This window comes from Cornus florida, unplaced genomic scaffold (assembly GCF_030987335.1).
Source record: "Cornus florida cultivar Cherokee Brave unplaced genomic scaffold, ASM3098733v1 CherokeeBrave_3.0.0_Hap2_Chr06, whole genome shotgun sequence".
Lineage (NCBI taxonomy): Eukaryota > Viridiplantae > Streptophyta > Magnoliopsida > Cornales > Cornaceae > Cornus > Cornus florida.
This window is the reverse complement of record NW_026775576.1, coordinates 90,079,659-90,146,973: the sequence shown is the minus strand read 5'-3', so window position 1 is coordinate 90,146,973 and position 67,315 is coordinate 90,079,659. Positions and strand designations below refer to the sequence as shown.

The 67,315-nt window shown below is 36.6% G+C and overlaps 7 protein-coding genes and 1 long non-coding RNA gene across 8 annotated transcripts; 4 read left to right on the top strand and 4 right to left on the bottom strand.

Moving 5' to 3' along the window:
• The first annotated feature begins 9,269 nt into the window (after positions 1-9,269).
• LOC132312777 (glucan endo-1,3-beta-glucosidase) lies at positions 9,270-11,317 on the top strand. The gene is made up of 4 exons (XM_059811280.1): positions 9,270-9,522; positions 9,622-10,598; positions 10,697-11,009; positions 11,092-11,317. Exons 1-4 carry the CDS (start codon positions 9,447-9,449, stop codon positions 11,112-11,114), a joined length of 1,389 nt encoding a protein of 462 aa, XP_059667263.1. The 5' UTR covers positions 9,270-9,446; the 3' UTR covers positions 11,115-11,317.
• Positions 11,318-11,423: 106 nt separating this feature from the next.
• LOC132312776 (luminal-binding protein 5-like) lies at positions 11,424-15,925 on the bottom strand. The gene is made up of 8 exons (XM_059811279.1): positions 15,828-15,925; positions 14,231-14,498; positions 13,934-14,148; positions 13,601-13,843; positions 12,679-13,158; positions 12,409-12,563; positions 12,203-12,285; positions 11,424-12,118 (listed from the first exon to the last, which is right to left on the bottom strand). Exons 1-8 carry the CDS (start codon positions 15,883-15,885, stop codon positions 11,620-11,622), a joined length of 2,001 nt encoding a protein of 666 aa, XP_059667262.1. The 5' UTR covers positions 15,886-15,925; the 3' UTR covers positions 11,424-11,619.
• An 848-nt stretch (positions 15,926-16,773) lies between these two features.
• LOC132312775 (luminal-binding protein 5) lies at positions 16,774-21,477 on the bottom strand. The gene is made up of 8 exons (XM_059811278.1): positions 21,329-21,477; positions 19,720-19,987; positions 19,418-19,632; positions 19,078-19,320; positions 18,115-18,594; positions 17,846-18,000; positions 17,605-17,687; positions 16,774-17,512 (listed from the first exon to the last, which is right to left on the bottom strand). Exons 1-8 carry the CDS (start codon positions 21,384-21,386, stop codon positions 17,008-17,010), a joined length of 2,007 nt encoding a protein of 668 aa, XP_059667261.1. The 5' UTR covers positions 21,387-21,477; the 3' UTR covers positions 16,774-17,007.
• A 2,961-nt stretch (positions 21,478-24,438) lies between these two features.
• On the top strand, positions 24,439-26,353 carry LOC132314562 (uncharacterized). The gene is made up of 6 exons (XM_059813409.1): positions 24,439-24,943; positions 25,156-25,258; positions 25,364-25,429; positions 25,538-25,693; positions 25,780-25,876; positions 26,091-26,353. The coding sequence occupies exons 1-6, from the start codon at positions 24,439-24,441 to the stop codon at positions 26,214-26,216; spliced, it is 1,053 nt and encodes a 350-aa protein (XP_059669392.1). The 3' UTR covers positions 26,217-26,353.
• A 5,087-nt stretch (positions 26,354-31,440) lies between these two features.
• Positions 31,441-36,527, top strand: LOC132312774 (importin subunit beta-1-like). Its single transcript, XM_059811277.1, has 3 exons — positions 31,441-31,607; positions 32,816-35,242; positions 35,376-36,527. Exons 2-3 carry the CDS (start codon positions 32,826-32,828, stop codon positions 35,572-35,574), a joined length of 2,616 nt encoding a protein of 871 aa, XP_059667260.1. The 5' UTR covers positions 31,441-31,607; positions 32,816-32,825; the 3' UTR covers positions 35,575-36,527.
• Positions 36,528-39,321: 2,794 nt separating this feature from the next.
• LOC132312771 (uncharacterized) lies at positions 39,322-48,543 on the top strand. The gene is made up of 11 exons (XM_059811275.1): positions 39,322-39,592; positions 39,683-39,890; positions 40,324-40,406; positions 42,038-42,138; positions 44,751-44,846; positions 45,341-45,394; positions 45,520-45,668; positions 45,765-45,882; positions 46,982-47,069; positions 47,714-47,947; positions 48,056-48,543. The coding sequence occupies exons 1-10, from the start codon at positions 39,472-39,474 to the stop codon at positions 47,914-47,916; spliced, it is 1,221 nt and encodes a 406-aa protein (XP_059667258.1). The 5' UTR covers positions 39,322-39,471; the 3' UTR covers positions 47,917-47,947; positions 48,056-48,543.
• Positions 48,268-49,367, bottom strand: LOC132312772 (uncharacterized). The gene is made up of 2 exons (XR_009483326.1): positions 49,092-49,367; positions 48,268-48,957 (listed from the first exon to the last, which is right to left on the bottom strand). It is a non-coding gene; the product is annotated as an uncharacterized LOC132312772 (long non-coding RNA).
• Positions 49,368-61,220: 11,853 nt separating this feature from the next.
• On the bottom strand, positions 61,221-66,516 carry LOC132312770 (protein ABIL2-like). The gene is made up of 10 exons (XM_059811274.1): positions 66,159-66,516; positions 65,382-65,517; positions 64,676-64,758; positions 64,317-64,467; positions 62,741-62,840; positions 62,518-62,610; positions 62,369-62,411; positions 62,181-62,269; positions 61,888-62,030; positions 61,221-61,704 (listed from the first exon to the last, which is right to left on the bottom strand). The coding sequence occupies exons 2-10, from the start codon at positions 65,484-65,486 to the stop codon at positions 61,534-61,536; spliced, it is 978 nt and encodes a 325-aa protein (XP_059667257.1). The 5' UTR covers positions 65,487-65,517; positions 66,159-66,516; the 3' UTR covers positions 61,221-61,533.
• Positions 66,517-67,315: the final 799 nt, after the last annotated feature.

The following is a 67,315-nucleotide window of genomic DNA, read 5'->3' as shown; positions in this document are numbered from 1 at the left end:
ACATATTATTATTTTAATGGAAATGCTCACCTAATAACAAATGAATCACAACAATGGTAATAATGAACTCATTCATCAGGATAAGTTATTGACGTTTTGATTGTGTGATTTATTCTGCTACGAAGTTGTGGGACCCGCATTAATTAAAAGGGATTGTTTACCAATAATGATAATGATCTCTTATTTTATTTGAGATTTATTATATTGTGTGGTTAACAAAATCATTTTAATTTTAAATATGCATGATAGTATTAATAATTTACCTTGCATATTGTATGAATGCATTTATATTCAGATTAATTATGTCTAATCCATTTTCTCTGCTTGCTAACATATTCAATGTATGTGGACCTCATTTATAATGATTGAAAAAGGAACTTAGATATTTTACTCACAATGTAAGGGTACAAAAGTATTTATTACTCCTATTCCTAATCCTTTTGCTTTAAAGATACCTAAGAGTACATTAATGCTTTTAATAAGTGAAATAAAACAAATGATATGACTTGGAGTAATATTTTAGAGTTTATCTCGAATACGCTTCAAAGCTAACATTTACATTATTTTATTTTCTTCAAGCATCATGCTAAATGTCAATAACATGTTTTGGTGAGATTAGATATAAAGTATGCCAAAGTACCATGTCAGACTTGAATACCATCAAGATAGCCTAAGGAACTCCATGATGAGATCGAATTTTGGAAAATGATTGTTTATTATTTAAAAATTGAACTGGAGGGCAATAGGGCTGACTTGAATGGTAAGTTTCAAATTGACATGATTATTGTCTTGTTACCAAACTCGTTCGGCTCTTTCAGAGTAAACTAAAAACAGTTTGAGTTCACACTCGCTGATATTCTTATAGAATTGGTAACAGATGAAGGGATAATCAAGTGTATGGGTGTTCCTATCAATCTAACCTAATCTATACCATCTTCTTCTAGGCCGAAGTGAAAGGGCAAAGGAAAGAAGAAGGATGATAATAGGGCTGGGTTAGCACAAAATATGGGTATCCATATGGTTAAAGGAAATAAGGCAGTGTATATTGAAGGCGAAGGAAACTGTTTCTTTTGCTGCTAACTAAGACACTAAATGACGAACTGTCTAAGCAATGACGTGGTATAGGAAAATATTTATTTAATCATTGAGCCATGTTATGTGGTTGTATCTATTAATTCCTGATGGATAGATTCTGGAGTTACTAAACATGTTTGCAATTCGTTGCAAGAATTTCAGGAATCCAGAAGCCTCGATGATATGGATATATATTTGTACTTGACCTAATATTAAGGTTGTAGCTAAGTCAGTGGGAGTATTACATCTAAAATTAGAGAGTTTGAGGATATGAGTATTAGAGAACTATTTTTATGCACAGATGTTAGACGCAATCTAATTCTTGTTTCACTTTTGGTTTATAAAAACTGTGTTATTATTTTGTAAAACTGGTTTTATCAAATTGAATAGATGTGCGATTATTTCTGGTGCATTGAAAGATGGTCAATATACTATAACCACAAACTCTTAATATTTGTAAGATGTAGAAACTAATGTTGCATCTTCTAGATTGAAAGTTAAGAGAAAATTTGTTATTCCTGACTCATTGTATTTTTAATGTCTATTTTTGGGATGTAATCAGTCAAAATGAGATTCAAAGATTGGTCAAAGAAGGTTTATAACCTAGTGAGGCAGATGAGCCTAAACCAAACTTATGAATCCTGTTTTGAAGGATAGATAACCCTAAGGGCTTAATCAGCTAAATGAAATAGACATAAAGAACAATTGGAGTCGGTACATACTGACACCTGTGGTCTTATGAACATCCAAGCAAGATTACTCATGTTTTGGATAAATTTATTTGATGCGACACGAGTCTTAAACTTTTGGTATATTTTGAAAGTATCAAGACTAACGTGGAGCACAAATTAGGTAAACTTATCAAAACACTTCGATCTGATCGTGGATATGAGTATTTCTTGGGATAATGCAAAGACTATATGGTCAATGAGGGTGCTGTGTACCAGTTTTTCGCAATTAACGCTAAATAGATTTAGGTGTCAAATAGGAATAACAGAATTCGGCTTAACATGGTTAGATTTATGATCAGGTATGTTTCATTATCTCTTTCATTTTAGAGTTTAGCTTGACGATATCGATGCACATTATGAACTGCATTCCATCTTTGTCTATCTCAAGGATACCGTTTGATTTGTGTTTTTGATTAAATCTTAGTTTTTATCATATGCACATATGGGGTAGTCTTGCACATGTGCGCTTGATATGAACAAGTAAGTTGGAAGCAAATCATATGCATGATAGATTTGATAGCTACTCTAAAGGCACTAGGATGGATTATTTAATGATCTCAATGATAAAAGTTGATTGTTTACACTCACTATTTATCTATAGGAGGATCATATTATGAATCATATACCTAGTAGCATAATGTTAGAGAATATAGTATGAGTACTAGATGTACCACATGTGAACACACTTATTATAGAAATTAAGAATAATATATGAATTCCCTATTGATGCATCAACATCATCTAGTACACAGATTCCTGCATCAGTACATTGTTGTAATGGAAGGATTATCATCCAATCCGACATAACCATGTTTTTAGGTGAGACCGTTATGGACATCCCTGTTAAACATGAGTTGGACCTAGTAAGTTACATGGAAGCGTGAACCGATATGGATACAGATCGTTTTGGCGAGTTGCTATGAAATCAGAGTTGGAATCTATATATTCTAACTAAATCTGGAATCTTGTAGAACTTTCTAGTAGGGTGATACCTATGGAAGGCAAGTTAATCTACAAAAAGATACAAGAAGATTTCTTAGTTAATAAATCATGAGTGTACAAGGGAATGTCATTATTTTTTCTAATTCTGTATATTGATGACATCCTACTCATTTAGAATGACGTGGAAGTTTAGTCATTAGTAAAGAGGTAGTTGTTCAATTACTTTGAAATGAAGGATCTTTAAGATGTAAGGAATATTCCTATGATCAAGCTTTTGCAAGATCAGGTTAAAAGGAAAATAGGCTTATCTTAATAATCCTACATTAATAAAGTTTTGACCAAGTTTGGTACGTAAAACTCAAAGTATGAGTTCTTGCGTTATTGACATGGGTTGCTCTCTCTAGTAAGTAGTTATCCAAGACTAGTAGAGGAGATTGAGCAAATGAGACTGGAACAATATGCTTCGGCATATGGGAGTCTCGTATATGCCATGATTTATACCAAACAGGACATCCGCTACATAGTAGGGATAGTCCGTAGATATCAGTCCAATCTCGGGCATGATAACTAGTCTGTTGTGAAAAATATCATAAAGTACCTTAAAAGAACCAATGATTTCATACTCATTTATGGATGTGATGATATGGTCTGAGTCATGTATGCTAGTTCTGATTTTCAATTAGAAGTAGATACTATGAGGTTTATAACTTAGTGTATGTTCACTCAATGGAAGGGAAATCAGTTAGTAGATTGTTAAGCAGATTTCGACTGCTGACTCAAACCTGCAGGTGGAGTACATTGCAGCCTTAAAGGCGGCAAAGGAAGCCTTTTAGTTTGATCTCACTAATTTAGAGGTTGTGGAGCATACTAGCCTGCCTATCGAGCTATATTGTGACAATAGTGTAGAAGCAGTCCAAACCAATGACCCAATGTTCCATAGAGGAACAAGGTACACTGAGAGGAAAGTATCATGTCCTACATGATATTGTCTGGCAAGAATATGTACTCATGGCTAGGACATTGCATTGGAACATAACTTTGTTGATCCATTTATAAAGGTGTCATCGATCAATAGTTTTGATCAACACCTGGATAACATTGGAGTTAGATACAATTTGAATTGGCTATGAGGGCAAGTGGGAGCTATTGGGATTTATATGCCCTGGCATAGCAAATTCTTATTTGGATTATAGTAACATATGTTCCTGACGTTTCTGAAATATTTATACTTTATACAATTGGTGAATTCAATGTATTATGTTTCGATTCATTATAGAATTGATAGTGTCCACTTGATTACAAGAGTTATATATATGTATGTGATGACGATCAATACATGAATATAAATAGTAATCATAAATTGTTCATAGTCGGTAATTATAGATGGACTCATAATTAATTAAGACTTAAACTAGATCCGCGTTAGGTTGAGATATATTGCGAGAACCGTCGTATGCAATTGCTCCATATCACCGTCATATCATTTGACTCTTAAGCATGAGAAAAATATAGACTCTTTTATTAATTAATAATTACTTTGATTTGTTTGGCGGATTCTTCGGGATCCTTAGACCGACACTTTAGGTAGTTATGTAATTAATAGTTAGAGGGTTATATTTTCAATATTTGCATCATTACTACTTGTATTTATTTTGTATTGATTATGGTTGATCACAAAGTAAATTTGAAGGCCTTCGTATGTTTTTAGACGAAATGATTTATTATATATTTATTTATTTAAATTATTATTTTTGTCAAACAAATATTTTATTATGATCGAGTCAGAAATAATCAAAGGTACCAAAATAAATATATTAATTAAGTAGTCGGATTGATGGCTTTATTTATCTGATAACTAATTATGCATAGAGGGGTCAAAGTGCAATATTGACTTAGAGGTTATTTATTATTTAATTGGAATTCAATTAATTTCTTTTAGTGGAATAGAAATTAATTTATGAATTAATTGAATTGGGTCCATGGACCGGGCCAATTATTAATTCATTGTAGCCAATAAAATAATAAGCCCAAATGATTCTCACTCATAGCCCAACTTGATATTGGAATCCTATTAGATTTAAGACATGTGAATTAGAGATTGAGAATGATTTATTATTTCAATTTTTTTTTTTTTATCTTTATGTTGCCTATATATACATGGTCTATGTATATTTTAGAGTGATTTTGGATGAAAATGAAAAAGGAATATATTTTCTCTCTCTAAAAAATTAGGGTTAGTGTTCTTATTTAATGGAGGCTCCCACAAGCCTAGTTTTCCAAGGTCATTCATGGAGGCTTATGAGTGATTGCTAAAGGTAAAACAATTATCAAGAAGATGGAGATCCAAGGAGAAGGCATCTTACTAAGGGATTTACAATAAGTGAGAACATTCACTTTAGAGGAAAGATTTAAAGGTTTACTCAGATCTTTGATGTAAGTATTCAATCTATTAATTGAATGATACATCATATTTTATTTTTGCATAAAACTTGTCTTTATGTGATGAATCAAGATTTATGAATTAAAATCCCTCGAAAAGTTTTAAAACTTGCACGTTTCCCAACAGGTGGAATGCGAGGCCAAAGAAGGTAGAGCCTTGGAACCTCCCCCTTTTCCCTTCTAGTATGGGAATCTGAGTATTAGTTGATGGGAGGCTGGAATTTAAGGTACCGCCCTATGGAGAATAAAGGAAAAGGGGGGAGGTCGTGCATGGAAACATGTCTACCTCCCTCCCTTCTCCCTTCTTATCCTAAGGCCTATACCAAGGGGAGGAGATGCTTAGTAGTACTTGCACCCAAGGTCCGAGAAGATAGAAGTCACTTGGCGTATTAAATGTACTGAAATGACCTATGCACAGAATAATCGTTGTATCACCCGACCCAAGGCGCACGTTGCCTTGGGCCGCCCTCTTAACGTTCCATCAGTCAGGACAAATAATCGTTGTATCACCCGACCCAAGGCGCATGTTGCCTTGGGCCTCCCTCTTAAAGTTCCATCAGTCAGGAGGGGGTCCCTCCGCCCCCCGGTGCGACCAATAGTCAAGGGGAGGTTTCCCTCCTACGACCGGGGGGCATTATCAGTAACCAACTAGTATAAATAGGCATAAAAATCAGAAGTTAACGAGGAAGACAACAAGAATCATAAAGACCTACTACCGGACCTCGGGTTTGACTAGTACTGAGCAACTGCCTTCCTTCTCTTAATCTTCACATATGAAGAATCCTTGGTATAGCTTGAGTTCCCACTCAGACACTAACATCAACATTCCTAACCTATATGGAACGATCTCCTCGCCTCATCACCCAGCATCTATCAACAGAGGACAATGATTAGTGATATTTCATCTGAGTATTATTGTTGGAGTATTTTGATAAAAGTAATCAAAAGAAACTATTTTGGAGTATGGTGAGTATATTTTTCAAACTTACACTTGTGTTTCTTGAAAATTTTGAATATGAATTTTAGAAAAAACATATAAGATTGTTTGTGTGCATTGGAGGCCCTAGCCAATCTATATTCGTCAATGTGGAAACACATCTAACTCAAAATTTTGCATTCTATATATATATATATATATTGAACTCTCTGATTCGTATTAACCATTTTTATACAAAATATGACATGCATTTCTATTCTCAGACTTATAGATTATGAACCAATTTATTGTGAATAATAGCATGAAATTTATTTGGCATATCCTGCAGGAAGTAGAGGTGCATTTTTACCACGCCAGTAAATATGTCAACAGAGGTGTGAAATTTGTTATAAATGTTTAGGAGTTATTCCCAAAAACTGAATATATAATAAGTAATTAAAAAACAGAACACTTTATATGGATAAATTATAAATATACATAACACGATCGAAGCCATGAAAACAAAGTTAACTAGATCGAATTGCTTCTTAATTACAGTAGATAGAGAACTTTTTTTCTGGATCAATAGTATACAGAGACCTTTGCTAAATGAAGTACATGAAAAAAAAAATACATGGCTTAATAATAATTATAGCTGTAGCAATACTTATCAACAATAAAGCATATTAGGAGAAAAAAAACCCTAATTGTGACAAGGGTGCATGAATGGTGATATATAAACAATCACACGTATCCTAAAAAGACTGGTGCTAAATCCGTAAATTAATGACGCCTGTCCTTTTGTTTGGCCTTTGCTGTGAAAGAAAATTTCAAATCATTTGACAACCAAATGAAATTTCAAATCATTGTTAAATCCGTAAATTAATGAGGCCAGGCCTGTCCTTTTGTTTGGCCTTTGCTGTGAAATGAAATTTCAAACAATTTTGACGAGCAAATGACATTTCAAATCATTGATAACCATTCTGTCACATGGGTTTGAGCATATATGTACATACGCAACTTGTCAATAAATTTTACAATAGATCCAAACTGGTAAATGAAAATAAAGCTTAAAAAATGATGAAGATTGAGTTAATTTGTGAGTCACAATTTATTAAATAGAACATTTAATTTAAAACAGAGATATATCTACATATTTAAATACAATGGTGTCATGGGAAAGGCTAAAGCATTACTTGCCTTTCCCATTTAAACTTTTGGTATTGAAATACACAAGCATAGTACACTTAATTAATTAAAATGCAGTAATATATATATATATATATATATATATATATATATATATATATATATTTACCTTGAAGGTCCTTTGAGACGAGATTAATCCTAGAGGGGCAACAGTACGTCGACTCCCCAATGTGGACGCCACAGGACCACAGGTCACTCTTTCTCACTTTAAGGTTGTTACTAATTGTCTTTTATTTATTTTTTATTGCCTGAAAATTTTGAAGGACCGTTAAATTCGTTTTCTTTCATCAGCAAATCGAAACAAAGCCTAATAAATGGAGCATTACAAGTGATACTTTATTTATTTATTTATCACTTGTCTTTCTCTCATCACCGGTGTACATAAATAAATAATTAGGTAATAGTTAGTGTACACAGTATTCGAACCACCGACTTTTAATCTAACGGTATTTTTTTATATCTTTCAAAATAAAAAGGTGAGATTTTAAGCAAAAATAATAATAAAAAAAAGAATACAATCGGGACCATAATTTGCCAAGGTAAAATAAAAATAAAATTACAGGGACTGTCCGTAGCAAAATAGTTACCATTTTGCTTACTTTTTAAGATTTTTTTTTTTATTTTTATCTAATAATTGGGCATTAGAACTGGGAATAGATCAATAAATCAAAAATTAACCCTAGTCTCGATGGAAGGGACACCCCGGATTTCAGATCTAATGTACCAAGAAATTTATTATTATTTTTAATTCAATTATATAATATCTTGGGTTGTATATGAATATATAAATTTAGTCAAGAATCGGACTTAGTATGTCTAAATTTTTAATTTATTATTATTATTTTTTGATCATTGATAAGGAATTCACATATATTATTCACATATCCCTTTGTTTGGAAGTTTGAATTCTTACCATATATTTTGACTTAATTAATTTATCAAACTTGCACCCATTTGGGCCCCATACATTAATTAATTATTTAATTGTGCGTCTTCCCCACAACAAATGCTGTAGAAAAAAAATGGAGTGTTCCTCCTATGCCTAAAAAGTCAAAAAGGCATATACTACACTTCCTTCTCCAGTTTGGTATTAAATGATTATTCGACCCTTGCTCCACATAAATTTAAAGTAAGATGTGCCACAGCTCCAATGGATCAATACATACATATATATACACACACACACACACACACATACATACCACTTCACAGACCGAGCTTTATACCTATAACATATAGGCAAAGATGGTATATTTATATAAGAAAAATGATACATGCAAAAATAAACAAAGAAAAATCCCTTAGACTAAATGACGTAATGCCCTTCATATTTTAGTTATAATGAATTGAATCAAGAATAATAATATCGTTTATTTGGCAGATGTTTAATGTACTATTGATATTTGAATTTTTTTTTTTTTTTTATTGTCTTGTTTGTGAGTTGCATAATGTTCACTTATTACTCTTGTTATTTGGAAATTCAGCACATTTATCTCAAAATAACATGTGTTGCATTATTGAAATAATGGATGTTGCAATTTTGAAGTAAAAAGACATTTTGTTGCTCAACCAAGTATGGTAAAAGATTTTTGTATTGAAGAGAATTAAGTTTCAATTTATTTTTTATTTATTTATTTATTTTTTTGTATTGGCCCACAATACATGCACTAATCAGAAGTGCAATTCCAAAACAAGACTTCAAGGACTTACCTTCTGAATCCTGTCAACGCCGCTGTGCCACAATTTGGTTCCCAATTTAAAAGAGTTACATTTGTTTGATTTATCTCTTAAACCTTATGCATCAATTGATTTGAGACTGATTTATAGATTTTATGTAAGAAGTTTTTATATTCTAACAATTTATTTATCTAAATGTACAATTACCCAACTCTTGCTATGAATTGATGCCTCGTTGTATAAATCTACAGATTCAAATTACTTTCCCCAAAACAACAAAAGAGGTTGAAGGAACATATTCAAAGCAAAAGCTAAAATTCAGAAGTAAACCTTTTCTCTCACCACACTCAACCTTTTGCACCATCCACAAAGCAAAGGATCTCCCAGAATCACACTTCTTCAAGTTCAGCCATGGCTAACCCACCATTCACCATCCTCCTCACCTCCCAACCACACTCATGGAGTACTACACAAACACGGCTGTCATCGTTGTCGCCGCAATCGCACTCCTCCTCGCAGCAACTGTCATTCCAGGTATGCTAATTTATTAGTTGTCTTACTGTCAAACTCTGTATTATGACTCTTAATTATACGTGACTGAGCAATATTTCTGGTGTCATGTTGTATATGTAGGAGTTGAAGGAACAATTGGGGTCAACTATGGCACGGTGGCAAACAACCTCCCTCCACCGGCACAAGTGGCGAACTTCCTCCTCGAATCCACCGTCATCAACCGCGTGAGGCTCTTCGACGCCAACCCCGAAATGCTACAAGCCTTTGCTAACACTGGAATTGCCATTACTGTCAATGTCCCTAATGAACAAATTCCCCAACTCACCAAGATCAATTTTGCTCAACAATGGCTCAAAACCAACATTGTACCTCACATTCCAGCCACTAACATAGTCCGAATTCTTGTTGGCAATGAAGTACTTTCCACAGCCAATAAATTGCTAATCGCAAGCCTTGTCCCGGCAATGCAAACCCTCCACACAGCCTTGGTCGGAGAGTCTTTAGGCCGTCCAATCGAGGTCTCAACCCCTCATTCTCTAGGCATTCTCTCAACTTCAAGCCCACCGTCCACCGGAAAATTCCGACAAGGCTACGACACCCATGTCCTCAAACCACTCCTGAGCTTCCTGAGAGCAACCAATTCACCTTTCATGATTAACCCATACCCTTTTTTCGGCTGCTCGGCTGACACTATTGACTATGCCTTGTTTAGGCCTAACTCTGGAGTGTTTGATGAAAACACACACTTGACTTACACAAACATGTTAGATGGACAATTAGATGCAGTCTTCTCAGCATTGAAACTCCTTGGCTTCACTGACATTGAGATCGTCATAGCTGAAACCGGGTGGCCATCGATAGGTGATCCAGCACAGGTCGGTGTTGATGCAGACAACGCGGCACAATACAACAGAAAACTTATGCAACATGTGACATCGAATGTGGGCACACCCCTAATGCCTAACAGAACATTTGAAACGTACATTTTCGCACTTTTCAATGAAAATTTGAAGCCAGGGATGACTAGTGAAAGAAATTTCGGGCTGTTTGAGCCTGACATGACACCGGTCTACGACGTTGGGATCCTAAGGCCAACGGTAGCTGCTGCTGCCAATAATCACCATAATACATACATATTGATCATATTTATATATGTGTGTTTGATTTGTTTGTGATTAAACTTTGGCTCTGGCAGGCTAAAGCAAACTTCCCTTCGAACCCAACCCCATATTTTGCACCTGCAATGAGTCCATTGCCAGGATCTAAGAGAAAACAGTGGTGTCTTCCCAAAACAGGAGCTAGTGAAGAGGCTTTGCAGAATAATATTGATTATGTATGTGGGTTGGGATTGGACTGCAGACCGATTCAAGAAGGTGGCGCGTGCTTCCTTCCTGACAATGTTCGAGCCCATGCAGCGTATGCCATGAACGCGTTCTACCAAGCTACAGAGAAGGATGAGTACGATTGTGATTTTGAGCAAACTGGATCTGTTACTTCCATAGATCCAAGTACGTTGAGATTTTAATTAATTGGGTATTGAGATTCATATTGTAAGTAGTTTTGTTTGTGATAATCCTTGAAAATTTGCAGGTTATGGAAGATGCAAATATTGATACAAAAGGAGTTCTGAAAGGAAGAAAAGAAAGACCCCCATAGAGCATACAAGATTTATGCTACCTTTTGTAGTTTTAAGTTTTTAGTTGGTTTCCCTTTTGACAGTAGAATAAGTAAGTTATGAACTGTATTGCTAAATTATACGTGTGTGTGTGTTTGTGCGCTTTGGTAATCACATAAACTGATGATCTAGTTTGCTTTATCAAGCAGTCTCATGAACATTTAATCACATCTATACGTGAATCTGAAAACGATGGAACCAGTCAAGCAAATAACAGGAAAAGGCATGGAAGAAACTTTTGATCGAATTAAAAGAATGAATCTAGTTCCAGTTTTCAACTGGAACGTAAATGATACGAGTCTTCACTCTAAACATTAATTAAACAAAATTAAGAGGATGGAAGAAATTATATTTCTCCTCCTAACTCTACCATGAAAATACAAGGTGATGGTCAATCACCTTCTCTGATTTAGGCCAAAATCGTTTTATGAACATCAATTCTTCTAAAGCTCATCATGTGAATCATCATCCTCTGCACCAGCTCCAGCACCAGGAGGTCCACCAGACCTCTGATAAACAGCTGTGATGATTGGGTTGCAAACGGCCTCCACTTCTTTTAGCTTCTCCGTGTAATCCTCTTTCTCAGCGTTCTGATTGTCGTCCATCCACTCAAGGGCCTCTTTAACAGCTGTTTCTATCTTTTCCTTCTCGTCAGACTCTAATTTGTCTGCAAGCTTGTCCTTGTCATTGATCTGGTTCTTCATGTTATAAACGAAAGTCTCCAAGCTGTTTCGGGCATCAATCTTTTCCTTCATCTTCTTGTCTTCATCAGCAAACTCCTCAGCCTCCTTCACCATACGCTCAATCTCGTCCTGACTCAGTCGACCCTTGTCATTGGTGATAGTGATCTTCTCTGCTTTCCCGGAGGCCTTGTCTTCGGCCTTAACATTTAGAATACCGTTGGCATCAACCTCAAACGTGACTTCAATCTGAGGAGTTCCTCTATTCAAACAAACAAATCAATTCTAGCAAGCAAAACAATGACAAATTCGATTAAAAAAAAAAGTAAAACAATAGAAAAAAAACCTTGGAGCTGGAGCGATTCCAGTTAAATCGAATTTCCCAAGCAGCCTGCAGTCCTTTGTCAGGCTTCTTTCACCTTCAAACACCTGTAGACCACCACAAATTCGCAGCTAGCACTTTATTATGCTATAAAATTGGGCAAAGTCTATTTCTTCCCATTTGTGAAAAGAGAGAGACTGTCATTTAACTAAAAAAAAAAAAAAATGTACCTGAATGGTGACAGTTTGCTGGTGATCTTGGTAAGTAGTGAAAACTTGAGATTTCTTGGTTGGGATGACAGTGTTTCTAGGTATCAACTTGGTCATCACCCCGCCAACAGTTTCAATACCAAGAGTGAGAGGGGCCACATCCAAGAGAAGGATATCTGAATAAGAAAAATAAATTAAGGTAGCAAGTGAACTGAAATTTCAACCTAATTGCCCGATGTCTTCTATTCATCTAACCATGATAAATCATATGGAATAATTAAGAAGTAATACCTTTGGTTTCGTCACCACCCTCTCCACTCAAGATACCTCCTTGTACAGCAGCACCATAAGCAACTGCCTCATCTGGGTTCACACCCTTGTTGGGCTCCTTCCCATTAAAATAATCCTTTAGAAGCTGTTGAACCTTGGGAATCCTGGTGCTTCCGCCAACAAGAACAAGTTCATCAATTTTGCGCTTCTCCAATCCAGCATCCTCCATGGCCTTCTTAACAGGTCCCATTGTCTTTCTGAATAGATCATTGTTCAACTCTTCGAAACGTGCTCTGGTCAGTGGTTCAGAGAAATCCAAACCACTATAGAGAGATTCAATCTCCACACGGACCTGATGCTGGCTGCTCAAAGCTCTCTTGGCACGCTCACATTCTCTCCTCAGCTTCCCAAGAGCTCTATTGTCCTTGCTGATGTCCTTTCCATGCTTCTTTTTGATCAATTTGATGAAGTATTCCATGACTCTCTGATCAAAATCCTCACCTGCAGATAAAGTAAATCATCTTGTAACTCGTGTAGAATGCTACTTTATAGCAAGAGCTTCTACACCAAGCAAGCTTATTTTCCCAACAGTCCATGCAAATGGACTGTATTTGGAAGCAGAAACAAGACTATTTTTATGGTCAGTCCTTGAAGATGCTTTCAGTTAGAAGCTTATGGTCAACACACTCAAAAGTTATTGGCTACACATAAGAGTTTTCTCTTCAATCATTCCCTAACAGATGCTCTCAGATTTAAGAAAATGAAGTACCATATATATATGGAACCAAGGTCTCTGTCACTAAAGATGAGCACAGATCAAGAAGTAATTAAACTTCAAAGCTGGTTATAGTGTTTTATTGCACCAGAACACAAGTAACTAAACTACAGGCTACAGCAAAGAAAAAAAGGCCAAAATATATGGTAATCAATATACAGTCCTTACCTCCTAGATGAGTGTCCCCATTAGTCGCAAGAACCTCAAAAACGCCATTATCAATAGTCAAAATACTGACATCAAATGTCCCACCACCAAGGTCAAAGACAAGGATGTTCTTCTCACCACCTTTTTTGTCCAACCCATAGGCAATAGCTGCCGCAGTGGGTTCATTTATAATTCTTGCAACATTCAGTCCAGCAATGATGCCAGCATCCTTGGTAGCCTGCCTCTGGGCATCATTGAAGTAAGCTGTGCAATTCATGAAGGAAAAGAAGTTAATCTCAAGTTCTTAACAATCAAATCATCCATAAAATAAATAATCAGAAGACTTCACAATACCTGGAACAGTAACAACAGCATCCTTGATTTTCTTCCCAAGGAATGCTTCAGCCGTTTCCTTCATTTTAGTCAAAATCATAGCACTAACCTCCTCAGGACTAAAAACCTTGTTTTCCCCATCCTTAATCTTGACTTGAATATAAGGTTTTTTGTCCTTGTTCACAATCTTGTAAGGAACCAGCTTCATGTCTCTTTGAACTTCTTTGTCCTCAAATCTGTGCAAAAAGCAGGGTCAGAGTCGTAGTGTAAGTTTCCTCAACATAACATATGCACAATAGAGTGAAAAGGATAAATTACTTTCTTCCAATAAGACGTTTGACGTCAAAGATGGTTCTCTCAGCATTGGCAGCTGCCTGATTCTTTGCAGCTTCACCAATCAATCTCTCACCATCAGTGAAGCCGACCCATGATGGGGTGATACGGTTGCCTTGGTCATTGGCTACGATTTCTACATGCCCATTTTTGTAAACACCAACACATGAATAAGTTGTCCCAAGGTCAATCCCGATAACGGTACCCAACTTGGTGGCTTCCTCTTTCGCAACAGAAAATGCAAATAAACTTCCTGTTGCAGAATTAAATCATTAATACCAATTTACAAACCTATTCCAAAAAAAATCGTGCATGAGACAAGCATAGCAATGCACACCCCTTTCGTTGGCAGATAAACGATCAGATAATACAGTGGTTGCATCGTCTTTTAGAACAAAAAGTGCAAATCAACTTATTTTGAAAAATTAATAACATTAATACATTCATTCAAATGATTTTGAAAAATCATGCATGAGTCAAGCAGAGCAAGTTTGACCCGTTTTCTATGTCAGGCAAAAAGATCAGACAATACAATTATCCCCTTAAAAGCCTTTGACACAAATAATTTTAATACAAATCAAAAGAGCAGACAAAGTAGAAAACATAGGAGACATTCAATCTCAAACTAAGACCCATTTAGTAGCATGGTCCCTCCTTCAAGAAAAATGAACTCTCTTAATTAGTTTTATGCAGATGTTACCATGCATTATGCGTTTGAAAATCAATTCCTTTTTAAACCTCTGCTGTTATTTATATATAGCCAAATAAAACCAATACAACATGTTCCATCTAGACTTATGCTTTTAGATCACAATATAACAATATTCAGAGTATCAACCGCACACTTGAATTTCAGAATTCAATAATACATCATATATTGTGACCCAAAATTCTCACATTGGGGGTTTTCCTAATTGTCATTTATGAATGTAATTAGTTAACTCAAACATAGAATTCCCCTTCAATTCCTAAAACCATGTATAACTCAATGGCCATTGAGAATGCATTCACTAAAAGAAAGAACTTTATGCCATAGCCAAACAGAACACCAAGCCTTAAGGACACTGGACTTAAAGTCCAAAGCCAGAAACGCCCATTTTACTCAAAATCTCAGACAAGAAGCCCACAAAATAATAATAATAATAATAAATATAAATAAAAATCATCATATCATCTTTGGAGATCATAGCCTATGCTACAAAGATCTGTTCCTATTAACAAAGTTTTCTAAGAGATGTTATTACGCACACACATTATTGTAAATTTGTAATCCTTCTATTAGATTCATATTGAACGCCATTTTAACCAAATATAAACACCTTAATAAATCTCTCAAAGAACAAAATATACCAATTTCATTTTATAATCTCCCGAACACGCCGTTGACATAAATGTAATCAAGATCAATACATTCAACCAGATCAATAATAAATCTCATAATATAGTTTGTAGATATAAAATATACACGTGTGTGAATGTGAATATACACACACACACACAATGCAAGTGTACATAGTCTATATACATGATTAAAGAAGAAGATGAAGAAGAAAACAAGGTCGATCGAATAGGATATACGTACCGAACAAAACGATTGCTGAAACGACGAGAGACGCTCGTGCCCTCCAAGCACTTCCCATGGCGAGAATTTTACCTTCTGGTTCTCAAAACGGTCCTTGCGATTTGAGTCTCAGTTGAAGAAAATGTGCATCAAGTGTACGTATATGTATATATATACAACACACGCATGCATGTAAAGCAACGAGTGCGTGTCTCGCATTTTGTGGAGGCTCGGAACGTTGAAGGCTTCAACATGTCATACGTGATGACGCGGACCAATCATTTTTTTTAAGGACGGTAATTTTTGCCAATCAGATTGGATCTTTTGCTGGGGACATCCTGGCCGTTCGTTTTGGAGATCTTGGGCTATCCTTTGGGTCCACGTGGAACGCCTTTATTTCCCATAAAAGCAATTCTATTACTTTTACAAAAATAACCTCGTGCAAGCCATTTATTTCGAAAATACCAAAAAACAAATAAATTTACCTCCAGAATCTCACATAAAAGTTGTTTTTATATACCCAGTAAAATACACTATTATATTTGTTGCCCTAAATCACTATTATTATTATTATTATTATTTATATATGCATAAAAATATTATTTTTTTCCCGGTAATTTCATTCGAAAATTATTTTGGTTGCTCTTCATATGCATAACAATATTGATTTTTTCCCGGTAATTTCATTGGAACATTTTTTTGGTTGGTTTTTTTTTTTGTTATAAGTCATATATGGCGCTAAAACAACAAAATATAAATCGCAGAGTTTTTGTTTAGTATTCCTTTCACTAATAAAAAGTAGTATGACCTAAAAAAAGTGATGCTCACCATGCACAAAGAACTCTGAATTAACCTCAGGTCCTCAACTCTTTTAGTTGAGGAAAAAGTTTAATCAATCCTCTTCCACACAAATAGGCTTAAACAGGCTCACAAATACACAGATCAACCAGAAAAGAAAGGCATGGGATGAGATTTAACGCACTATCATCAATTCAGAGAAACAAATTTTAGTTCCAGTCTTTTACCGGAACGGAAAAATTACAAGTCTTCATTCGAAAAATTACTTAATTGCTCCATCTGTGTCTTCAAGAAACCAAGAAAATGAAAAGGAAAAAAAATATGTTTCTCCTCCTGCAACTAACTCTAATATGAAAATACAACAACTTCCTCCGCCAAAAGCTATTTATGAACATCTATTCTTCTAAAGCTCATCGTGCGAATCATCATCAGACTCTGATCCATCTGACCCACCACCAGGGGCACCACCAGACCTCTGATAAACAGAGGTAATGATTGGGTTGCATACAGCCTCCACCTCTTTCAGCTTCTCCTCGTAATCCTCCTTCTCGGCACTCTGATTGTCATCCAACCACTCGAGGGCCTCTTTAACAGCTGCGTCGATCTTATCCTTCTCGTCAGACTCTAATTTGTCTGCAAGCTTGTCCTTGTCATTGATCTGGTTCTTCATGTTATAAACATAAGTCTCCAGGCTGTTTCGGGCATCAATCTTCTCTTTAACCTTCTTGTCTTCCTCAGCAAACTCTTCAGCCTCCTGGACCATACGATCAATCTCCTCCTGACTCAGTCGACCCTTGTCATTGGTGATAGTGATCTTCTCAGCTTTTCCCGAGGCTTTGTCTTCAGCCTTGACATTTAGAATACCATTGGCATCAACTTCAAATGTGACTTCAATCTGGGGAGTTCCTCTGTTCAAACAACAAACAAGTCAGTTCAAGCAAGCAAAGCCAAACTACATTAATAGCTCTTGTATAGATTGAATAGAAGTAAAATAACGAACCTCGGAGCTGGAGCTATTCCAGTCAAATCAAATTGCCCAAGCAGCCTGCAGTCCTTTGTCATACTTCTTTCACCTTCAAAAACCTGCAGTGCAACACAAGTTCGCATCAGAAGAGAGGCAATCAGTCAATCCCAGATAGATGCTTGCTTGCATAGTTGATTATATTATAAAACAAGGCAAGTCTTTGTCTCGCCATTCGGAAAATGAGTGAATTTTTCATTTAACTAAAAAATTACAGTACCTGAATAGTGACAGTTGTCTGCTGATCCTGGTACGTGGTGAAAACTTGAGATTTCTTGGATGGGATGACTGTGTTTCTAGGAATCAACTTCGTCATCACCCCACCAACAGTTTCGATACCGAGTGTGAGCGGTTGCACATCCAAGAGAAGGATATCTGAAAAATATATATGAAATAAGGTAGTCAGCAAACTGAAAATATATTCTTCCAAGTTTTCTTCCTTCATTTAATCACGATAAGTCATATGGAATAATTTAGGAGTAGTAATACCTTTGGTTTCGTCGCCACCCTCTCCACTCAAGATGCCTCCTTGTACAGCAGCGCCGAAAGCAACTGCCTCATCTGGGTTCACACCCTTGTTGGGCTCCTTCCCATCGAAATAGTCCTTCAGAAGCTGTTGAACCTTGGGAATCCTGGTGCTTCCACCAACAAGAACAATTTCATCAATTTGGCGCTTCTCCAACCCAGCGTCTTCCATGGCCTTCTTAACAGGCCCCATTGTCTTTCTGAAGAGATCATTGTTCAACTCTTCGAAACGTGCTCTAGTCAGTGGTTCAGAGAAATCCACACCATCATACAGAGATTCAATCTCCACACGGACCTGATGCTGGCTACTCAAGGCTCTCTTCGCACGCTCACATTCTCTCCTCAGCTTCCCAAGAGCTCTATTGTCCTTGCTGATGTCCTTTCCATGCTTCTTCTTGATCAATTTAATAAAGTATTCCATGATTCTCTGATCAAAATCCTCACCTGCAGTGGAAGTAAACCATGAGAAAAAAAGTTTGTAGCTAGAATTTCTCCCCCAAGCAAACTAACTCTCTATCCACTCCATACAAATCATAGGCTATCATAACCATTTGGAAAAAAACTAGTATGTGAATAGACCCAATAACTACCAAAATCTGTTAGAGGCTGCTGGTCAATCTTCCAAGACTACAGATCAACCAGTAACAGATGCATTCAGATTTAAGAAAACAAAAAACCAAAACTACTTGGATTAGGGCCTCTTCTGCAAAAGATGAGGCCAGATCTATGAGAAATACAACTGCATTGTCCATCAAAGTTTCTGAAGCCTGTCACATTTTGAGCTACCTTTGGCATGGCTCATATTTTGTGCCAACAGATGATCTTTTTACCTTTTTTCTTTGCCCAAATAATTCTCTTAGAGATAGGGAAGTAATTTTAATAAAAAAGAAAAATAAAAGCTAATATGGTATCAAGTACAGTCCTCACCTCCCAGATGAGTGTCTCCATTCGTGGCAAGAACCTCAAAAACACCATTGTCAATAGTCAAAATACTGACGTCAAATGTCCCACCACCCAGGTCAAAGACAAGGATGTTCTTCTCACCACCTTTCTTGTCCAACCCGTAGGCAATAGCTGCCGCTGTGGGTTCATTTATAATTCTTGCAACATTCAGTCCAGCAATGATGCCAGCATCCTTGGTAGCCTGCCTCTGGGCATCGTTAAAGTAAGCTGTGCAATTCATGAGGAAAATAAGTAAAGCTTAACAATCAAATCATCCATAAAACAATTTTTCATTCACAGATATAATCAGAAGATTTTATAATACCTGGAACAGTAACAACAGCATCCTTGATCTTCTTTCCAAGGAATGCTTCAGCTGTTTCCTTCATTTTAGTCAAAATCATAGCACTAATCTCCTCAGGACTGAAAACCTTGGTCTCCCCGTCCTTAATCTCGACTTGTATATAAGGTTTTCCATCCTTATTAACAATCTTGTATGGAATATGCTTCATGTCCTTCTGGACCTCTTTATCATCAAATCTACAGAAACGCAAGGCCAGCGCTTTAATATAAATTATTTCTTTCAAATAATATAAGTAGAACAGAGAGTAGAGGATGAAAAATTACTTTCTTCCGATAAGACGTTTGACATCAAAGATGGTTCTCTCATGATTGACAGCTGCCTGATTCTTTGCAGCTTCGCCAATCAATCTCTCACTTTCAGTGAAGGCGACCCACGATGGGGTGATGCGGTTACCTTGGTCATTGGCTATGATTTCTACATGCCCATTCTTGTAAACACCAACACATGAATAAGTTGTCCCGAGATCAATCCCAATAACTGTACCCAACTTGTTGGCTTCTTCTTTTGCAATAGAAAATGCAAATAAACTTCCTGTTGAAGAATCAGTACCACATTAATATATTCATTCCAATGATAAAAATATCATGCTTTAGTCAAGCATAGCAATTGAACCCTTTCTGTTGGCGCATATATATATATATATATATATATATATATGTTAACAGGTATCATATTGATATCCATTAAGGATTTTCATACAAAAATAATATTGCAAATTAGACAAGTATAAACTGGAAAACCATATCAAAATAGCAAAAGATGTCATCCTATTCATATAGAAGATGTAATATAGTTTGATCAGTTCAAATAATTTATGTCTAATTAAGGCATCATTTAGTGTACTTGAAAGCTCTTCTACTTTGTTGTGCTTTGTTGATCTGTATCAACCCTTCTTCCGGGTTCCGGCCTTTTAATTCAAGACATCACAACCATTGCCATCAACACTAAAGATGGGTCTTACTAAAATCAGATTATAGAGGGTTGTGGATTGGCCAATTTTCAGTGATGGGATTGGAGGTATATTTATCACTGTTGGATCGTGATTTTCCAAATCGATCTAATCTCAACCAATAACCATTAATGTCTAAGTTTCCATGATGGAAAGGGAGACCTAAGGGACCCTTCTTCGTCCCATCGATTGAACCATTCTCAAAAGGGGTTAGAGCTCTCTATAGTTTGTTGTCCATGATCTGCGAAATTCACTATTCGTTATTAATCTGTTCTTGATTGCCTAAAAGATACTACACCATTGTTTGACAAATTAAAACAAATCTGTGCTAAATATGCATCAAAAGGTGAAGAACTGATCACTGGAAAACCACATCAAACGGAATGATTTAGTTTCCATTTGTATGACAACCGTCATACAGAGAGGAATCCGGATCCCCTCCAGTGGAGGAGCATCCCGTGCCTCGTATTGTATTACTAGTGCAACAGCCTCATGAAAAAAATAACACTATAAAATAGTAATGTAATGTAGGTGTTGCATAAAAGCATCTGAATTGTTGCATAATCGATCTAAAATTATTTCATAAACGATCTTAATTGTTGCATAATTGATGTAAAGTTGTTTCGTAAACGATCTGAATTGTTGCATAAGCGATGCAAAGGCACATGGTACAGAGAGAGAGAAGTGTTTGTCAGAAGATTTAAGTAATTAAGTTACAATTTCTAACCGTTTTCTTTTAAACTAAGTGGTAGTTAGCATGGAAAGTCTCAAGCTCAAACCTCACCATCATGAAAGATCAATAAATCTAACAAGATCTTTGAAAATATATGTGAATATAAGCATATGCAATGTATCTGCATATAAAAACAATCGGAGAAGAAGAAACAAAATCAGATTTGAATCTGAGAACAAGAAACACTTACCGAACAGAAGGATTGCTGAGACGACCAGAGAGGCTCGTGTTCTCGACGCGCCTACCATCGCCGGAGCTTTACTCTTTGCTTCTTCTTTGCTGCTCAAAAAGGTGTTTTGCTCTGCGATTTGAGTTTGAGTTGAAGAAAGATATTATGTGTAGAACTGTGTTTGTGTGTGTATATATAGCGATGAGTCCATCTTTCTCAGCGTGTGGGGTCTACAGATTGAAGGCTTTGAACTTAAGAAGTGTCACGGTTGATGACGTGGACCAATTGGATTGTTGTAGGACGGTAATGGACGTGTCAGAGTTGATGTCGTGGACCAATTGGATTATTTGAGGACTGTAATGGACGTGTCATAATTGATGACGTGGACCAATTGGATTGTTTGAGGACGGTAATGCCACCAATGAGATTGGATCGTATGTTGGGGGCATCTTGGCCGTCCGATTGAGAGATCTTTGCAAATTAGAACGTGAAGGTATGGTTACCTGTTTTGTCCTAAAGTTGACCGATCGACCAAAAACTACTTTATAGTTTATGCCGTGGATTTAATTAAATAAATAAATAAATAGAAGAAAATAAAAATTACTACTCCGAGTTACTACTATTTTTTAGTTTAAAAGATAAATATGTATTTTTAAAAAATATTATAAGGACTAAAAGCTCTCCTTGAAACAAATATTTCCAAAAGTAAGTTCAGAATCCCATTAAAAGTATTGTCCTTGTCTAGAAATGCTTTTAATGTTGCTTTCTTATTAAAATACTTTATAATTAATATCAATTTACAATTATAATAATGAAAAAGCACATAGTTTTAATTGTCACCAAAATTAGCAAAATTTTAAAATATTTAACATGTAATTTAAATTCAACTAATTGTAAAAATAAATATTAAAAACACCACATAGTTTTAATTGTCACCAAAATTAGCAAAATTTTAAAATACTTAACATGTAATTTAAATTCAACTAATTGTAAAAATAAATATTAAAAACCCCCACAATTTTGTATTTATATATATAATGTATTCATATACAATTAATGAATTATTAAATTCTCGCATTTTTTTTTTTTCTGTTGTATATTGTTTTAGAAATAAGTGATTTCAAGAATAAAAGGTAAGTTCAAGTAAATTTAAGTCTATGATAGTCACCATGCTTGATGCTGACAAAAGATCATTTTTTTATATGTTGTATTAAGGTAGTATAAATTTTTCTACAATTTTTTTTTTCTTATATATAGAAAAATGACAGTAATGGTATTTTTGTAGGAAGGGCAATATTGAAAGAAAACTAATGGTAATTGAATTATGAACTTAATTTGAAATATTTACTAAAAGTGGGATTTAATTGTACTTAAAAATTTAGAGAAGTTTTTTTTTATTATTTTTTTTATTGACAATAAATACATTCACAATCTCACTTCCACATACTCTTTTTTTGTCCACACTAATATTGAGAGAATATACCATTGAACTACATGCCCTTTGATAATTTTATAAAAATTAGTATTATAGATCATTATAATTGAAAAATAGAATTAATAAGTAATTTTTCAAATAGAAAATGTTAATGCTCACTTTGTATTCCATTATAATTTGGATTTAAGTTGGCCATTTCAAAAAAACACTTGAATAGTCTATTTAAAGCTTACATTGGTGGGGCATTTTTGGCAGCCCACAATTGTTCCAAACAGAAACAATGTTTTATTGTGAATGATGTTAATAGTATTGGAAACAATTTTAATTGGAAATGTGAAACGTGAAATTTGTTGCAATATTTTTTTTGATACAAAAGCATGTTCGATAAAAAAGTGTGCTAGTTTAAAAAATAAAATGACTAGTTTAAAAAGGTTATTAAAGATTGTTTTTTTTTTTTTTTTTTTTTTTTTTGATACTATTTGGTGTTTTCAATTTTGGCCATTTTTTTGGAACACGCCTACTATAGGGGCGGAGTTGGTTCATGCCCAGGGGCATTTATATATATATATATGTATATATGAAATTTTTGTTTATAATGCCCCCTAAAATTATTTTTATTTTCTAAATTTTCCTTTTTTATTTTCCTCTTTCTCTCTTTAAATTCCTTTAATTTCCTTTTTTTTTTTAAATAAAATTTTCCTTCTTCATCACGCTCTAATTATTTTTCTTTCTAAAGTTATATGTCATTTCTTCTTTCCTTTTTCTTCTTATTCTATTACCTAAAATTCTTTTTCTTCTTTATTTATTTATTTATGTTTTTTGCACTATGCCCTCCCTACATTTAAATCCTCGTTCTACCCTGCCTATTATTAAAAATGCAACAAATATTTTATCAAACACGTTTTGTGTTTTGCTTCACTACAATACACCAGGCGAGGAGTCAAAAATTAAATTCAGGGGGTGTCACAGTGTAAAATAAAATAAAATTAAATAATCACTACAATATAATATGTCAATCAATAAATTTAAGAAAGATAAATAAAATAAATAGTAAACAAAAAATTTAAAAAGGAAAGAAAAATGAGAGAATTTTGAAGAAAAAAAATTGGTGTTTGATTAAAAAGAAAATTTTGACTTTTTTTAAAAGAAATTAAACGAATTTAAAGAGTAAAAAAAAAATAAAATACAAAATTTAAGAGATAATTTTAGAAAATAAAAATTTTAGGGGGGGATAATATGAATTTTTTATATATATACATGTAAAATTTTATAAATTTAGTATATGTATTATAATAAACGGGGTCAAGCTAAGGACACGTGCTCTCTGGACATACATTGACTCCGCCCTTACAATACACCATCCGCAATAAAACCCTGAGCTGGGAAATATGACACCCCAAAATCATTAAATGAATGTTCAGGGTTTTCTTTTTCAGGAGAGTATGTACCTTCCAAAAATTATTTTCCATCCACCATTGAGCCACATAGAAACTGTCCGAACTCCAAGCATTGGTCATGGTCAATTCATCTCTCCTAGCAAATGCCTAATTAGCCCCCCTTCTAACGGCCAATAACTACTTTTTGTCATTGTTAGTTTGGAGCCAGGAAATAAAAATTAAGAAAGGGACCAACCAAGTTCTCTCTCCCTTCCCCCTCCCTCTTCCACTCCCCTCCTCCAATCAAAGCTCGTCGGAAAATGTCAAAGGCGGTGGTTTACACCCTTCTAGCCACCGCCTTGTTCCTCTTCATAGTCTTATCTAACAAACCAAACCATAAAAATCACAAGAATTATGGCCTAGGTCGCCGTTTGGGCTACAAAGTTCCTTCTCTACTTTTTGACCCTTTAGTCACTAAAATGGATAGGCTGGCCAAGGAAAATGGGTTAATTAGAGAGAGTTCGTCTGTTGAGAGGCAAACCAGCTCATTTCCCAGTCATGAACATCATAAGGATATCGATGAATTTCTCGGCCAAGAAGGGAGGTTAAACCTAACCTTAAGGTTGATGGTTTTGTTTCCATTATTGGACAAAGCACCAGAAGATGGATTGGTGGATTTTAAGGAGCTTGAAGATTGGATATCGCGACAACAGATCGATCACTTGAATTACAGAACACAGACGGAATTGGAATCGCGAGACAAGGATGGGGATGGAGCCATTTCCTTTACAGAGTATCTACCTCAGTTTTCCAAAGAAGATATTGGTACTTCGTACATTTAATTAATGTCACATTTGGTTGCCTAGAAAATGGTGGGAATGAAAATTTTGTTTTTGGAAATTGAATATTTGGGGTGATGAGTTTTTCTAAGCGTTTGAAATCCTTTTACTTTCTTCCCATTTTCTTGCCAACCAAATGGAGCTAGCAATGAAATATTTTCTCCAACAGGGTTATGACACAGAATGTGATTAATTCAGAGAGAAACGGAATGGAACACGGTGAGGCTGGATGGTGGATGGAGCAATTTAGGAATGCTGACGTTGATCGGAATGGAAATCTCAGCTTCAATGAGTTCCAAGAGTAAATTTGCTTTCTTTTTTTCACTTTTAGTTTTATTCAAGTACACTTCATTTCGTATAAGCCAAGTTAATTATATATATTGATACAAAACACATTTTCTTGCAGTTTCTTGCATCCAGAGGACAGTAAGAATGAAGAAATTCAGAAATGGTTGTTGAGAGAAAAGATAAAGCAAGTCACCTAACACTCTCTGCAATACAAGCCCTTTACAATGTTCATAACATGAGCTAAGAATTCTGTCGACCGCGTGGTTAATATCATTTTGTTCTTCGTGTATAGGCGAATGGACTTCGACAAGGATGGGAAACTCAATTTCTTGGAATTTAAAAATGAGATTTATAATTCCTACAAGACTTATTTTGAATTCGAAAATGGTGGAGTAAAGGCACCTAATCCTGAAGAAGCATTTGCTAAGCTTGATGTGAACAATGACAAGTACATATCCTTAATTCTCTGAAGTGTGTGTGTGTGTGTGTTCATCCAATATGTTGTAATATTATGGTGGTAAACTGTGTTGACAGATTCTTGGTAGCTGAAGAATTGAAACCCATACTCCACTATTTGAGCCCCGGAGAACTTGCCTATGCTAAATATTACACGATTCATCTAATTCATGAGGTGAGTTACAATTTCTGATATATATATATATATATATGATTGATTCGAGAAAGCTATTTAATTACTTGACATTATTGTGAGTAACTGAGTACGTACTGAAGGATATTCAGAAAATGAGTCTATATATACAGATGGTTAAGAAAAAAAATTAAGGGTATGTGATATAAATGAGTATGAAGTAGAAATTTCTGACTTGTGGCTTTGTTGAATGCAGGCTGACGAGAATCGAGATGGGAAACTAACGCTTGATGAAATGATTAATCACGAATACGTATTCTACAGAACAGTCTATGAGGGCAGCAGATATGATGACGACGATGATTACCACGATGAACTATGAAGCTTGCTTCAAATTCATCATTCAATCGCGATCTTGGACCGACTTCAAATCCAAGTTCTTCAAAACAAGACATGTTGTCAGTTCTGATCATGGTGACACGGTTGTTTCTGCAATCGCCAAGTTTTCACACTCAGCATTCCTACTTTTATCATCATGGAAACTTAGATTGCTCCATAATTTCTTAACACCAGCAGTTACTGAAGCCCAAGTTTTCACACCCAGCATTCCTACTTTTATCATCATGGAAACTTAGATTGCTCCATAATTTCTGAATGGAGGATGATATATAAGTTTTTTAGCTGTAGTTTAAAATGGATACTCTTCAACTTCAATTTTCAGCCAGCTAATTAGACATCATGTGCTTTCATTTGTGTCTATCCCAATTTCCTTTTCAAAGGTGCTTAATTTTTACTTCCACTAAGAAAAATGGTATATAGTCGGACAATCGAGACTAATAAGTAATGACATCATAACGGGACTTAGTCTTCATTCAAAGTGAAATGGTTGGATTAGTCCGATTATTGAAGTATATATCGTCCTAATTCACAGTTGACTGATGACGACATAATAAACTCCCGCTCCTATAGTGGATTAGTCTCGACTGTCGAATTTTGTATCACAAATCTCAAAGTATATAACCATTTTATGGGAAGATTGGCTTAGAGAATTTGTGTGTAACAAAAGAGTGATGTTGCATTAGGGTAAGATTGCAGAACCATGAGAGAGAGGTGATTGGATGGATGTGAAGTGGATTGGTTGTATACAGAGAAAAAGTGCAAGTGAAGACAAAAGAATGGACCGCCCACTTGGTTTGAGCCTAGTTTTTAATTACTCCTAAAGCTTCAAGCCCATCTAATCATCACACCTAAAACAAATACATAAAAAGCAAATTCTGCCAGGGATGTGAACAAATCTTTATGAGCAATGAGACAGCAATATCAATCTACTTTCTTTATAAAAATTGACAACTATATATATATATATCTACATGTTCTTCCAATTTATCTCTAGAATTGTATTAAAATGTGTCTTGACAATCTTCACTAGGTTGCTAGAAAAAAAAAAAATTTCTTGGACATGCAATCTTAATTGGTTTTTATTTTTTATTTAAAAAAAAAAAAAAATTCAACTTGTTCGAAACTGAGTATTCCACTATTAAAGAATTAAAATTTTATAAGACTTAAGGTCTATATGTTAATGTCGTTTAGCGCTTAACACAGAATACAGTCAGGGTTTATACAAATAAGCGTGTTTGTTTAGTATTTAAACTATTCCTTCTACCATTTTTATGATATAAAACTATTATAAATTAAAATGGAATGATTTGCTGTAAATTCAAACTTTCTTTTCATACACATTTTATTTTCATAATTCATTCACTTCATATTATTTTATTTAATCTTATTGCTAATTTTATCTACACAATTTTATATTTGTAATTGATTTACTTCTCAACAACATAAACTTATCTGAAAAGATTTTACATGTAATAGTTGGACAAAGCACATTAACTCCGTTTGTTTGGACGTAAAATACTTTTCAGAAAATATTTTTTTATTTTTTGGTGTTTAGTTGTCGTAAAATATTTACGAAGAAAAAAAAAATTTTAATCTAACAAAAATAATTTATCCATAAATTTTCAATAAGTTATTTTACACTCCCCGTCCGATGGATTCGACCTCAACCTCGACGTAAACCTTTGCCAAACACCGACAAAGTAAAAATATTTTTCAAAAAGAACAGAACCTAAGTTTTGATCATTTTTTATACAAACAAACGTTACAATATATTAACTATAGATTAAGGAGCTCAAATTAAAATAGTCGAGTGAAAATGGAATTGATACTGAATTATATCGAGGTACCATAATTATTTCTTGAATAAAACTTTTTCATACTTACTACACACATTTTATGTTTTGATTTTGATATTTTTATGATTTGACGTTAATATTTATTGTTAAATTGATATATTAATTTTTGGTAAAATTCATAGTTTTATAGATATGTTTATATTATATCATACTAATCCCACTAATTTCAACGATAAAAGGTAAGTACTAAAAAAAATAAAAATAGTTCTCTAAAAATCACATCTCACCATTAAACGGAATTTTGTTTTCTTTGAAAGAAAAAAAAAAAAAAAAGTGTTTCAAAATTGCATCCATCACTTAAAATATTAGAGTTGACATTGTCTAATCTTTTGAGTAGAAAAAGAAATTGCAGAAGTCCAAGAGGTGAAGATATCCTTATTTAGCCTTAGTAGACAATAAATAATCATTAAATTTGAAATGAGTCTTTAGAAGCAAGCATTTTTTTTCTTTCAGACTCTACATTCATTCAATGATTCAAAGCATTTATGTTCATGCGCCAGAGCTGATAACTGATATCTCAAAACCTAATAGCCATGATAAAATCTTTCAATTTGTTATCTCTTTATTGGTTTGTGATCAAATCAAAATGGGGTTATCATGTAATTATAGTGGTGGATTGATGTATTTGTTGTAACTTTACATATTAATTAGGGGCCTTTCATGCCTTTTTAACTTACCAAAAAAAAAAAAATTCGATGATAGCAATATTAAAGAAAACACTAAGAAAGCACAACTAATTTACAAAGAAAATATGAAATTTCATAAAATAATAGCGTGTTTTGTAGTGAATCTCCTCATTACGTTAATAATTTTTTTGTCATTATAGTAGAACTAGAAACAAGATATTGTGCGTCCTATCATGACACTAATATACTTGAATGTGTTTACAACTAGTTAGAATCTGAAAAATAAATAAAAGAAAAATAGATTATATTTTTTAATTTTAAATAGCATACATTTAGGAATGTATACAACAATTTAAATTGTGATTTATTAAATTTTTTATGGGTGAAGTGTTGTGCAAATCACATGATACCTTGAGTTGATCAAATGGATAAAAAAAAAAAAAAAAAAAAAAAAAAAAAAAAAAAAAAAAAAAGAAGATTTTATTCTTAATTTTTTTATTATTTTTGAGTCGATGCTTAGTATGTCAATAATGTAATTTTTAATTTCTTTTTCGCACTTAAACAAATAGGAAATATCAACTTTAGTATCAAGTAATTGATGCAATTTTCTAATACATTAATATTTTTTTCAAAGAAAACAAAAATCCTATTAGTGGGAGACGTGATTCCGAGATTTCTATTTTTATTTTTTTGATATTTACCTTTTATTGTTGTAATTAGTGGTATTGAAAAATATTAAATTTGAAAATTAAAAATAGCGATAGTGGTTTTGTATTAAAATGAAAGTATACATGTGTGGGTTTGGAATGTGACCATTAGATTCTATAAAAAGTACGGAATGATTTTCTTACTCTACGGAGAGTAAGAGATCACTACTCTTTTATATATATATATATATATATAATCTTTTATAACTATATTATGGGTAAAAGATAATTGTGGACAATGTAATATATATACCATTCAGATTTTCGCTCTTGTATTTAACAAACAATCTTAGTAAATTCAGCGCTTAAAAATAAGACAATATCAAACAAGTTTTCAAATTAGGACTGGATCTTCTAAGTTAAATATTATCTAAGTTGAATTTGCTATAAATTGACACGTGGCATTTAAAATTTATCTACTCGGATGTTAAACCACATAAACTAATTTAAAGAAAGTTTAAAAATTGTATCGTTTTGAGATAAAGAAAATTTATCAAAATTTAAAAACTGCACCGTTTTGAATTAAGGAAACTCTAACTACATTTTAACTTCGTAATCTCTCCCTCATCTCTTCCAAAAAAGATACTCCCTATCTCTCCTCTTCATTCTTATCTTAAACAAATCGCATTTGTTTCTCTTTTAACCTGACCAATGTTCTCAATATATAGGGCTTTTGATTGTATTTTCCTAAATCATTATTGTTGTCAGTAAAAGTTGCATGCCTTACAATTACATTTTCGTCCATTTTAATTCCATGGCAAAGAACATTCATTTTTGGCGCAAAATATTCCCCCAATGAAATGAGCAGGAGGAGAAAGAGGGATGATCTTTTATTGGAAAGGTTGAGGAAGAGATAACGACCTTTAGAGTATAGTGAATTTTCTTTAATTCAAAACGGTACAGTTTTTTAATTTTGGTAAATTCAGCTGTACATATTTTAAATGTTACGTTTCAATTTGTAGCGAATTCAACTTAGGATATTTTAAAGAATATTTAACTTAGAGGATCTAAGTTCCTCAAATTAATACATTCAACATGAGGATAAGGCCTTTCTTAGCTTGATTATTTTCTTAGCTTGATTATTGTAAGAGCAAGAGCGTTGTGTACGAGTTACCACGTATCGGTTCGATTTGCTCTAAACTTTAAACCTTAACCAATACGATTTCTACACATTGATGAAAATTAAAATTGATCCAATTTGATTCATTTGAAGCTATAATCCGATACAATTTAATTCATAATATATTGGATTGGATCCGATCTAATTAAATACGAATTTAATATTTGATGTTAATGATCAAACTAAATAAAATTTGATATTAAACTTTATTTATATAAACTATAAACAAATAGAGACAATGAAAATGGTATTTTTCTCTCGTCTTGAATAGGGGTGCAGACACTTGGAATTAGTAGTTTAAAGTATTTTGAAACTAAATTAGCTAATGATTATACAAAAGTTAAAACTAAGGTGAGCGGTGAAATTAATGAAATCAAATCAAATTTAATTGCGAAAAAACGGTTCAGTTTGATTTGATTTAAAAATTAAAATAAAATTTTATGATTCTATACACACACACATAGAGTAGAGTAGAGATACAAAAATGGATCAAAAATTTTTTAAGCCATACCAATAAATAGAGTTCAATAAGAATTCTAATTTATTTATTTTTATTTAAGTATTTATTTTAATAATTGTCATATCAGTTGATACAAAAATCGATCCGTAGTTATATTTTTTTCATATATTTATAATAATGTTTTCTATATAAAATTTGGTTCGATTTAATTTTGCAGGATGTTAAATTAGTGTCGAACCGCTTATAAACTATTATCAGATCAAATCATAACAACACCGGATCAAAACCGATTGATCAGTTCGGTCCAAATTGTTTACCGGTTCAACCGGATACATGATTCATATAGTAGACCCCGTAGACGGTAATGTGAACTTACGGTGGTACTGTCAGCATCTAATCCTTGTCATGAATTAAAAAAAAAAACACCGATGCAGATTTGTAATTCGAAGTCAAGCATTAGACATTCGACTCGTTTTCTCTCTCTACAACTCCTCTCTCTCTCCGCTCCTCCCCATCCGAGTGTGTAGTTTCTCGGGGTTTGCCGCGTTTCTCACTCCTCTTCTCCATCCGACTGAAGTATCTCGCTCATCAACACCGAACCTCAGGTAATTCTCTCGCCTCTTTCCTTCTTGCTCGTTTTCATCTAATTAGGTTCTCAAATACTGATTTTGATGTTCGATCTGTATTTGATTGATTCAATTTTTTCTCCAATACGTTAATCTGTTTTAACTTCTCAAATTTCGACATATATTTCACCCAAAATATATGGGTTGCCAACATTCGGCGGAATTTAAAATTGTGTATCAAAATTTCGAATATGTTGGATTTTGATGTGTTAATTGTGATTACTTATATAATTTCATCAGTAATGGTTATGGAAATTTAAACTGTTTAACTTCAGATTGGTCGGTTATGCGGAGGTTGCTTTTAGTAAAATTAGGGTTTTTACGGATAGGTTTGAGGTTCTACTGACAATTTATATTTTTAATTTTTTTTTTTTATTCGTATTGGTCGATTTAGCGGTTGTTGATCTTTATTTTGTTTAGTGTATACCGCTAAATTCAATTGTGATTTTGAAGTGTTTGGTAGGTTTTACTTCTATATATATGGTGAAAAGTTGGACTCTATTTTGATTGATTTGATGCACAGTTCACTATCTGTTCAGATCTATAGTAATTTGGTTTCATTAACTATTGTTTCGACTGGTATATCACTTTACCGTTTCCCCTGTTCGAAAGTTGTAATAGGAGCTCTTTCTTTTTTTATTTTGGTATCAGAGATCTTTCAGCTCTCTACTGTCGCTGCTTTATTATTGGTTGTATTTGTTTCTTCCCTGATTTAGTTTTACTCCGTTACTGTATTTATTTGGTCATGCATAAATTTTTGAATTAACAGTGCTCAGAGCGGTGGTGTAAAAAATGGTTGAAAGCAAAGCTAAAAAAAAAAAAAAAATGGTTTGATTTTTTAGGTTTAGATTTTCTTATTAATTAGGGTTGAGAAAGTTATAATGCCCTCTCTACATGGCCTTTAATTTGGGTTGCTTTTTATTGATCAGGAAATTCAAATTTTGTTCTCACATATCTTTTCAACAGTTCTCTCAGTAACCAAACTAAGTTTGACCATTTTGCCTTCTTTGTGCATTTTTTTTCTTATATATACACACATATTTTGGTCAGTTATTTATATGTATTGAGATTGGATAGCATGTGGCATTTTATTTTGTCTGATTTTATTTATTTATCTATTTGTTTCTTAATTTATATAAAATGTGTACTTATCAAAAAAAAATTTATATAAAATGTGATACACTTAGATCCTCCAAGATGGCAATGGAAGTCACCCAAGTTCTTTTGAATGCACAATCGGTGGATGGAACTGTACGGAAGCATGCGGAAGAAAGTTTAAGACAGTATCAGGAGCAAAATCTCCCTGGTTTCCTGTTATCTCTTTCTGGAGAGCTTGCTAATAATGAGAAGCCTGTAGATAGTCGTAAATTAGCAGGTTTGATCCTTAAGAATGCCTTAGATGCCAAGGAACAACGTAGAAAGTTTGAGCTTGTTCAAAGATGGTTGTCACTGGATGCGGAAGTGAAGACCCAGATAAAAACATGCTTGCTTCAGACCCTCTCTTCTCCTGTGCCTGATGCTCGGTCGACTGCATCACAAGTCATTGCAAAGGTAGCGGGTATTGAGCTGCCGCAGAAACAGTGGCCTGAGCTGATAGGATCACTCTTGTCAAACATTCACCAGCTTCCAGTTCATGTCAAGCAAGCCACTTTAGAAACATTGGGCTATTTGTGTGAAGAAGTTTCTCCAGATGTTGTAGAACAAGATCACGTTAATAAGATACTTACAGCCGTGGTTCAGGGTATGAATGCATCTGAAAGCAACAATGATGTTAGGCTTGCTGCTACCCGAGCATTGTATAATGCTCTTGGCTTTGCTCAAACAAATTTTAATAATGATATGGAGCGCGATTACATCATGCGAGTTGTGTGTGAGGCGACTCTATCACCAGAAGTGAAGATCCGGCAGGCAGCTTTTGAGTGTTTGGTCTCTATTTCTTCTACATACTATGAGAAATTAGCTCCTTACATGCAGGACATTTTTAACATCACTGCAAAGGCTGTAAGAGAAGATGAGGAGCCTGTTGCTCTTCAAGCGATTGAATTCTGGAGCTCTATCTGTGATGAGGAAATAGATATATTAGAAGATTATGGGGGTGATTTTACTGGGGACTCTGACATTCCTTGCTTTTATTTTATCAAGCAAGCTCTCCCTGCGCTTGTTCCCATGTTGTTGGAGACTCTTCTTAAGCAAGAAGAGGATCAAGATCAGGATGAAGGGGCATGGAATTTGGCTATGGCTGGTGGCACTTGCCTTGGTTTGGTTGCACGAACAGTTGGGGACGATATTGTCCCACTTGTTATGCCATTTATTGAAGAGAACATAACTAAACCTGATTGGAGGCAAAGGGAGGCAGCCACATATGCCTTTGGTTCCATCTTGGAGGGTCCTTCACCAGACAAGTTAACATCAATTGTTAATGTTGCTCTGAACTTCATGCTCACTGCCTTAACAAAGGACCCAAATAACCATGTGAAGGACACAACGGCATGGACCCTCGGAAGAATATTTGAATTTTTACATGGTTCAACTATGGAGACACCAATAATTACTCAGGCAAACTGCCAACAAATAATTACGGTTCTCCTCCAGAGCATGAAGGATGTTCCAAATGTTGCTGAGAAGGCCTGTGGTGCTCTGTATTTTCTTGCCCAAGGCTACGAGGATTTGGGCTCACCAACTCCCCTAACTCCTTACTTCCAAGAGATCGTTCAGTCACTTCTTACCGTTAGTCACAGAGAAGATGCTGGGGAGTCTCGATTAAGAACTGCTGCATATGAGACTTTGAATGAAGTGGTGAGGTGTTCAACGGATGAGACTACTCCCATGGTGTTGCAATTAGTTCCTGTCATTATGATGGAGCTTCATCAGACTCTCGAGACACAAAAGCTTTCATCTGACGAGAGAGAGAAGCAGATTGAATTACAAGGCCTTCTTTGTGGGTGCTTACAGGTCATCATTCAGAAGCTTGGGTCATCAGAGCCAACTAAGTATGTCTTCATGCAGTATATGGATCAGATTATGGGTCTCTTCCTCAGGGTTTTTGCTTGCAGAAGTGCTACCGTGCATGAGGAGGCAATGCTTGCTATTGGAGCCCTTGCCTATGCAACTGGCCCAGACTTTGCAAAATACATGCCAGAGTTCTATAAGTATTTGGAAATGGGTCTTCAGAATTTTGAGGAGTACCAAGTCTGTGCTGTCACAGTTGGTGTCGTGGGGGATTTATGCAGGGCATTGGAGGATAAGATTTTACCTTACTGTGATGGGATTATGACACAGCTCCTTAAAGATTTGTCAAGCAACCAGTTGCACCGATCAGTGAAACCTCCTATCTTTTCATGCTTTGGTGATATAGCACTAGCAATAGGAGAGCATTTTGAGAAGTATTTGATGTATGCTATGCCTATGCTTCAGAGTGCGGCAGAGTTATCGACACAAACAACGGGTGCTGATGATGAAATGACCGAGTACACCAACCTTTTGAGAAATGGGATATTGGAGGCATATTCAGGGATATTTCAAGGCTTTAAGAACTCTCCTAAAACCCAGTTGTTGATTCCTTACGCACCTCACATCCTCCAGTTCCTGGATAGCATGTACATGGAGAAAGACATGTTAGTTCCTAGTTCCTACTGCTTTTCATACTTGTAGCTGTAGTGCGAAGTTTGAATATCTTTTATTTATCTAATTCCTAACTTCTTTTAGCTAATATCTGACTTGTTTTATTTTAATCTAATTCACTATCAGGGATGATGTTGTGATGAAAACTGCCATTGGGGTTCTTGGAGATTTGGCAGATACTCTGGGAAGTAATGCAGGTTCTTTGATTCAGCAATCTCTGTCGAGCAAGGACTTCTTAAATGAGTGCTTGTCCTCAGATGACCATTTTATCAAGGAATCTGCTGAATGGGCCAAGTTGGCCATTAGCCGTGCCATCTCTGTTTGAGGCTGCCATCACTTGGTATATATTTTTCCTTTTAGAAGTCCCTGCATGCATATGGGTGCGTCGAGTTGAGGTCTGGGTTGCATTCACTGAGTCAGGTCATCGCCATTGTCCGACAACAGAAGTGATTGATTCTTCTAGTTGTCACTAACTCTTGCATTAGCACCATGGGGTTGGGTTATTTCTTTTGTCACAGAGAAAGCGGCTACTGATTGATTATCAAAAATGGGTGAAGGACTTGCTTGAAAAACACAATAACAGTGTCATTGGTTATGATGGAGGATTTGGGATAAAGAGGAGATGTCGCTGTGATATGCTGACTGGGCATAACTTTGGCTGCTGGATCATGGGTTCTTCATTGGTCCTTGTTTGATGGCTGATATCTCATTTTATGAGAAATGTACCCCATACCTCCTGGTGGCGCCATGTTCTCCAAGTGGGTTGAAGTGTCCAAATGGATATCAACAAAGAGTTTGTTCGGGTGCCTCACAGTTTAAAACCGCCCCAGTGCTGTTTTCTTGCGTCTTTTATGTTTTCATTTTCCATACCTTTTCACCATCATTTTATTTTTTTTGGGTTAATATATGTCCTGCATTGTTTCAAGTGATAGGTGTCTTGTCTATTACAGCAGGGTTGCATTTCATTTCATTACTTTTTCTGTATACTCATGGGTTTGGAATTTACCCACAATTGAGCATATTACATCCTGCATTTTTTTTTTTTTTTTGCCAGTTGTTAACAGAGCAGGTGTTCCATAGGTCAATGTTAATACAACTCATTCATGATTTATGTGTGCTGCCTTTTTCTTGCTGTCAAGTATAGGTTTTCTATCATGCTTTTGGATTGTGTAATTCATATTTTGGTTCTCTATTTGTGGAGATTTCTACATTGAAATGTAATTTGTGATGACAGTGATAGACTGAGAAGACGATAAAAATCTCACTTCTTTTGAGGCAGTGTATCTGCAGTCGTCTTCTTTTTGGTGTGTGTGGTTTCGAAGGATATACTTGCATCCTATGGATTTTTGTTTTTTTTTTTTTTTTGTTTTTAATCCGGATTTTCTTGTATCATGCCATTTCCCGGTCCATTTCTTTTAGTTAAGCTTCTTTTGGTGCAATCATTTAACCGCCCTGCCCATTCATGGTGTGGAGCCTAGCGAACAGGTACTGGGTAAAGTACAGGGAATATGGTTCCCCCACCCAATGAGGAATTCTCATTCCCTATTATCAAAAGAAATTGGGAGTTTTTATTTGCTCATAACACTTTCGTGTGTGTTTTTTTCTTTTCTTTTTCATTAGTGAGAGAAACACAGTTATTTGAGAACACGGAGTGTTACATTACAGGAAGTGGAAGGGAAGTAAAATGTTTGTACAGTAATTTGGTAAGAGAATGTGGGATTCATAGTTTAGGGAAATATTGGTGTTAAAAGGTTAAGTTTTGAATTGGTCTATTCCTCACTAGGCACTTTGAATGGGCGATTAATAGTGTCAAGACACTAATAAAATATAGTAATAATGAAGTAGATGAAATGTAGATATTTCAATAAATGTTTAAATTCAATAAAACGATTGACCAAACTCGGATATCATGTGACAACTTACTGATTCGATCATCAATGTTCAATTACACATTATGCTTATTTTCAATACTTTGTGACGCAACAAAAAGACATTTCAATCCAAAGGCCATTCACAATAATAGTGCAAAAACTGAGCTTGTAAAGTGATCTGGGAAACAAAAACATAGGAAAGAAACTAAGAACCAAAATCCTTCCCAAGTCTATAAATTATGTTACGAAAATTAATGGAACCAACACTATTTAAGTAGGGAGTCAATTACGTCACCGACAAGTACCAACCCTGCTTGACCATACAAGCCATGTTCCGTTCTTCACCAGCAATGCCTACCCCCTGTTAAAATTTCAAAATTTCGTTCATCTCATCTCATCCTAATTATATGCACGCCTATGATATTATAATCATAAATATAATTAGGGTAAATTACAATGACCTCCTCTAATGTTTGAAAAAATTAACACGGTAGATCATTTAACTTGTTTTACTTTGACCTCCCATGAGTTTTGGCGGATGTGCTCAACAAAATCCCTAATTTTTTTTTATTTTCTTTTATTTTTCAGTTGACTTGATGACTAAATTTTATAAATTGATAATTTTGCCCTTCTCTTATATGAAAATCTTATCCTTCCTTTGTATAAAAATAAGCACATTATTAACTTTTCATATTCAAAGTCACCTTCTAGTTGTCGACAATTTTATTTAGAAAATGTCAGAGTAATAAACACTAAACGATCTCTATCTAATTATATTTGCCCTCCTTAAAATAGGTCTACCCCCATAATTAATATGAACAGTCACATACCATTGCTCCACCCGTTGCTTAGTTCTTTTAGCCCCACTTTGGTTGGAGGATGATGGAAGGAATAAAAACGGAGAGGTAATGGAAGGAAATGAAATATGATGTTTGGTATACATCTTTAAAGAAAAAGAAAGGAAACCGAAGGATTTGCGAGGATACAATTCAAGCATCCCAAAAGTAGGAGGAAATGAAAAGAAATAAAAGAAAAGGAAAGACAATCATTTATAATAAAAAAATTATTAATATAAATTTTGTTCTTATTTTTATAAAAGGCAAAATCTATAAAAACGGGTATGATAATAAACTCATTAAAATAGTTTCATTTTCTTTCTTTATCCTAAACATGCTATCATTTTTTTCTTAATCAACCAAACACACTAAGAATATCTCCAATCGTTGTGTATAATTTTTTGTGTAAATATGATGTGTTATGATGGATTTATACAAAAAATTTGAATTATTTAATTTTAGCTCCAATACTCTTTGTGTAAAAATATATCTTCCAATAACAATCAACCATGTGTCATGCCAGAATTCACATAACTTTTACAAACCTACTTAATATATGGTTGATTCTTTAATGAAATGAGAAAGAATGATGAGAAAGGAAATATGTCGATTTGGCAGTCTAAAAAGGTTATGTAAAATACGAAAAAATTTGCAAATCATAGGTGATAGTGTATATTTTACACAAAATAATATTTTAATATATCGTTGGAGATGCCCTAATAGTTAACTCCTCTCATTCTATTTCTTTTCTTTTCTCTCTTAATCAATTAATATAGCGAAGGTTATATTAATTAAACTGTGAATTCAAGTGGTACATTAATTAATTATAACAATATGGGGAATATAGTACTATATATCAAGCACAAATCCTTAATTAATTAATATAGGGAATTTAGTACTATATTAATTAATTATAACCAACCTTAAGGGAATAGCTGCGCAACGACTTTCACATGTGTCTAATGAATTCAAGTTTGAAATCATAAAAGTGCATGTAAATTGTTCTTTTCATAAACTTCTTCATTGTTTGATGGATTAATGCTTATTAATGAGTTACCGTTGAAAAATACTGTGTCTTTGAATTGCCATACAAAAGAAAGAATAAATTTATAGATTATGTTTGAAAAAACAGATTAGTACTTTAATGAATTACAAATTACACATTCATTTATTCTAAAATGAATTGGATTCTCTATTCATTTATTTCAAAACATGCTTTGACTTTGGCACCAGCAGCCATTGCCGACCATCCTACGTGGCCACCAACCATTAATTATCTGCCACGCTTTCATACCACCCCCATTCTTGACCCATTAAAAGACACAATTAAGTACAAATTACAAATAATTATTATTATTCGTTATATCTTCTTTTCCATTTGATTCTGGAATCTGGATTCACAGCGCTCAACGTCCTAAACTTTCTCTCTCTAAAAATCTTCCGGGAAAAAGAAAAGAAAAAACTCTGTCTCTCTAAAAGCTGTGTCTTCGTTTCTCTAGATTTCAAGGAGGAGAGATGCCGTTCTGTGACGTCGGCACATACCAGAACGGTGGAGATGCAGTGGGGAGCAGCAATGGAATCAAGATTTTCTACAGAACATACGGCCGCGGACCAATCAAAGTCCTGATGATCATCGGTTCGCTATCACTACCTGTTCTATTGTTTTCTGAATTGGGTTTTGGTTTGACTCTTCTGGGTCATTGCTAATTGTGTGATTGATGATCAGGATTGGCTGGGACTCACGATTCATGGGGTCCCCAAATCAAGGGGCTGACCGGGACGGTGACGCCCAATGATGATGAACTGACGGCAGTGGATCAGAACCCAGCTGAAGTTGGAGCTGCCGGAGACAATGAGGGTGGTGTAGAGGTCTGTGCTTTCGACAATCGTGGAATGGGTCGTAGCTCTATACCCACCAAAAAATCAGAATATACGTGAGTCTCGTTATTATGGTATATTTTTCACTTGATTTGTTTATTTATGATTGCATTTCTTGGGTATCGAATTGAATTCCCATTTTTCATATAAAAATATTTAAAGAGATCGTATATTGTTAATCTTCTTGCTACTTTTGGTTGCTGAGAAATTGTGTGGGGAAATAGTGTGAATTTTTGTATTCCGGAATTTATTTTAAGTTATAAGTAGGACTGGAAGATACAGACGTCTGTCCTTGACAGAGTCTAATACAGCTATAAGGATCAATTGAGGATTGAGGAGAGGTTTTAACTTGCTTGATAATGAAAATAACATGAAATTCTGAAGATTAAAGTTACTTTGTTTTCTTTTCCTCATGTTTGTCATCTACCAAACAGAAGATACTGTTATGGAAGATATTGAACTTGTAATTGTTTTCTATGTTCATTGCAGAACATGTATCATGGCAAAAGATGCAATAGCTGTAATGGATCACCTGGGTTGGAGAAAAGCCCATGTTTTGGGGCATTCAATGGGTAAGTCCATGACTTAGACCTTTCATTTTTGACAAATTTAACTTGGTTTCGCCCCAATAAAGCTCTAAATTTACTCCTTAATCTAAATTCAAAAATAATATTCTTCATAGTTATATGAATGCATGTTTATCTTGCTATGGAGCAATCTGTTGTACCGTTTCAGATTTATCGCTAACGAAATTGAAAATAAATATGTATTTATATTTATCTATAATGCATTCATAAATATGTATTTATAAATGATGTAGTGAAGTATGATAAAACTAGATATGAAGTTCTTCTATCCAGTTAAGTAATTTTCAGCAAAGCAAATAGCATGCCAAGGGATTTTAGGCCTTGCCAATCATTGACAGTTTAATTTCATTGATGGAATGCTTATCATTATATTTTTTCTGATAAGTAAATGCTTATCATTATGTTAGCTCCCAAACGGCTCAATTCCAAATGTGAAGGACAGTTCATAGTTTGAAACTGAAGACTGGAGCATCTTAGCTGACACCGGAGAGAAATCCCTAGTTTCAAAACTGTTGAAGCACACATGGACACACTTTAAAGTGATTTGTAGCCAAAAGGGGAAAAACATTAATGTGATTTATGAATTAAAGAAAAGAAATTATTTGTGGTTCTTTGCCCATCTGAGAGCACAAAAAGATGAGACAAACCATTTCCTGTGTAAGTCATCCATGGAAAATGAGAAACATCATCATCATCCTTGTCTTAATCCCATGTGAATGGGGTCGGCCAGGAAAATGAGAAACAAGATCAACAATTTAAACTTGTCACATTGGGGATTGGATAACAATTCATCAAATTGTATCGTATGAGATGAATGAACTCTAGCAGAAATCTCCATTAGAAACCAGGTTTGTGGCCTTAAGCATTGGAGAGAGGTAAACGCACTTTCTCTCTCCTTAAGTAGGATTATATCCTTATAATCACTGTCAAATAATAGGAAAAAGAAAAACCGACAATAAAGGCGAAATAAATGAAAATGACGGAACATCCCAAAAATGGCCCATGACAATGAGTTGTACAAGAGTCCATTAATGCTATTTTCTTGATGAAACAAAATGTTTCAGGCTATTTTTCTTGAAGCTAGATTAATAACAATGATTGCACCAATATTATTTGTCGTGTGCACTTGCTGTTTTACCATGTCAAACACATGGATTGTAAGGCACCTACTGATGAGGCCTTAATTCAGTGGGAATCAATCCTTATAAACCCAATGGTGGGATGGCACTAAGTGGGATCCAAAAGTTATGGTCTTGCTGTGCCTTGTGAATTTCATTGCTTACTTACATTTACTTGCAATGGGATGTATATATATATATAGATGGTACGTAATTTGCTTATTTTAAAATTTGACAAAAAGAATCCTTATTTAGGTTTATGTTCAATGATAAGCTTATTCTAACTTAATACAACCACCCTTTTAAGATACACTAGACTTTGGCTGTAAGTTGACCCGAAGAATTTATTAACCTTATCAATTGTAAAAATGCTGATTCTAGGTTTTATGAAATTGAAAATGAGTGAGACAAGTTCACTCTACTACAGGCCAAATGTTTATTATGTTTCGTTTAGGTCAATTATTCTTTAGTTTTCATATCTCTTTTCTATCTTAACAGGAGCTATGATAGCTTGCAAATTGGCAGCAATTGCACCAGATAGAATTCTGTCATTGGCTTTACTGAATGTTACTGGTGGTGGTTATCAGTGTTTTCCAAAGGTATCATTTCTTTTGAGAAGTGTCACAGCTGATTGTGTACCATATATAAAAAATGATCATAAATTTTAGTTCTATCAAAAGAAAATAGTTTACATGATCTTCCTTCTATTAAAAAGCCCTTAAAGTTCTAGTCCACGAGATCAAAGATTTTAAGCACATATTTGTTTGCAATGTTACATGGACTCGGGTACGCATATGTATCCACGCGTCAGATGTGTCAAATCCCCAAATAGGACATAGAGACACTGCTAAATATTTATTTTATTTTATAGAGTAAAATAATATTTTTATGTTGCATAGTAACCAATATAGGCAGTTAACTCATTTAAACTAATAATATAGTATAATGGAATTATTGGATATGTTTTTTAGGAGCATGTCCAACCAAAAGTGTCGGACACATATCCCCTACCCAAGTCCGAATAATATGTGTCGGTGCGGGTACTTCACCTACTTTGGAAGAGTCCATGTAACATAGCTTGTTTGAATGGATCTAGCATAGAACTTTATCATTATCAGTTCACTAAGCATGAAAATGAACTGTAATAATTTGTTTGTTAGGTAAAGGGGAGGATATATAGAGTTTCTGACTTTCTATGGTTGATAAGCGTAAAAGGAAAGGGAAATAAAGAGTGGGATCCTTTCCTCCCAAATGTGACGCTGAAAGGAAAAGGAAGGATCTCCCTATTTTATGGTGTTTTTTTTTTTTTTTGGTGGTTGTTGGGGGGGGGGGGGGGGGGGGGGGTGTTGGGGCGCGGCAAAGCACTACTTCGTTGAATGTTTGAACATGTATGCAAGCTTCAAGTTAGAAACGAATACAAAATTCTTTACACTTCTAAGATGGTTATAGTATTAAATTTCCTATGCCTTGGGAGGTACAAGTGAATTTAGTCGTGATACACCCTTATAGTCATGACAAAAAGAGGAATTACTACCAGTGGATTGGAAAAAACTGCTCCCCTAGACACTCAAGATTCCTTTGGTGTAGTTGGCATCGCCTTGTCTAGCTTGATTACCAACCACGACCATAGGTCCTAGGCTGGAAATTGACACTGCTAAAGGTATTCTGGATGGCTGGCTTCTAATTAAAATGTGTCTGATTGCCTAGATTGTATGTTTAATTTCAAATATTTGTTTCCCAGTAAGTATAGTGCGTTTAGTTTCACTAATTTTTTAGTACTCTGGTTGGACATTGGGTGAATTTGAAGCAGTAAAATTTACATTTCTATTGACATGGTCCAAATTGATTTGATCATTCTAACTCTTTACCTTGTTGACTTATTGGTTTGAGCCTGTGAATTGTTTCAGTCCTTATCATTTGCCTTTTATGATTTATCCAGTCGTAAAATGAACTTATACCAACCAACAAAATATTATAGCAACTTCATATGACTAAAGAGTGAACAATCTTCTTCAAATACATATTGCTTGAGTGCAATATTTTATAAATAATGTGAAATCTAAATTAGTTCCATGTGTTTACATTATGTCATCTTGTGAATATGAATTATTAAGAACTAAAGTTTTTTGTCCATTATTAAAATCTATTACTTATTCAAATTATAGCATTTTTACGTGTTCCAGTGTGCGTATACATGTATATGCTCTAAACGTGAAAATAGATGAAATTGTTTACTTATAGGAGATCTATAATTTAACCTGAGAGATTATTTCTTAGTTTCATCTAGTAATTACTGACTTAATTAGTTTTAGGAAATAGCACCGTCTTTGCTAGTTCTGGATATTAGTTGACACTATCTTATTTCACTGAACAATAGTTGCTCATGCTCATGCTTCAGCCCATGAAATAAGGCAATTGCCAGGAGAAAGAACAATTATTGCAGCAAAACGTATCAGAAGAGCAAAATTAATTAGTCACATTTATCAGTTCCACACTGAAAACATATGAGTTGCCAAAGAAATATGTATCTTTTCAAATTCTCATACCTTTACTTTTATGGTCTGTTTGGTATGAGGTATGCAAAAATGAAAGAAATGGGGCATGAAAAGGTTGGTCTTGTTTTGGCTTTTATACCTTACATTGTAAAGGATTGACTGAGGCCATGACCATAGAGCAGAATGGAAACATATGATTCATGAAAAATCGACCCCAACTAGTTTGGAAAAAGACTTTGGTTGATGTTGTGGTTGTAACTTACAATGTAAAAGAATTATGCAAAGGAGAAAGACGCAAGTTTAATTGTTATTAACATATGCAAGGTGTTTATCAGAAGAAATATATATATGCAAGGTGTTGTCAGTGTCTAATAGTGTACACGAGGTCTTCCCATGAACACGAGTATCTTATAGTCGCGGAAATTTCCTGTTCTGGAAATGCTCCTAATTTGTAAGTTTTGTAAGCCATTTGATTTCTGTATGACGATTAAGGATGATCTAAGGAATGAAAATTTTAAGTCTGATGGTTTAACATGTTTCCCAACCACCATTTCCTCATAGCTTTTGGAGTTCTCACTTGCTTTAAATTAATTTCTCCTTGGTTCTGTATTGCAGATAATTTTTGGGTTACGCAGAGTTACAGAACTGTCTTTTCTGTTAAAAAAAGCACGAACATTTTCTTAATTTTAAAATTGATTCCAGTATTATTTTCGCAGCTTGACCGTCAAACTTTATCAATAGCAATCCGTTTCTTGAAGGCAAAGACTCCTGAGCAGAGGGCAGCTGTTGACTTGGACACCCACTATACAAAGGTCAATATTTTTTCATCTTGTCTATTATTTTTCTGTTTTATCTGCCATTACAGATGATTAAATGATTAATGAGAGAAACCTTTTTGATAAAGGAAACAGTTAGAAATTTTTTTCTTTTTCTTGTTCTTTTCCTGTGGCTGTCTTATTTATAATAGAAGCTCCTTGCAGGTTTGTGTGTTTGTTTCATATTTTCTCCTTATTTAAATGATCAAAAGGTGCAGGGATGTGGGATGATTGTTTGGCAATGGGTAATTTAGATTAGAATTGTTTCCAACTTTATATAGAAACAGTGATCTTTTTGTGCGTTGCAAGTATATAGAAAATAACTTTTGACATTAAAACGGTTCATATCCATTTTCCTCATTCTAAATATCTTAACAAACTTAATCATCCATCAATTATACATGATTAACATGTAACATAAGATCATAATTGCAATTTTTTTAGTGGCTGCATGATAACTTATAGGATTTCACGTCATATCTACTGTGCAGGAATATCTCGAGGAATATGTTGGACCTAACACAAGAAGAGCAATTTTATATCAAGTAAGGATACTGAGCTGGACAAACTTTAATATTTTTCCTATAAAATCACATATTGAGTTTTGACATGTTGAGTTTTTGTTGCATTCTGGTTTTCAGTACATCCTTATTTGAAACACATTTTGCAGGAGTATGTGAAAGGTATATCAGCAACTGGGATGCAGTCAAATTATGGTTTTGATGGTCAAATTCATGCTTGCTGGACACATAAAATATCACGAACAGAACTTGAAGTAATCCGCTCTGCTGGATTTCTTATATCAGTCATTCATGGCAGGTATTTACCCCTTGCTAAAAAAACACTCCTCTTATTTATCACCCTTGAGAAATGTTTCTATTTAATAGATCAGCTAGAGGTTTCTTGAATGTGCAGGCAGGACATCATAGCTCAAGTATATTATGCATGGAGACTTGCAGAGAAACTGCAGCCTTTTTCTAGAATGATAGAACTTCATGGAGGGCATCTAGTGAGTCATGAGAGGACTGAAGAGGTACTTGATCCGTTTGTTATTCATGATGATAATAAGTTGGCCATCAAATCACTCAGGGATTATTATGGGACTAAAATAATGCAATTTCTGGGTATTAGTAGGAGTATATTGAGAATAACTTGGAAAAAGAAAAAACAAAGCTTGAGAGGGAGCAAGCAATGGCATCCAGGCAGAAAATAGTTTTGTCATTCTGGAACTTCACAGAAATTCAGGACTTAATTCATATAATTTTTCACAAATTTTCTTGACGTTCACTTTGTGAGGATAATTAATCTACCGTGCTTGACTGGAGAGATTTAAAACATCATCACTTTGACATATATTCTAAGATGCAAACAACAAGATGTAGATGCTTTTGTATACAAATGCGGAACATTTGAAGATTTAGACATTGGAAACCGAATGAGGAGTTGTAAATATATTATCATGGACCCAGTGTCATAATACAGATGTAAGATTTTCTGCTAGTGATTGGCATGCCTTACAACGTTAGTGACTTGGACATAACTAACCAACACAAGAACACATAATTTATATATATATATATATATATATATATATATATATATATATATATATATAAATTAGTGGGCATAATGTCATATAATGGCTACTTTTATCATTTTTTGAATAAAGGCTCCTTTTAAATTCTTAATACTTTGTACAGTGCAAAGTAAATAGGCCGTTTGTAGTGTTAATCTCGCCCACAGATGGTGCTAGAATGGAAGAACGTGATAGACCTTTTCATGAAAAATATCAAAATGTTTAAAGGGAAATAATATAAACAAATAGACAACAAGGACATCAAGTTCAAATTTATATAATGTCAAAGTACTCAGACTACCCAGCTTGCTCCCCCTCATTCCAAGATTAATTTATGTATTTTTCTGTTAATATTAAAATGATGTCAGTTTCTATACACTTTCAATTAAGGATTGTAACTTGTAATAGCTCCTCTCACTTCAACCTTCTACAGCTGAGCTTTTGTAACATATAAATCAAACTATAACATATTAGACAAATCAAAAAAAAGATCAGCATTGGATAGTTAAACTTGTGGCACTGATACTCTTATGTTGACATCATTGCAAAACTTCAGGTCAATCAAGCTATTCTTGAGTTGATCAAGGCATCAGAACAGAAGATAAGCCCACATGAATGGACAAATTTGCCCAGCAAAAGCTCCGGTAAGTTTAGACACATGTCAGACGATTTGTTCTTCCCTATTCATGTGCACTATAGTAGGCAGGTTTAATGCCATTACTTCTGCAATCCGTTAAATGACCAATAGCATGAAGCCTCCAGAACTTCATATTCTTTTTTCCTTTTCTATTTTACTTGGCTGGGTGTTGGTAGAAAGTCATATGGTATCACAACCTTGAAGGGTTCCTTTGACTACAATCCTACAGCAACCCACCTTCCAGTTAGAATTGTGGATGCCTAATCAGCCTACCAAAAGAGGCTTCAATCATGATGTGTTACTTATGGTTAATGAACATTTGGATTCAGCAGGCCTTTTTTCATAATATTCACCTGAATGTAACTGCCAAGTCTAACCCTAGAGTATGACATCCTGTAAGGAATCCAGGCCACTGACTTGCAAGCCTGTTTATTGAGGGAAGACTGTAAGGAGACTTTTTGTGCCGAGTGATTTTGAATAGAATAGATGAGAGTAACAGTCTAACAGTGTGATTGATCAAGAGAATCCTGCTATATCCAGCATATATCCTATTGAAACTATTGAATTCTATTCTCCAAATGTATACTCCATGCTTAAGATTATTTCCAAAGAATCACTTTTATGTGCTAATATCTGCTGTTCTTTTGTCAGGGTGGGTAATTACACGGACATCATTTACCGGAACAAATTCTGAGGGAGGAAGCGTTCTATCTTTCATGGCTGTCATTTTAACAAAGCTACATCTATTCCTATTATATCTCCTTGGGCTCTTTGCGTTAGCATTTGAGTATGCACGAAGAGCTTTAAGAAGTATAAAACCAGTAAGAGTTGGAGCTACACTAACTTTAGCATAAGCTAATATTGACAAAGCCTCTTTGTCTACTGGTAATTCAACCTACTATCCTTTCCTACTTTATTATGTTTACTTGTGTTTGAGGACATATTTACTTGGAATAAGAGGAATCTAACCACATGTATCCCTTCTCTTTGCAGGGTATTTTTTAAAATTGTGACCCCAGTAATGTGGCTCTTTCTTGATATAAGCAGTCCGCTTTCTAATATAACCTTCAAGTGTGTATCAAGCAATGAATACACAGGATCGATACAACTAGTTTTGATGACAAGATGGTCATATATGTGGTGATACAGCTTCTTTGATGCAATTGAGGCATGAAAGGACAAAGCACAGCAAAATTTTAAGGAGGATACTCTTGCCCTTTTAGTTGCATCTGTTCAATGTCAACTAAGTGTGGTCCAATACGCGTTTTTTCACTGTACTTGCATCCTTGTATTTATGAAAAGGTCAAAGATTACTTTTGTTCACAAAATGTTGTGCTCCCTGAAATAGGGAGAGAATGTTTGGTATATTGATGCAGTGTGCAATTACAAGAGATCTTAAATAATTTGAGATGAATGTTTGATGAGAAATGTTCTACTTTTACCAACCACTCAATTATTAATCCAATAATAAGTTGATTAAATGGAGCGCAGAGAGTGTTGAATCCCAGTTTCTGGACCAACTTTCAATGGTTCGTATGTTCATGTTCATGTAGATATGCATGTGGATTATTTCTTTTTCAATTTTCAATGGTTCATATGTTCATGTTCTATACAACTCTGTCTTTTTCAAATGGATTCGTAAAAGATTACAGACCATATGGCTAGGTGAGACGCACAAGATCACAGTTTGTGTAGTAAAGCAGTAACTGTTGCATACCAGATTTGATTTGGCTGAACTGATCACGTCCTGAGTCTAAGATACAGATCTAACTGGTAATACCAGCCAAAAGAGTGACTATGTACCAGCTAATACTCATTATAAGCATCTTCCAATTATGTTTTCTAGCTGCATCTCTTTCTATTAAGCAAGAAGCTAGCTTTTGCACAAAATTTGCCTGCTCAGAGAATATTTCCAAACAGTGAAAACATAGTAATAAAAAAGTGATCATAAATAACTAAAGCACAACAAAGACGTGTGTGTGTGTGTGGGGGGGGGGGGGGGGGGGGGGGGGGGGAGACAGAGAGTTACCTGGTAAGTGGTAAGCAACATCCATGGGAATTTGTGGTGGTGAAGGTGAGACGGAAAGGCTGAGAGAGAAACTTTAAAAAATGGTTTAGAGAGAGAGAGAGAGGAGAAAGGCTTCCCCGTATTAATGATATACACTTGGACCTGTGAGTAATATACCAGAGGAATATACTAATATGCCCACACCCTACGCTACGCAAGAATTTAAGCCTAACAAGCAATATGAATAAATAAACACAGAATCATTATCAGGTTATTAGGGCATGGTAATAAATATATTTGTAAAGAGAATGAATTGTTGGATGTGATTATTCCACAACTTAGAATACATGATAAAAGAATACGAGTCACTTACATCAACATTAGGTAAAATATGAGGACTATGAAAATAAGCATCCTTCTTCATGAGTCGCATCAAGGTTGGTAAACGGTGCCTAAAAAAATTTTGGTTTCATTCTGCTTGGCTGCTTGGAGTCTATAGAAAGGTCAAGGTTCATTCCATGCATTATATTATACATGGTCCACTATCTTTGGTCAAATACATGCGCGCGCGTGCAGATATGGTTGGTGGATTTAGTGAAGAAAGAAAAAAGATGAAGAAATTTGAAGAAGCATTGATGCCATATGGTTTGTAGGAATGAAATGTTCATTTTAATTATTTCTTTATTTGGTATGTAATTTAAAATGAAAATGACTATTTTATAGGAATGTGAAGATACAAGAAATTCCTTCCCTCTTTGTCTCTCTAGAATTCTTGGATTTTAACCAAAAAATATCTCCCATTTCTTTCCATTATTTCTCCTATTTATGGATATTTACAAATGTTGATGGACTGCTGGATCTAGGCCCGCTCCTCCATGAGTCCTGGTCATCTTTGATGGGCTTATTCGCGTTCGGCCCATATGACAGTGTCTTTCTATGGGCCTGACCCATCTGTACGGACCGAATGTCGCGTTTGCAAGTCATATCCGGCCCATGTCATCTCGGGCCTCCTCAACTGCCCCCATAATTACCCCTTATTTAATAAGGGGGTAATTATTGAAGGCGTCTCATCATGACGTTGACGGCTCGAGAAACCCACATGGGGGAACGGACGGTCAGATCCAGAATCAATGTTCCGGGGCTCGATGAATTTCTCGCCTTCCTGACGCTTCGGCCCTCGGGTCCCCCTCGCCTTTATAAGGCTCTAGAATACCACTTCATGCCTTTTTACCGTCTCCATCATCAGTCAAATCTCTCTCTTTTTAGAACAGTGCTAAGCTTTTTCCGGTGAAATCCTTCAAGAGTCATTCTTCCAGCGGTCTTGCAGTGCTCTTTGTTGCTTTCTACCTCCGAGGTTAGTTTTGTTCCTTTTTACTTTCGGCAGGCTTCTTTTTACCCTTTTAGATCCTTCAAACACTTCCACCATGGTTGTAGATCTAGATGTTCTTCGTATGAGACTTAGACTTCCTGACAACATCCAAGTTAGGGTTTGCCCTAAGGATGTTAATATTATGACCGGTGCCGGCCTCCTTTCCGGCGAAGTTTTATTTTCAAACCTTCAACTGAATGTCGTTAGGTTCCTTCTGCACCCCTTCTTTAATTATGTCTTCAATAGACTGGGGATATCCCCCCTTCAGGTAAACCCCAATTTCTTTAGAATCATATCCGTTATGCTACTGTTGATTCGTGACAGAAGTCTGGACCTTGACCTCATAGATCTTCTTCTGTGTTATAAGGTCAGTAAAATCCGAACTAACGAGCCCTTCTACCACCTCTACCCGATCGACAAGATGTCCATATGTACGGACACAATCAAATCTGAAAAGGGTTGGAGGGATAACATCGTGGGCATTAGTGGGGCTTGGTCTTCGCCGGCTGCAGAGGATTACCCAATCCCGAGTGCCTTTGGCGTCTGTTCTGTTTCCTCATATAAGAAATTCAAATCTCACAAAAACGATTGTCCCTGCGAAACATGTGTTCCTCGCTTTTGTACTTTCTTATGCCGCTCCTTAGGAATACCTTGTGATGACTTGAGCTACAGTGTTTGCAGGGATAGGAGTAATTACTTGAAGAAATACGTTCTGAACGATATTCCTTCCTGCTCAGACCTCCTCACTTCAGACAACCTTTTAGCGCTCTCATCCCTCGGCTATACCATGAGCAGGCTTCAGATTCCATCCTTTGGCAGGAAGAAAAATACTCCCCCAGCCACTTCTGCTGCTGGGGCAACCTCCTCTCCTACATCAGCCTCTTCCTCAGCCACCATCTCTGACACCATCCCGAGCACGGTGGCTATTGATTCTGTTGTCAGCACCCCTGCTACCAACCCGAGCGCGTCTCCACAAATCACTACAGCCCCTGCTGCCGCTGGGGGCGCTCGGGACAAAGAACGAGGCAAAAGGCCTTATCCTGACAGTGGAGTCGACCCTGAGGAGGAACCTCTTATAAGAAGGACCCGGGTCTCTGGGCCGGGTGCTCTCTTGCACCGCCCAGTCAGAGCTCCTGCCCCCTCCGGGCCTGTTGCAGCTGGTGCTTCTGCTTCTGCTTCAGCCTCCCCTTCTCTTCCCACTTTACCACCATGGGCTCCTCGGTACACCCGAACGGATGGGACGTTTGTGAAGCCGAACGAAACCATGCTAAAGGATGGCCAAACCGCCATGGCGTATTATAGGAGCATGTGGACTCCGAAAGACCTTGAGGCGTCGAAAGGTCTATCTCAGAAGGATGTGTTCAGCCGCTTTCCCCAATCTGCCATGGAGGTGACTTTTATTTTCTAACTCATGAATCCTCTCATATTATTTGATCTTGCCTTCGTCCGACCAGACTATCAGTTTAACCATTATTAATGTATATCTATGCAGACTTTGTTCGGAATGATGGCTATGCAGAAGCAGGTTGAAATGGGGAACGCCAGGGCTCGTAAGTTTTCTGATAGCCTGGAGGTGGCCAATAAGGAAAACGACCTTCTCGCCAGCAAGAATACCGAGGTATTGGCTCGGCTTGAAAAAACCGAACAAGAAAGAAATGTCTTGAAGAGGGAAAGCGACTCTCTTCAGGATGAGAAGGATGCCCTCCAGCTTGAAAAGAGTGTCTGGCAGACTGAACGTGATTCAATCAGAGACGAAAAGGCAGAGCTCCAGCGCCTTCTGGCTGATGAACAGTCTGCTCGGATGGCTTTTGAGAAGAGAGCTCTGGACGAGCGTACTGCTCTGATTGATACCATCAGCAGAGTGAACGGTGGGATGCTGGCTCTTCATGCTCGGTTCTCAAAGGTCGGCGCTCTTAGATATGCTCAAGGATTCCGAGAAGGTTTCTCCGACCGAGTTCCGGATGAGGGACAGACCAGCTCAACTCCAGATGAGGTCGATAAGGATTTAGGGATTGACCCTCTGGGGTCTATGTTGACCCAGAACCCACCGAAGCGGAGCACATATTTGATGAATGCCAGGACATTGCTTCCTCTAGGATCACTACAGCTCCTCCTACCGCTCTGCCTCTAACCGCTCCTCAATCGTCAACTGTGGTATCTCCCATAGCCACTGCTGACGTTGGCCCCCAGCAGAATGACTCTGTTATTCATCTTGATTCCCCACCTCGTGAGGGTGAGATGGCTGATGGGACTGAAGAGGCAGACCGGCATAACCAGGAGGCTGTCGGTACTGGGGCAGCTAGCTAGGACTCCTCCGGACTCTCCGATTCTATTCTTTTTTGTAACAATGTGACTTGAATACTTCATTTTTTTTTTTGTAAATCCAATGCTTATCATGAATGAGATGACAGAACTCTTTTTCTCTTTTTCCTTTGTGTTACGCTCTGTTCAAACCCATTTTCAATATATATATACCTTTTCTCTTCTTTTTTTTGTATTAACTTTGTCGCGTGCTTGTTTATGGCAAGTGCTTGGCGTTCGGCTTGTGGTGCCAGCTGCTACTTATCTTGCTTAAGTGCCTGGCGCTCGGCTAGAATGCCACTTGCCACTTGGCTTTCCATTTTTTTTTAGCAAGTGCCTGGCGTTCGGCTTATGGTGCCAGCTGCCACTTATCTTGCTTAAGTGCCTGGCGCTCGGCTAGAATGCCACTTGCCACTTGGCTTTTCATTTTTTAGCAAGTGTCTGGCGTTCGGCTTATGATGCCAGCTGCCACTTATCTTGCTTAAGTGTCTGGCGCTCTGCTAGAATGCCACTTGCCACTTGGCTTTTCATTTTTTAGCAAGTGTCTGGCGTTCGGCTTATGGTGCCAGCTGCCACTTATCTTGCTTAAGTGCCTGGCGCTCAGCTAGAATGCCACTTGCCACTTGGCTTTTCATTTTTTAGCAAGTGTCTGGCGTTCGGCTTATGGTGCCAGCTGCCACTTATCTTGCTTAAGTGCTTGGCGCTCGGTTAGAATGGCACTTGCCACTTGGCTTTTCATTTTTTAGCAAGTGTCTGGCGTTCGGCTAATGGTGCCAGCTGCCACTTGGCTTTCTCTGGCGTTCGGCTAATGATGCCAGCTGCCACTTATCTTGCTTAAGTGCCTGGCGTTCGGCTAGAATGCCACTTGCCACTTGGCTTTTCATTTTTTAGCAAGTGTCTGGCGTTCGGCTAATGGTGCCAGCTGCCACTTATCTTGCTTAAGTGTCTGGCGCTCGGCTAGAATACCACTTGCCACTTGGCTTTTCATTTTTTATTTTTATTTTTAGCAACCCATTGAAGAGGAAAGTTATTTTTATAAATTTCAGGAATTTGCACATTCATACGTACTTGATTGACAACAAACAACACCCAATAAAGCCGAAACTTAGCTTTTATTGGTAGTACCTCTTCAGAGACGTGGCATTCCAGGGCTTGCTGACCAACCTTCCCGCCATGGTTTCTAATGTATATGCTCCCTTGCCTATGACTTCTGCAATTCTGTATGGGCCTTCCCAGGGTGGCATCATTTTTTTGACTATCCCCACCTTTCTTTTCAGAACCAGATCGCCAGGGGCAAAATCTCTGTGTTTCACTCTTTTGTTGTGACTATTCGCCAATACTTGCTGGTATGATGCTAACCTTATTGCTGCAGCGTCCCTCCTTTCGTCTATCATATCGAGGTTCAATCTTAACATCTTGTCGTTCTGATCTCGACTCCATGCTAAGCTTCTGATAGTTGGGACCAAGTGCTCAACCGGTATAACTGCCTCGGTACCATATGCCATTGCAAACGGGCTCTCCCCAGTCGGCCTCCTTGGGGTGGTTCTATAAGCCCATAGGACGTTCGGGAGCTCATCCAACCACTTCCCTTTATGGTCCTCCAGCTTCTTCTTAATGCAGGCGAAAATGGTTCTGTTTGTAATTTCTGCTTGTCCATTGGCCTGAGGATGACTTACTGCAGCCAACTTCTGGTTAATTCCATACTCCTCCAGCAGCTCTCTTACTTGCTTGCTGTCGAGGTTCGTGCCATTATCCATGACTATTGATCTTGGAACGCCGAAACGGCAGATAATATTGTTCCAAATAAATCGTCTCACATGAGTCTGAGTCACGCTAGGATATGGTTCTGCTTCCACCCACTTAGTGAAGTAATCCATGGCCAGTAACACATACTTGTTCTGAGCTCTTGCCATTGGCAGAGGACCGACCACATCCATCCCCCATTGCGCGAAAGGCCATGGCGAGGCCATTACGTGCAATTCCTCAGGTGGTTGGTGGATCAATGGTCCATATCGTTGGCATTTATCGCACCTTCAAGAGAACTCCTCCGCATCTCTTGACATGTTCGGCCAAAAATACCCTTGTGTCATTGCTTTATGCGCTAACGATCTTCCCCCAGAATGATTGCCATACACACCTTCATGAATAGCTCGCAATACCTGCTGCGACTCTCCGGGGGTGACACACTTCAAGTATGGGCCAGAGTAGGATCTTCTGTATAGCTGGTTATGCACGATGGCGTATTTTGCGGCATTCTTTTTGAGTTTCCTAGCTTCATCCCTTTGCATAGGCAAAACGCCATCTCGAATATAAGCAATGATGGGGTCAATCCAACTCGGTTCATACGGTATGACGTTGACTTGCCAAGGGTCAGAGTCCAAAGGTTCTTCAAAAATAAATGGCTGGGTCAATATTCCTACTGGAATCACCCTCGCCAATGTTTCACCGGAACTCGAAGCACTACATGCTAACCGGTCCGCATCTGCGTTCTATTCCCTCGGTAACTGTATGAATTCAATTTTTGCAAAGTCCTTGGCTTTATGCAGAATGACAGAACGATATGCCTCCATCATGTCATCCTTGGTCGCGTACTCACCATTTACCTGCCGAACAATCAACTGTGAGTCACTATAAACAGTCAAACTTCTGACCTGTAGCTCTCTGGCCAACTTTAACCCATTCAGCAACGCCTCGTATTTCGCTTCATTATTGGTGGCTCGGAACTCAAGTCTGAGTGCTTGACTCAAAGAAGTACCCTCTGGGGTTTGCAGTTTAACCCCAATTCCAGCCCCCATCTGGTTAGAGGAGCCATCCACATAAAGTTTCCAAGAGCCGCACCTGAGGTCTTCTTCCGTATCTTCAGAGTCACATTCTAGTAGGAAATCGGCTACCGCTTGTCCTTTGACAGCTGTTCTCGGCTCATATGTTATGTCAAATGAACTTAACTCTATGGCCCACTTTGTCATTCTGCCCGAGAGTTCTGGCTTGTGCATAAGCACTCTGATTGGAAAAGTTGTTAGAATAGCTATAGGGTGGGATTCGAAATAATGCCTCAACTTTCTTTTTGCGTTTACCAGTGCAAGTATCACCCGTTCGGCCTTCGAGTATTTTCGTTCTGCCTCGGTCATTGTTTTACTGACATAAAATACCGGGTGTTGCACGCCTTCCTTGCAACGAATCAGAACGGCACTTGTCACAACACTAGATACTCCAAGATACAAAAATAACTTTTCTTCTGGATCCGGAGCTGACAGGACTGGTGGATTCTGCATATATTTCTTCAAATGGGTCAATGCTTGTCGTTGCTCATCTCCCCAGACCTGTCTTCCATGACTCCGAATCGTGTCAAAGAACGGCTTGCAGCGGTCTGACAATTTTGAAATGAATCGACTTAATGCAGCTATTCGTCCTGTGAGGGCTTGCACCTCTCTGATCGTCTTTGGTTCGGCATTCTTAATCAAAGCCTCTGCTTGAGCGGGGCTAACTTCGATGCCTCTGCGGTTGACCACGTGTCCCAAAAACTGACCGGAACTCACATCGAACGAGCACTTGGTTGGATTGAGCCTTATCCCATATCGCCTCACCACATCAAATATATCTTGCAGATGTTTCAGATGATCATTCTTCTTCCTACTCTTTACCACCATATCATCAATATAGGCTTCCACAATCTTTCCTATTTGATCCTTGAAAATTTTGCTAACAAGTCTTTGATAAGTTGCTCCCGCGTTCTTTAGTCCGAAAGGCATAACTTTGTAGCAGTATGTCCCTCGCTCGGTTACAAAAGAAGTTTTTTCTTCATCTGCCGGGTCCATAGGGATCTGATTATAACCTGAATAAGCGTCCAGAAAGGTTAAGCGTTCATACCCGGTGGTAGCATCCACCATTTGATTAATCTTTGGCAGCGGGAAGCTATCCTTCGGACAGGCTTTGTTCAAATTGGTGAAATCAATGCATACTCGCCATTTCCCATTCTTCTTCTGCACGACAACGACGTTGGACAACCAATCAGGGTAGTGTACTTCTCTGATAAATCCTGCATCAAACAGCCTATCAACTTCCTCGGCTATGATTTGGTTGCGTTCTGGAGCAAATCTTCGTTGCTTCTGTTTTACTGGTTTGAAATTGGGATTGACATTCAAAGAATGACAGGATACGGAGGGATTAATTCCAAGCATGTCTAGGTGACTCCATGCAAATACATCGGCATTGTGAGACAAGAAGTCAGCTAGCTCTTGCCGCTCTTCCCTAGTCAGTCTTATTCCTACTCTGGTAGTTCGTTCTGGCCTGAACTGATCGATCTGCACATCCAGAAGGGTCTCTTCGGTCAAGTCAACTGACCCCTCCACCCTGTTCTGCTTGGGCGGAGGTTCCTGTAATTGCTATCTGGGGCTTGCCGGTTGGACGGGCGCATTCCCTTTCCCAGCATACTTTAGTGTGACGGAATAGCACTCTTTGGCTGCAACCTGATCCCCACGAATGTCTATTACCTTATTTCCATCGGGTCCGAGGCATCTCATGACCTGATGCAAAGTTGAGGGTACTCCTTGGACTCTGTGAATCCATCCTCTTCCCATCAGGAGATTGTACGAGGGGTGAATCTCTACAACCACAAAAGTTTCCATAAGAGCTCGTTCTGCAGCTTGAACTTCTACTTCCACCATTCCGACGGGCTCCACCCTCTTGCCATCGAATCCTAACAAGGGATTTCCAGTGGGCTTGAGCCTCTCTGGTTTAATCTCGAGCCGATCAAATGTGTCCCTCGGCATGACATTCGCACTGCTCCCGGGATCGATCAGAACTCTGCGCACCAAGCAGTCCGCCACTGTCAAACTGACTACCAACGGGTCTTCATGGGGGATTTGAACACGCTGCAGGTCTGTCCTGTCGAACTTTATCTGTATCGATGTGATCTGCTGGTGTAGAGTATTCACACTGCTGACCCTTTTCTTCATCTGCGTCTGCCGTAGGCGCGCTCGGAGCAGCTCATCTGAATCTTCGCTGGGCTCGGGTCAACCGTGGATAGCATTGATTATACGAACTGGTTGTGAATTGTGGGAGCTTTGTTTATGGCTCCTTTTTACTTGTTCTATCGGTCGATTCTGCTCTGTCGCCGAGCCTTGAACATAACTCGCGAACTCCCCTCTAGCTATCAACATCTTCACTTGCCTTCTCAAATTCCTGCATTCATTAGTCTGATGACCGAAATCGGAATGGAAAGCACAATGTTTAGTCTGATCCCTCTGTTCGAGGGGTTGCCTAATTGGCAGTGGTGGATGAAACTTATCTTTGTTCTCCTGATATAGCCTCGCCAGAGTGACCTTCAGCGGAGTGATCAGCTCTTCCTCCCTGGACCTCTTTTCTGCCTTCCAGGAGGTCTGACGCTGCGGCTGAGCCTGCTTCTGCCTGATCTTTGCCTTGGACTTTTCCTCGGTCGACACGAGCGACGCTGTCCGAGCATTGGCTGCCTCCTCTTCTTCTAGGCGCACAAAGCCGTCGGCTCTTTCATTGAGTTCATCCATAGTCGTCGGCGTGTTCACTACCAGACTGGTATGGAAGGGAGTGCCACGTGTCATGGCTAACTTGAAGGCTTGAACCGCTGTAGAAGGGTGGCATTCGATCACCATACTCTTAGTGAGATTAAACCTGGTGAGAAAAGCCTGGAGACGCTCATCTTTGTGCTGTCTCATTGTGAATAGGCTTGAGATGTCCTTTGGCGGACGCTTGTTCCCATAGTACTGACTTATGAACCGATCGCACAAATCTCGGAAGCTACCAATGGAGCTCTTAGGCAAGTTCTTGAACCAGTTGAGCACCGGTCCAGCTAGGCTTGTAGGGAAACATTTGCACATTAAAGCGTCGTTTTCCGTATTCAGGGCCATCTTCAACTGGATATGGTACACATGATCGATCGGATCGGTTTTTCCGTCAAACAGAATAAATACTAGCATAGCAAACTTCCTTGGATGCGGGGCATTCAGGATCTCGTCAGTGAATGGTGAATCAACCGTTCGAGCTGCGAATCGGAGCGCTTCATTCTCTCTTTGGCGCCCAGTGGTAGCTCTGTGGGCTACGGTTCTGCTCTCCGAACCGCGATGAGTGATTGTAGCCATGGAGGGCCGGTAGGACGGATCGAACGGCCGTTCCTCTATGAGCTCTCTTTGCCAAGGCGACGCAACTTGGCGGCGATCAACCTCTATCACCTCCTCTCGGTTAAACCTTTCCCGATGCGGATCTAAGGTCATGGCTTCGTTCTGTCTGATCTGCTCATGTCGCGGATCAACGTGAGTCGATCCTTCGTGATCCTCAACTCGACGAGCATTTGGCGGCAAATCATCCATCCTTCTTTCATCACGGTGGAGAGCTGACTGACTGTTCTCGTCCTACTCGCCTTGATGCGCGATATTAGATTGAACACCTCCTTCTCCGGCCGGAGGTGGACGCGAAACCGCGGGCATTTGCTGATGTTGCATTCCAGCTTTCAATTCTGCATTCTCTTTTTTGAGAGCCTCGATCAAGTTCATCAACTCCTCAAGCTTTGTTTGCTGGACAGCCTCCATCGGATTGGAGCTTTCACCTATCATTATTCCTGAACGGAGTAAAGGCATTAATCTCAAGTTCGCGAGTAGATCCGAGCTTCGTGAGTGGGAATTTTTCAGATCTGGTTTCGAATTCTCCGAATTATGCTCACGGTTGACGAGATCTGAATTGTCCGAATTCTAAATCCGTCAGATCCTGCCACAATCGAACAACTCGTTGTTGCGTAGATCTGAAGCCACTTCTGCCAAAGCTACAGGAACTAAAATTCCTCCAGAGTAGGTCACAATCGCTCAGATCTGGATCCAACTCCCAAAGATCGAGTCTCGATCACCCGAATTGGTCTGAATCCACGCGATATTAATCATTGATCAACCAATCTTCCATGCTTTCCCACAGACGGCGCCAATTGAAGATACAAGAAATTCCTTCCCTCTTTCTCTCTCTAGAATTCTTGGATTTCAACCAAAAAATATCTCCCCTTTCTTTCCATTACTTCTCCTATTTATAGATATTTACAAATGTTGATGGACTGCTGGATCTAGGCCCGTTCCTCCATGAGTCCTGGTCATCTTTGATGGGCTTATTCGCGTTCGGCTCATATGGCAGTGTCTTTCTATGGGCCTGACCCATCTGTACGGACCGAATGTCGCGTTTGCAAGTCATATCCGGCCCATGTCATCTCGGGCCTCCTCAGAATGAAAATGTATTCCACAACTAAATATATCGAATGACCATTCCATTCTTAAATAATTTTTTTAAAAAAATTAAGTTCCCAAAAAACATCATGCTCCAAGTCCAAAAATCATCACCACCACCTTCCACCACAACCATTGCTGACTTTTACCATCACCAGGGACGGACCAAAAAAAGTATGTGGGGGTGATTTTAAAAAAAAAAAATGTTGTGGGGGCAATAATGAAGGTTTTTATCTAATTTTAGTGGGACAAATTTAAAATTTTGTACGTATTTAATTTAAATAAGTAAAATTACTAGGTAAAAAAAGCAAAAGGAACAATTTCAGTGGGGCAAAATTACTAGGTAAAAAAGCAAAAGGAACAATTTCAGTGGGGCCCCCACTGAGCCCTTCACAGATCCATCCCTAACCATCACCACCACCTCCATTGTCTTCCACCACTGGCGCTGCCACCGCCACTATTGTTGCCACCTTCAACCACCACACCGCCACCACCACTTCCTTTGCCTTTAGCCACCACCACCTCCACCGTAACCACCACCAACTTCCACCACCAACTTCCACCACCACCATCTACTTCCACCACTACCACCTTTCAACCACTGTCACTGCCATTACCCCTGCCTTCTACTACCACCTTTCAACCACTGTCACTGCCATTACCCCTGCCTTCTACTAACACCCTGCTGCCTTCTGCCACCACTACCATCACCTTCCAACACCACCACCTACACCATTACCGTTTTCCAACTCCACCACCATCAACCATGCCAGCCATTTCTTTTTAAAAAATTATACAATGTCATTTTGTCAATTTAAATTATTTGTCCCTAACAAGGGTATTTTGGAGATTTTAATTTGAAATTCATTCTTTTCTAAATTTTACATTTGTACATTCCTACAAATTTCATATTTACAACCAAACAATAGAAAGAGAATGACAGTTTGTGAAATTGTTTGGGAATAAAGGAATGGAAAAATAAATGGCAAGTAAAATAAAAATCTTATTTTTCCTCATTTTTTTTTAATAATTTCTTCTTTTCCCCTAATTTCTACTGTAACCAAAAAATAAAAATAAAAATAAAAAATCATTTGCATTTGCATTGTCTTCGTCCTCCCCCCCCCCCCCCCCCCCCCCCCGGCGCCGAAAATATGCAAAACATGGAAAGCTTATGAGGATTTAACCTTTACAAAATGATCTGTCAGTGGGCTCATGAGAATTTCAGAAACACTATATATATATATATATCTCCAAGCTGAATTGCCAAGCTTTATTGCAAGAATGAATCAAACTTACAAAGAACTTAAGGTACATATATCAAACTATACAATCTTAAATGGATTGAAAACAACTTCAAGTAATATTTCAATAATGTAATAGAAAACTGCAGGATGGCAGTGAAAAGAGGTCCATTTATAGCACCAATGCTTAAGAGAAGAAAGATGGAAAAGGGTACAATAACAAAGTGAGAACTAAAGGGGAAAATAGAAAAACACCAAGTCCACAGACATTTTCCCGCGCCTCATTTCTTCTCTTTTTCCCCTGTTATTTTTGTTTTTCAGTATTCATCCAAGTAAGTATATAGCATGTCGTCTTTCTTTGACTTGCGCCGGCTGAGCAAGGCCTTGAGAAGACGCTTACTCTTACTGGGGTATTGTTCAATATCTTTAGAGTTTTCCTTGTCGGCATGGAGACGCATTGAAGCTGATTTCCGAGGTTCTGAAGGATACTGGCAAAAATAAACAACATTCAATTTCAAGCGTTAAGAAAAAGAGAAACTTCTGTATTAACGAAAAAATACCAATAATATTTAAAGATGAGTAGAATGTTAATTTATTGACAGATTAAATGGTCAACTTTTACTCTACTAAAAGCATTTATAAAAAAATCAACATTGGAACCCGGTGCTTACCCGTTGTCTTCCAGCAGAAGTGTTTGGAGTGGTTGGCCGACTAGAATTTGGGGTGCCTAGCCTAGAATTTGGGGTAGTTGGCCTACTGGAGAGAGATCCAGAACGTAAAAGTGGAAATCGATGTGGAGACACTGTTCGTTTCTCTGCGTCATGCATTATCAATGGAACATCAGTGAGAATAAATTTAAGTGAGAACATCTAAAAATAGAAAGAAAATATATATATATATATATAAATGTTATCTAGATTTAAGGAATCACATAGTTTAACAAGCATAATTCTTATGTACGAACCGAGTTCCTTCTTTGGTGTGGTGCGCGTGAATGAAAAAGTTGCAGATCGTTGTGCAGTTCGTAGAGAAGGCGATGGGGAACGCCCTTTTCTGCATGGCATGTAATAATGAATTAATGATCCTGATAATGTAGATAAGTTTATAAAGGTACCAATACAATGCACTACAAAGTATAACAGCGAAATTCACCTGAACGAGGATGATGGGGTTTCTCTTATTGTAGCACGAACAGCTATGGAAAAACAACCAAGCTTATAATTATGAACAAATTACACCAAATCCAAGCGCAATGCAACAGAAACAACACAAAATAGGAGATAAGAGAAGCAGCATGCTACCATTCCTAAATTGATGCCACTCATCTTCGTCATCCAGGCTGCAACCTTGATATTTTGATTTAGTGCGGTTGGCACCATGCATGGTCTCCCCAACTGCATGAAATCTGAAAACATTCAAACATCTCTAGCTCCGAAGCCCAAAATAAGAAATTAATAAGAAAAAGGAAAAAAAAATTGTTCAATGAGAAATTTATGGAAAATGAAGAGAATAAGTGGTAATTGCCTGGCAAGATATATCGCTTATGGTATTTGGGAGTATTTATCACCAATGCCTGCTGTGAAAGGCCCTCTCGATCAATATACTCTTGGCACGCCCGTAGCCTCTATTATACCATATCAAAGAAATGAAGAGGGTCAATACTCTTCATAAATCTTGATTGCTAAAAAGCAGAGTTGTAGACACGGATGGTACTCAGATTCAATGTAATCACCAAGAACCAATATGCTTGAAGATATTGGCATGCTCAGTCTACAAGATACCACACATCAAAGGAATGAAGAGGGCTAATACTCTGTATAAATGTTGATTCCTTCCCTTGAGAACAAAAAGCATAGTTGTTGACACAGCTGGTATTTTAATTCAATGGAATCATCAATAACCAATATAATTTAATAAAACTATTTAGGTGGAAAGAAGAAGCTGGTCTTTCAACAAGTGTTACATGCATACATGCAGCTCAGTGTCGCAGGAGTTTTCAGGTAAGAGATTGACTAATCATTACTCTGCATCTCAAGTCTCATAATCACCTTGGTTACTCGAAATATTACAATGTGCAGGTAGGAGAATATCAAGAGTCCCTGAATCAAAAGAGGGTACTATGCTATGTTGAAATTGACATCTATTCCATGTGATCGTTCATGTACCAGGTGCGCTTGCATCTCAAATCTCTCTCGACTGTTTTTGACCACCAAACAGTCGCACTAGCTTGTTTAAAACCATGTAAACCTTTTGTGGTTTGCTCGTGATTTATCCTTGCTTATTTATTATGTAGTTAGTGTGCTATCTTCTGTAACATTATGTTTTCCAAGACATTTAAGTCAATATTCAGTAAGCCCACTTATGTTTTCTGATTTTCAAGTAAGAAAATATGAGGGAATGTGGTTGCAATTGTTCACGCAGTTGTTTACTAAAGAATCCCTAAAGAAGAAGATTCTTCGTTGCTAAATTAGAACTAGTATTAAACAGCACCCACAAGTTAAATTCATTAACATTGTTTGGGAACTTTCAGCTATCCTATCTGACGTGATCAAGCAAATCTTGTGAGACATCATCTTTTAAAGATGAAAATTATCATTCACCAATTTTTTTTAGCTGAAGTACAGGGTAGGAGAAATAAGCAAGTCATGTCATCTTTCACTGTTCAACCATGAGCATCAATAAATCCTCTACTACAGCACTAAAGTTAACAAATTCCAAGACCAACTATCCTTTTCATTTCAAGATTTATCTTCCCAGTGTTCAACTTTTACAATTGGTAAGCATGTCTAAGATTTCAAAGTAAACAATTAGGATTTCTAGCTTAATAAGGATCATAACCTTCCCAGCAATTTCTCAATTAAACAAAGCACTGTCCCATTAGGGGACAAATACATGAATCTTTCACTGTTTTATTCTGTTTAAACCATTACTGTAGTTAAACCACAATTTACGTCGTCTTTCTTTACTATCTCAACCAGCATAACTTTGGTCTTCTCCTTCTTCAAATCTCCATAATGAATTTGCCTAAGTGACAATTCTTTATAAAAACAGCTAAAAGGCCTTAAAATGATACATTAAGCAATAAACAAACCAAGAGTACCTGTTCAATGCAAGATACACGAAGCTCTGTTCCAGAAACTTCATCAACCTTTTCATCCAAGAGATCATTAACCTTATATGTGACAGAGCCCAAATGGTCCACAGTATTCACAAGAGCTTTAATGGCATAATCTTTCAATGTATCCACCACTCTGTACACACGGGATTATTTGAGGGAAAATTTTAGAAAACAAAAACTGGGATGGAACAAGAAACAACTGCAATTTCTTTTCTTCTTTTTTTTATAAGTAAACAGGAAACAACTACAATATTCAAACGAATAAAGCCTCATCCCAAATAGAAAACACTCATAGCCACATATTTAAATACCAAGTGTTCTAATGAATTAGAGTAACTCACATATGTTTTTGGTCATCATTGGTGTAGGATAATTCAAAATATTCAGCTGCCGAGTACAGCTGTGTTCTCAGATTCTTCAAATCCTGGAGAAATGAAATACAATAATAAGATAAAATTTAAGACCATCTTTTAGAAATCTCAACTGTAATTTTTTCTTTTTTAATGTTTCATGCACTCAAAAAAAAAAAAGGTTGAATTACTAACAAACTAGAAGGGCTCATGCTACATACAAGAGTAGTTGAGAGTTGAGAGAGATAGGAACAATGAGTAAATGAGGAAGATGAAAGTGAAACTGTCACAACCACTTGAAAGAAACGGCTTTCGATTCTATTTTAAAAAGGGGATTAGCTTCAAAAGTAGAGGCCTTTCTTTGAATTTAGTTTGAATGAAGTGATCTGGCCACTAATGAGTTTTTCTTATTCAGATGGTACGGATTCAGATAAAAAAGGTTGTTATATCTGCAATTATAGCCAATGGTAATACTTTACCATCTTCATGAAGAATCAGTTGTCCCAAAGACAACAGTTCAAATTCTTATTTTCTGAGTTTTAATATTATCACGGTAAAGATAGACACTGATACTTGATGTGCCTTAAGACTGTAGTAGCATTCTTAAATTCAAAAGAAATTAAATATAAGAGTTATCAATTTGCAAGAGTTTATATAAGGACTAAATTTTGAGCACTAGAGCAAGATAGTAGAGTACCTTGAGACTATCGGAGAAGAGCAAGCTCTGTTTCATTGAGACCTCATCATAATTGGCTGGTTCTCGAGGAATTGGAAATGAAGCAGTTGAAGTTAAGGTCTCCATGAAGGAAAACTATAATTCAGAATTCCTTATCCTGAAATAGTCATTGAGGCCAATATAATATCCAACCAAAAAAACATTAAGAAAAAACAAATCTGAACAAAACAGATTTGTTAATGTATACATAATCCGGAAAAACCAAATTTTATTTTCAATTACTTTACCCAAAAAGAAAACCCATTTCACCAACAACAACCACCATACATATCTGTGTATCTCTGTGTGTGTGTGTGTGTGTGTGTGTGTGTGTGTGTGTGTGTGAGAGAGAGAGAGAGAGAGAGAGAGAATCCGATATAGAATCAAGTAAAAAAGCAGCTATTGAATGTAAGACTAACAAAGAAGTTAAAGAAGAAAGACACAAATAAGAAAATCAAAAGAAAAGAGCCAGTATATTGCTTTCTGCTGATTCAGCAACTATTTGTTTAACATTTCTCGAGAAGAACCCAATTGGAATTCTGAGAAAATTAAAGGAAATGAAAACAAAACAGAACTTTAATCTGACACCCCATAATGTTATGAGTTTAAAAAAATTAAAGCATTATATCGACAATGCCATGATGTTACATATATGTTAGAACCCTAAGAATAAAAAAAATCCAATTTTCTTTTCTAATCCTACATTTGCTCAGCAACCAAACAGAAATATCACGACAACAAGGTAGCGAAGAAACTAACCTGGTACGCCAGTGGCTGAAGCTAAAACCCCAAACTCAATGCCCATTCATATAGGTAAATGAAGAAACACGATTGGTGAAGAAGGACAAAAAGGAACGTGAATAGGCCGTTCCATTGACAGAGACTAATGGTGATGTAGTTTGGTTTGGTAGTGTAAGATTTGACTAAACCAATAAAAGACGACAACTTTAATTTTCAAAACTTGAGTTTTGGGGATTTTTGAGAGGATAGAACGAGAAAGTGCAAACAAGTGTAGAGAGGGAAAAAGAGAAAAGCAACAAGAAGGAGCGCACGTCGGTATGAAGGAGCATCATGTTAAGAAGAGTCTCAGAAGTCTGCCCCTTTTGGAAGCAAAAACCTGTTTGTGGGCGTCCCCACTATACTCTCCACTCCCCTCTCTCTCTCTCTCTCTCTCTCCAACACACATAATTTTATATTTTTAAAAAATTTGAAAAGTTAAAAAATACTGAATCAAAGACTACAAATTTTATAAGAATAGTAAAAATAAAAATAAAAATAAAAAATAAAAAAGTAGAAATCATATATATATATAGCAATCATATTTAATAATGATGATTATGCATGGTGTACATCATTTTCATAAATAAGAGAAGTTATATACCTAATTTAGGTCAATGAACTCCATCTTAACACTTGTTCCTCTTAAATTATTAAATTAAAAAATAATAAAATATATTTTTAATTAATAATTTGAAAAGTTAAAAAATACTGAATCAAAGACTACAAATTTTATAAGAATAGTAAAAATAAAAATAAAAATAAAAAATAAAAAAGTAGAAATCATATATATATATATAGCAATCATATTTAATAATGATGATTATGCATGGTGTACATCATTTTCATAAATAAGAGAAGTTATATACCTAATTTAGGTCAATGAACTCCATCTTAACACGTGTTCCTCTTAAATTATTAAATTAAAAAGTATTAAAATATATTTTTAATTATTAAATTAAAAATAATTAAAAATATATATTATTTTATATTTTTTCTAATTAAAAAAAATATTCACTTTGTAATTGGTTGATGAAATGCATCCTCATTGATCATGACCTAAGTATTGTAGTTTTTTATATTATACGGGTTAAGTAGTACAAGTCTCCAAGAGCACTGTCTGCACCACTTATGTGAAT

Bases quoted from the DNA above. Each gene is read 5' to 3' on its own strand.
- LOC132312777 (XM_059811280.1), top strand. From the start codon at position 9,447: ATGGAGTACTACACAAACACGGCTGTCATCGTTGTCGCCGCAATCGCA. The intron at 9,523-9,621 runs GTATGCTAATTT...TTGTATATGTAG, and splicing joins CGCAGCAACTGTCATTCCAG to GAGTTGAAGGAACAATTGGG. The intron at 10,599-10,696 runs GTAGCTGCTGCT...TGGCTCTGGCAG, and splicing joins TTGGGATCCTAAGGCCAACG to GCTAAAGCAAACTTCCCTTC.
- LOC132312776 (XM_059811279.1), bottom strand. From the start codon at position 15,885: ATGGGAAGTGCTTGGAGGGCACGAGCGTCTCTCGTCGTTTCAGCAATC. The intron at 14,149-14,230 runs GTAATTTATCCT...CTTTTTGCACAG, and splicing joins AAACGTCTTATTGGAAGAAA to ATTTGAGGACAAAGAAGTTC. The intron at 13,844-13,933 runs GTATTGTGAAGT...TGAATTGCACAG, and splicing joins TGCTGTTGTTACTGTTCCAG to CTTACTTCAATGATGCCCAG.
- LOC132312775 (XM_059811278.1), bottom strand. From the start codon at position 21,386: ATGGTAGGCGCGTCGAGAACACGAGCCTCTCTGGTCGTCTCAGCAATC. The intron at 19,988-21,328 runs GTAAGTGTTTCT...ATTCTTCAACAG, and splicing joins CTCAGCAATCCTTCTGTTCG to GAAGTTTATTTGCATTTTCT. The intron at 18,595-19,077 runs GTGAGGACTGTA...CTTCCACTGCAG, and splicing joins TGGAGACACTCATCTGGGAG to GTGAGGATTTTGATCAGAGA.
- LOC132314562 (XM_059813409.1), top strand. From the start codon at position 24,439: ATGTCAAAGGCGGTGGTTTACACCCTTCTAGCCACCGCCTTGTTCCTC. The intron at 24,944-25,155 runs GTACTTCGTACA...TGATTAATTCAG, and splicing joins GTTTTCCAAAGAAGATATTG to AGAGAAACGGAATGGAACAC. The intron at 25,694-25,779 runs GTACATATCCTT...CTGTGTTGACAG, and splicing joins CTTGATGTGAACAATGACAA to ATTCTTGGTAGCTGAAGAAT.
- LOC132312774 (XM_059811277.1), top strand. From the start codon at position 32,826: ATGGCAATGGAAGTCACCCAAGTTCTTTTGAATGCACAATCGGTGGAT. The intron at 35,243-35,375 runs GTTAGTTCCTAG...ATTCACTATCAG, and splicing joins ATGTACATGGAGAAAGACAT to GGATGATGTTGTGATGAAAA.
- LOC132312771 (XM_059811275.1), top strand. From the start codon at position 39,472: ATGCCGTTCTGTGACGTCGGCACATACCAGAACGGTGGAGATGCAGTG. The intron at 45,395-45,519 runs GTAAGGATACTG...CACATTTTGCAG, and splicing joins GAAGAGCAATTTTATATCAA to GAGTATGTGAAAGGTATATC. The intron at 45,883-46,981 runs GTACTTGATCCG...GCAAAACTTCAG, and splicing joins GTCATGAGAGGACTGAAGAG to GTCAATCAAGCTATTCTTGA.
- LOC132312770 (XM_059811274.1), bottom strand. From the start codon at position 65,486: ATGGAGACCTTAACTTCAACTGCTTCATTTCCAATTCCTCGAGAACCA. The intron at 64,759-65,381 runs GTACTCTACTAT...TCATTTCTCCAG, and splicing joins TCTTCTCCGATAGTCTCAAG to GATTTGAAGAATCTGAGAAC. The intron at 62,611-62,740 runs GCAATTACCACT...GATTTCATGCAG, and splicing joins TAAGCGATATATCTTGCCAG to TTGGGGAGACCATGCATGGT.